The 72,089-nt window shown below is 32.6% G+C and overlaps 6 protein-coding genes across 11 annotated transcripts in view; 2 read left to right on the top strand and 4 right to left on the bottom strand.

Moving 5' to 3' along the window:
* The window catches only part of LOC133310561 (exocyst complex component EXO84B-like), a 4,996-nt gene extending 343 nt beyond the window's left edge, over positions 1 to 4,653 (bottom strand). The window contains exons 1-6 of the mRNA XM_061511511.1: positions 4,483 to 4,653; positions 4,295 to 4,392; positions 2,418 to 3,462; positions 1,807 to 2,301; positions 1,351 to 1,533; positions 310 to 434 (exon numbers count right to left, since the gene is read on the bottom strand). Of these exons, the coding sequence (XP_061367495.1) occupies positions 310 to 434; positions 1,351 to 1,533; positions 1,807 to 2,301; positions 2,418 to 3,462; positions 4,295 to 4,392; positions 4,483 to 4,653 (2,117 nt within the window). The remainder of the gene's footprint in view (positions 1 to 309; positions 435 to 1,350; positions 1,534 to 1,806; positions 2,302 to 2,417; positions 3,463 to 4,294; positions 4,393 to 4,482) is intronic.
* A 10,643-nt stretch (positions 4,654 to 15,296) lies between these two features.
* On the bottom strand, positions 15,297 to 18,346 carry LOC133310550 (rho GDP-dissociation inhibitor 1-like). Its single transcript, XM_061511500.1, has 5 exons — positions 17,966 to 18,346; positions 17,198 to 17,261; positions 16,886 to 17,107; positions 16,404 to 16,528; positions 15,297 to 15,658 (listed from the first exon to the last, which is right to left on the bottom strand). Exons 1-5 carry the CDS (start codon positions 18,212 to 18,214, stop codon positions 15,590 to 15,592), a joined length of 729 nt encoding a protein of 242 aa, XP_061367484.1. The 5' UTR covers positions 18,215 to 18,346; the 3' UTR covers positions 15,297 to 15,589.
* Positions 18,347 to 31,679: 13,333 nt separating this feature from the next.
* LOC133310541 (protein NPGR2) lies at positions 31,680 to 38,998 on the bottom strand. 6 transcript variants are annotated; one of them, XM_061511483.1, is made up of 7 exons: positions 38,867 to 38,998; positions 37,977 to 38,226; positions 37,019 to 37,271; positions 35,271 to 36,248; positions 35,032 to 35,192; positions 33,210 to 33,363; positions 31,680 to 32,221 (listed from the first exon to the last, which is right to left on the bottom strand). In XM_061511483.1, the coding sequence occupies exons 2-7, from the start codon at positions 38,157 to 38,159 to the stop codon at positions 31,902 to 31,904; spliced, it is 2,049 nt and encodes a 682-aa protein (XP_061367467.1). In that variant the 5' UTR covers positions 38,160 to 38,226; positions 38,867 to 38,998; the 3' UTR covers positions 31,680 to 31,901. The 6 variants fall into 6 exon arrangements, with proteins under 6 accessions (XP_061367467.1, XP_061367468.1, XP_061367465.1 ...); XM_061511484.1 differs by having other exon boundaries at positions 35,032 to 35,483; positions 35,634 to 36,248; XM_061511481.1 differs by having other exon boundaries at positions 35,032 to 36,248.
* Positions 38,999 to 49,048: 10,050 nt separating this feature from the next.
* On the bottom strand, positions 49,049 to 50,178 carry LOC133310551 (uncharacterized). The gene has a single exon (XM_061511501.1). The coding sequence runs from the start codon at positions 49,794 to 49,796 to the stop codon at positions 49,344 to 49,346; it is 453 nt and encodes a 150-aa protein (XP_061367485.1). The 5' UTR covers positions 49,797 to 50,178; the 3' UTR covers positions 49,049 to 49,343.
* Positions 50,179 to 54,920: 4,742 nt separating this feature from the next.
* LOC133310560 (uncharacterized) lies at positions 54,921 to 55,394 on the top strand. The gene is made up of 2 exons (XM_061511510.1): positions 54,921 to 55,070; positions 55,158 to 55,394. The coding sequence occupies exons 1-2, from the start codon at positions 54,921 to 54,923 to the stop codon at positions 55,392 to 55,394; spliced, it is 387 nt and encodes a 128-aa protein (XP_061367494.1).
* A 175-nt stretch (positions 55,395 to 55,569) lies between these two features.
* Positions 55,570 to 59,880, top strand: LOC133310559 (uncharacterized). Its single transcript, XM_061511509.1, has 7 exons — positions 55,570 to 55,598; positions 55,991 to 56,123; positions 56,563 to 56,936; positions 57,027 to 57,682; positions 58,057 to 58,779; positions 59,123 to 59,637; positions 59,809 to 59,880. The coding sequence occupies exons 1-7, from the start codon at positions 55,570 to 55,572 to the stop codon at positions 59,878 to 59,880; spliced, it is 2,502 nt and encodes an 833-aa protein (XP_061367493.1).
* The last annotated feature ends 12,209 nt before the right edge of the window (positions 59,881 to 72,089 follow it).

Below are 72,089 nucleotides of genomic sequence, written 5' to 3'. Positions count from 1 at the left end.
CAATATCATGACAACCTCTCTTGACTATTGCTTATTAATTATTATAGAGAAGATGGGAAGAATTTCAGACTACATTATTATGAACGAGGTTCTGTACCTAAAGGGACTAAGGAGACTTCCATTTAAGGATGCCACGAAATTATTGCTTGTAAAATTTATTCATCCATTTTCACATTAAGCTATGTATGTAGGTTTTGATCAAGAAACGTGTGGCATGAGATTGTGAACAGATTGTTTCGAGTTTGCAGAACCATGAATAATAAAAAAACTCCAAGAGTTTCTCATGCACTGGAAATGAGAAAGCATTACTTGAAAGGGTCAAGTCCTGCTGAATTAAAGGTTGATTTCATGAGAGTGAGAAGGAGCAAAGGATCGTTGAAGAAGTATCCTCCATACATTCCAATTTCCACCAGGAATTGCACATCCAAAATAAACTGCTCAAGGAACAAAGAAAATGGATGAGAATCACTTTAGATAGATAAAAATCATGATAATAGTTTCCATGTACGTCATGCTTCATAGTTCATAGCCTCATCCAATTTTAGTTTTTCAACTAACCATGTGTAAACCAACAACATAGTCTTAAAAATGGATTTGTACTTGGGTTAATATAGTAGTGTCGTGATGAGGTGCACTTTGACCGAATTAAAGAAACCATGTTAGTTATGGCTACAGGAGATTATGGAAGAAGATACTTCAGGAGCTATTTCCTCTTAACAATTGTAAATGCTTGCTCAAGAAGACACCACCGGACTAAAAACATATCATGACTTTCTAAAAAATAGAACATAGCTACTAAATCAGGAAGGTCAAAGAGTATACAATATATCTTAGGTCAACTGGTTTTTAATTTCCAAGTGACAAATATTGTTGGAAATATTGAAGTATGTTACATCAAGGGTAATAGCGATTTAGAATAAAGTTCCCACCCCAACACTTCAACACAAAAGATATTAGTAATAGGCCCAGACCCCAAGAATTTAGTGTCCTCTAGAATTGTTTGTAATTTTTGGGGACAGGACAGGGACACTAAGATGGAAATAATCAACCTTATGAGTACTAGCCCCCCATTTTTAGGAGAATTCTGTAGCCAACGAGAATAGCAGCAGTATATCTACTATTAACTATCCCACACAATTTCGGGGAAAAAAAAAAACTATTTGACTAAGAATATATTGGTAAGGATAGTGAACATTATATGGATATTGGCATTTGAATATGCAAATAAACGATGGGAAAGATTTAGCTACATAAATATGGCCACATATTTAGTAAATTAGCTGCGATGGTGCTTTTACTCTCTCAGTATACAACCAAAAGAATAAACAGAAAGGGAGGGAAATCAAAAACCTGGTTGGCCTCATCAGTTTGTAAGCTCACATTCTCTTCCGTAGTTTCATGGATCTCTTTGTTCTTGGAAACCCAAATAAACATAAACTCCATCAGCTCTCTTAGTAATCCCATCAACCAATTCACTTCAAACACATTTTCTTCGTCAAGTTGTTCTATTTTCCTCAGTTCTAGAAACAAAACCTGCCCAGGACATAGACAAAAAATTTAGACCAAGTATAACATCTTGCATAACTATTTGCACCATTTTTCTGTTTACAGTAGCTTTTTCTGTGATAGTTATAAAATTTTAAAAAGGAGACTTAGAAATGCTGCAAAGAAAGATAAAACTTAAGCATAAAAAAATAATTCCAACTACCCATTGTCTTAACTCTTCCGTTCATATTTCATAATAAATCAATAGTTGATTGACCCTACACTGAGAAGTCTCTAGGGAGTTATCTGTGAAAATAATACCTGAAAGATAAAAGAGGGCATTGGATTGTGTATCATGTTAGCATCAAACTGGTCATTGTATTGAAAAGCTGAAAATATTTCATGGCTACGGTAAGTAGACAACACTCTGAGAACTAATTGCTGCCAGAACACATTTCTCAACTTATTGGAGCCCTCTTTAATAAACAATAGAAAATCATCAAGTTCTTGCTGCTGATGAACAATTGAATTGTTTTCAATTACTTGTGAATCCATGTGACCGGAGCTGCTAAAGATACTTTTGACCATAGTAGAGAGAAACTGCACTAACGTTGACAAGTTGGCTAAAATAGAAACCTGTTGTGGTAGTGACTCAGCTAACTTGATTCTTGGACTACCTTGCACTATTGTGCTTGTTTCATTGGTAAGGCCCCTCTCAAGTATGATTATATACTCTGTGAAGAGGTTCGTGAGTCCACTAATGACTAAACTTCCCATTTGAAGGCCAACTAAAGGAGAAATATCTTCTATGATGGCCTGAATTACAAACAGAATCACTGGAATATGTTATATATACATAAAGAATAACAATTAAAAAAAAAATTCTCCCATTTTTTCCAACAATGGTTTTCACTTTATGCCTTACAACAAACCTGCAATAGTGTCAGAACCTTCCTGCCACTGGTAGTTAGTAGGCAATATTCTGTTTGTTCCCCAACAGCAAGAGTTGAAGATCCAGCTCCACCAAACACTCCAGACACAAGGTATTTCTCTAAAATCCAAGGATCACTTTCTGAGAAGATAGCAATCACTTTCTTATAATGGTTTATATGTGTATCCAAAACCTCTTCCATGCAGGGGCAAAGATGCCTTACCAAGTATGGCCGCAACACCAGTTTCTGATTTTCTAACAAAGAACAATACAAGACTCCAAACTTCACAGCATTTATGGCAGAGGACAACCCAACACTTATTGCTGAGAAACATTTAATATGTTTGTCAAAACAAGCAATAAATGACTTTGTTTCTTCATGTGCCCACAGCGTAAGTTCTGAGGCATAAGGAGAAGTTTCTCCACATAACATCACAAAGCTTCTTGCTGCTTGTGAAATCATAGAAAACACAAACCTTGCAAATTCCCTGATACATATATCATTTGAAGATGATTTTGGCCACTGCAAATCATTTGTTCCTGTTACAATACGCAAATGGTAATATTTAAACAACAGATGAATGGCAAGTTGACTATCACCAAGCCTGCAAAGTGCAGCTAGTGCCCTTCGTAGCTCTGGTCCTGATGTTCTTTTATTCTCTGCTATCTGTGTCAACTGTTGTGTAAGCATGGACTTTTTCTCAGAAATTACAGTGTTAAACAACATTATCTCACTATGGGAATAGTCTTCCAATTCGATTCTTTGGTAATGTTCATCTGCAGATTCTATAAGGTCCAGGACTTCATCTATCCTGTTTTCTGCCATAAGAATATCCAGCTTCTCTGAAAGATCATTGATATGAGATTCCAATTCGCTTGGGGAAGATGGTTCAACATCATCTATATGATCTTCGAAGGTTGAGTTTAAGGACAATGTCATCGGATATATGCGATCAGTAAGGTCCTTTACTAGCCTTTTATGGGATATGAAATGGTTTTCTAGTTGCACAAGCTCATTCTCTACTCCTGTCGCCTCCTCTAATATTCTACAAATGAGAGCATAAAAGTATCTCAGCATTATATGCCACTCAACCATCAAAAGAATAATAATCAGAAATCATCAACATTATATTTTTAAACCATTATGCAAATACATCAACTGATAAGGGGTTGTTTCAGCTTAATTAATGGTCTCGAGTTTAAGTTACTCTGAACACAACTATGTTAAAATTTGATAGTGAGAGCTTTGCTGTCCATGTGGTCCTACCCAACTCGAATCGGACTATCTGAGTAATCGATGAACAGATGGATATATATATACATACATATATATATATATATATATATATGTGAGTATCATTTTACATCAGTGTAAGTTACACTCTTAATCTTGTTCGTTGATCCCATTTATATTTAAGGGCTCAAATTTTTTAATAATATAAATCATTGGATATAAGTGTGTATCAATGGTTAAGATTTCTAACTCTTACACCGGTGTAAGAATATCATGCCCCTGTATGGGTATTTATATATATATATATATATATATATATATATATATATATATATATATATAGGATTAGGATCATTTTATACTAGTGTAAGTTACACTCTCAATTTTATCCATTGATCTCACTTATATCTAAAGACTCTAACTTTTTAGTAATGTGAACCATTGGATATAAGTGGATCAATGGTCAAGATTGAGTGTAAGACTTCTAACTCTAGAATATCCTGCCCCATATATATATATATATATATATATATATATATATATATATATATTAATAGAAATTCCTTATGGAATTCAAGCAATAAGATGATAGAGCAGATGTTGTTGATGATAAAGATAAATAAAAATGAAGTTGACCATTTGACCTAAGGAAAGAGGAATAATTAGCAAAGATGTTTTTCTGTAAATCTTCACTTGCTGCTTCCTTTAGCTCCCGAAGTTCATCACACAGATGTTTGATGCCCTATCAGCAATAAGCCAAATCATATATGAAACACAGCAATGAATAAAATTATGAAGAGAGAGAGAGATAATGATGGAAATTGAAAACTACCCTTCCGGTCATGGATTCAATATCAAGCTCAGCAATATCAGGATCACTGATAGACAGTGAGACCGCAGAAACGACGTCGGAACTGGCATCTGATGAATGCATCGAATTTTGAGATTCCGGAAATGAGTGGTCTCGGAAGTGGAACTTAGGAGGCGTAGATGAAGATTCCATTTACATAGACGGAAAAGCAATATTAGCAATGGCTTTTGGTTGTAAAATGAAAGTGTAGCAACAACTTCATGATATACATAAGAACTCATGTTTTGTTGTCGTTTGGACTTCGGTATTTCCGTTAAGGCTTCGTCGTTACTCGCACCACAATGTTAGTATAAATCAAATTTGGTTAAGTTCTCAGTTCATTGATAACGTCACCAACTGCTTTTGCTTTTACATGAACTTCCACGAAACCTGCCCTAGACTCTGCCTATCTTTGTCTCTCTTTTTGTCCATTGTTCTACATCGGATTTTGTATTCTAGTACTGCCTCTGCATGAGGATCCAATATTGGTGTTTTTGTCTACTTAGAAAGTGTAACATCTCGTTCCAAAACCAATTTTTTAATATTGTATTATGATATTAAGCGCACTTACAATTACATTGGTTCAATTAGAAATTCAAATAATTTTTTCTTTTCGAACAAAGCCATTTAAAATAACCAATTGCGTGACCATAACCATATGACATTGCAGAATAAATGAAACTAAGCTTAACATCATATTCTTATTTTATTTGACCACGCGTTGTTAAATGTCTTCATCTCCTTTCTTTTTATATGAATTCTAACTTCCTTTATAGACATAGTTCCCATCTCCTATCATATATAGATCTCTTTGTTAGCTTCAAGTGGGTTCAAATTGCGCTCAAATCGGAGCTCTATAGCTCGAGTTATGCCAGTTCTATTGAACTATGTTTTTGCTGATTTTTCGGGTAGCGCATTTTAGCGCTCAATTGGGCGTTAAAACGCCCAAAGGCAGAGAATTTGGCATTCTCCATGTCTTTAGCGCGTTTTAGCGCCCAACTTGCGCGTTAAAATGCCCAAGGGCAGAGATTTTTCCTCCATTTTACGAACATAGCGCGCTTTAGCGTCCTTATCAGCGCTAAAATGCTCTCCAACTGGACAACACATGCCCTCCCCTGTTTTCATATAATTTCATGAGAAAATTCCTCCCTCTCTCACCATCCTCTTAACACCTAATAGACATTATACAACCACTTGAATACATGATTCTTAGCTATTTCAAGACACAATTATCAAATAGGCATCCATGTCCTTCCATCATATCTACAATAAGTACAATATACACAATATCCAAGTGTCTTTAATACATTATCATGGGACTTAGCTACAAAACACTATGATCAAATCCTTGGCTCCCATCAACAAAAGAGACACCAAAGGAAGTGAGCATAGGCTAAGTCCACAAAAATAAAACATGATGTTCACATATCAATTGGCTTTCAAATGGGAATCATATACATGAAACTACTAATTGACATACATAACCAAAATAATGCAACATCCTCATGTATCAATCTAGTCCAAGTATGGCCACTTGCCACCAGAGGCTCCTGCAGCATCTGTACCAGAAAGGCGGTCCCCACAACATGAGATGAGATATACGAATACATCTCAATAAATCAGGGGTTTTTGGAGCATTTCTCCACCCCATAGTTCACTCCCAGTATAATAGCAATAACCGTAAATGATGTAGTAAATACATATCCATGCAGTGTGTAAAAACATCTCCAGAAGACATCCCTTGAGCTCTCATGTTGTCCTAAGGATACTCAGATGCAAATAGTCGTACTGGCCAGCTAAACTACCACGTACGAATTACGCACCGTCATGCAACATACAAAATATAGGGAACCACCATCCTATGTCACACCCAGTGCATACATATACGTATAACAAAGCATTAAACTACTTTATCGCATTTACATATGCTATCAACAACCACTACCCATTCTAGGCTTGGTGGAACAATAAAGGGATCAACACCCAAGGTCCGAAGACTTACCTCAATGAGCTTCAAAGCTTAACCTTTGTTCACCAACAATGAGTAATTAACCAAGCTTTACAACAATACCAACAATCAATACCTACATTAAGGTACTAGACAATCTATCAAGGCAATCCAATGAATACCAATATTGTCATCAACCAAACAAATATATTCACATCACAATAGGCATGAACTTACCAATTCAAATGAGTTAATCACGCTCCATGGCTTCCTCCAATGGTTTGTCACTCAAGGATGGTCCAATTGCCTCAATCCTAGCAATCACATTGACACAATCAATATCCAGCCAACCCGTTGTTTACAAATGCAAGAAAATCCATAAACCAAGCATATATTCTTGCAATTTTCATAGTATAATCAAATGGCTATCTAAGTTCATTTCTACCATTTATTCGTCATTCCTAACAACATTTGTAAAGGAACTTAGCTTCAATCTAACTCTAACTCATAAAATCCATAAAACCACTATTCATCATCTTCAACCTCGTGCAAACTCCATGGAAACAAGGTTTGAGGAGTGAAAATTTATCCCAAAAGATCACATAACCAAGGAATGGTGGTATACTAAGCTCCCATGGAAGAAAATGTCATTAAACTCCTCCAATCACCAAGTGGGTCGAACTCTTGGGAAGAAAATATCTCACTCCACAAAGCTTCTCACTCAAAACTAAGCTTGGATTCACAAAGAATGGAAGATTTGAAGCAAGATTGGCTTTAGAATGGAAGGATTGTGAGAGACGAGTGAGCTAGGGTTTGGGGCTTCAACTTGATTTTCTCTCCCTCTCACTACCTGCTTGTCGACGAGGAAGAAGAAGAATGGAGAGAGAAATTCATGTTTTAACTCTTAATTAAGGGTGAGCCACTTTAACCAGGTAAAAATATATCTATCTATTTAGCTTTGTTCTCTTTCAAACTTTACCCAAAGGTCTGGAATATTTTTCTAGGAATATTTTTACTTTTACTTTTACATTTTGGGTACTTTTGCCTACACATATTTTTATCTCATAATTTTCACTTACTGCATTTTTTCCTCAAAAATGACCCTAATTCATTTAATTAGATATTTTACCTAATTCAACCCACTAATACAAGATTAATTGTCTTATTACAAGCAATTAATTAAATTTCATACTGAAGGATATTATAAAAAGCATAAGTAAATAAATAACTGACAAACATAGTTGCTTCATGAAAACATATTTATACCATTTATCCTCTCTTTTTTTTCTCTAAAATCAATAATGCTACATACAATGTAATTTACACACTATAATTTTTTTATTATCTAATTATAGCGGATTGCATCTCATTTTCATTACTTCTATACTCTGATTGCATATTATGTTAATTAGAGGACGAAAAATATGCAACCTATGTCCCTCACTTTTATTAGAAATTCAATGAACATTGTAGCATATCCTTCTAAATCTAATGGTTACATGTTAGGTCAGTATTGTAAGCCTTAAAATTGATTTAGAACTCTTTAGGATTTGCCATAGCTAAACCGATAGTGTTGTCTCTTTCCTCCTCTTCCTTTCTGTATAACCCCATGCTGGCTTCCTCTGGGGCACCCCATTTCAGTGTTGAGTACTTCCTTAAATTAAAAAATTATGTAGATTTAGGTTATTTTGTAATTAGTATTAACTTAAACTTAATTTGAATCAAATTTGTTTGAAACTAGTTCTAATATAATTTATTTTTGAATTTAAATTTAAAAACCTTTGCCCCCCATCAGATAAGTGAGTGATCCCTATAGTTATATTTTATCGAATAATACTTTAAACTTAAATGAAGGAAAAAGAAAGGATGTACAAAAAGGAAGAAAAAGAAGTACGAAAATAGTTGAATTAGAAAAAAAAGAATTGAAATGTTTTTTTAGCTAATTTTATCCCAAAACCAGTTTTACATAAGAACTACTTTTTTAAAAATGTAATTAGTTACAAAAAAATTATATTTAAAAACTGGCTCCATTATTCTTGGATATCTAGTTTTTGAAAGTTCCCAAACACTCTTACCAGTTACTACTGATGGCTGCTGGCACAACCATACTTATACAAAGGTGCATTTTTGTATGTCGATAGTCGTAATTTTATTAATTTGTCTGATTATCTTACGTGACTGTATACATATTGAAAGAGATTTATGTAATTGGCATGTAAAACTAGACAAGTTGAATCCAATCTTCACATACCTGGTTGATAATAATTTTAAAAAGAGAGAGAAATTAAAATTACCTTCGACATGTATTAATAACAAAGTTATTTTTTATTTTTTTGGTAAGCTAACAAAGTTATTTTTAAGTATGAATAGTACTTTATGCTTGAAAGTAAGCTTAGGCGGTAAGAAAACCATTGGAGTAGGAAAAAGTAACCCTTAACAAGAAAAATATTATATGTATGGGAAAGATTATATTTACAAACTTTTTGTTTATAAATTACACTGTGTCTGACTGGTAAGACACTCTTGAGTAGAGTCTTACCGATTAGACATAGCGTAATTTGTAAGTTTGTAAAAAAAAAAAATTGTCAATATAACCGTATTATATATATATATGGATTGGTGTATAGGATCCATATGGATTGGTGTATAGAATTCTTGTTTTCTTTTTCTCTCTTCTCTTCATATGACCCCATATGAACCTCACATATCTGTGTAAGAAATAAAATTATCTTCTATATGAGAAATATTAATCCTATATATATATATATATATATATATATATATGGGCAGGATCCTTTAACACCGATGTCAAACTTTGAAATTTGACATCAAATCCTAACTATTGATTTTCGTCAATCTGATGGTTATAATTATTGAGTCATATTTATTAATTAACTAATAATTCCCAATAAATTATAAACGTCAGATTGATGAAAATTAACGGTTAAGAATTAATATCATACTAGTGTCAAAATATCATGTACCTTTCTCTCTCTCTCTCTCTATATATATATATATATATATATATATATATATATATATATATATATATATATATATATATATATAGAGAGAGAGAGAGAGAGAGAGAGGGGGGGATAGGATTCTTTGACACCAGTGTCAAATCTGAAATTTGACAACTCATCTTATAGCTGTTAGATCAAAAAAGATCAACGACTCTGATTTATAAGCATATTATTGTTGGGCTTCCTCCTTCAATGCTAAGCCCAAGCCCATTTGAGGGGTTTCCTAAAAATCCTAACCCTAATTTCCACCTCCTCTATATATACTCATTAGTTGTGGGTGGAGGCTAGGTCAGATTTGAGAGAACAAATTTGAGATAAAAATTGTTTGATTGTTTGAGTAAAGCTTTATGCTTTGCATTTGAGAGATCTCTAGAGAGAGTTTGAGTGAAACATCTCTAGGGTAGTTTGATTATCACCATTGTTGGAGAGGTTGAGTTAACCACCACATTGGTGTATTTTGATTCATTGTAACCATTATTTTCATAGTGGATTTTTGATCTGGATTAGGTCCCGTGGGCTTTTACTTCTTCATTCAAGAAGGTTTTCCCACGATAAATCTGGTTGTGTTCTTCTTCTCTCTCTCCTGTGTTTGTTTTGATTTTTTCGCTGCGCTGCCTGACCTGGTGAAGTTCAGACTGAGGTATTGCCAAGATCTGAGATCAGGATTTTGTTGATTGACTTCCGCACAAAGGCTGCTTAGCCGAGCGTGAGGGAACCAAGTTTTCCCAACAGTGGTATCAGAGCCCGAGTTTGACGGGTTCTGAGGGAGACGAGATGGAGACCAGTGGCATAACTCATGATGGAGATATGTTCAAGTTGACCGCAGATAATTTCACATATTGGAGACCGATGATGGAAGATCATCTCTACTGCAAAGATTTTCATGAGCCCATTATCCTTGATGAGAGACCGGCAGGCAAGACAGATAAGGAGTGGGAGATCCTGAGTCGGAAGGCGGTAGCCACGATCAAGAAATATATTGATAAAAGCCTCTTTGAGCACGTGTCCGAATTCACGAACGCGTATGAGTTGTGGACGAAATTAGAGTCCATGATTCAGAAGAAGACTCCTAGGAACAAAGCACACCTGGTTCGCCGACTTGTTAAGCTTGAATACAAGGACGGCATGAGCATGATTGAACACCTGAACACCTACAAAGGTATTGTGAATCAGCTGTCAAAGGCTGATATGAAAATTGATGAAGAATTGCAGGCATTGCTGCTGTTGAGCTCGCTGCCAGAAAGCTGGGATACTCTGGTGGTGACCCTAAATAACTCGACTCCAGATGGAAAATTGAAGATGGATGTCGTGACAGACAGCCTCCTGGGCGAAGAATCCAGGAGAAGAGAACGAGGTACTTCGAGTACGTCTGAGGCCAACGTTGCTGAGAACAAAGGGAAATCTGACTCCCGTGGTAGAAGCAAAAGCCGAGGTAGAGGTCGTGATAGACCAGACAAGTCCAGAGGTCGGTCAAAGCTGAAATATGAGTTGAAGTGCTTTTACTGTGGAAAGAAAGGCCATAAGAAGCCAGACTGCTGGACCTACAGAATGATGAGAAGAACGGCTCTGTGAAGCCGGATCAGATTATTCCCAAGAAGAGGGAAGACAAGAGCACCACTGCGGTGGCTGCAAATCCTGATGCCGAGATATTCCTCCTTGGTGAGGATAATTATTTGAATGTTGCATATGATGACTGCACCTGGATTGTTGACTCTGGTGCCTCCTTCCACGTTACTCCACACAAAGGTTTTTTCTCCTCTTATCGAGGTGGTGACTTTGGAGTCGTGAAGATGGGAAATCAAGTGACCAGCAAGATTGTTGGTGTCGGTGATGTAACTCTGACCACAGATGTCGGATGCCGACTTGTGTTGAAGGATGTGAGGCATGTTCCTGACATGCGTTTGAATCTAATCTCGGTAGGCAAACTTGATGATGCTGGGTTAGTGAACTACTTCGGTAGTGTTAGATGGAAGCAGGCCAAGGGAAACTTGGTCGTGGCCCGAGGTAAGAAAGAAGGCTCCTTGTACGTGATGCAAGGAAAGATCAATGGCGGAGAAGCCAATTCTGTTCGAGATGAACCTAGCTTGGAGCTATGGCACAAGCGCCTCGGCCACATGAGCGAGAAAGGGCTACAGATCCTAAACAAGAAAGGATTATTGACCGGGTTGAAAGGCCAAGCGTTGGATAGTTGCACGCATTGCCTAGCTGGAAAGCAGCACCGGGTTTCTTTTGTGAGACCGGATCAACCAAGACGACGCAGGTATATTCTTGACCTCGTCCATACTGATGTTTGCTCCATGTCAGAGAAATCTCTTGGAGGAGCTCAGTACTTTGTTTCGTTTATTGATGACCATTCCCGCAAAGTGTGGGTATATTTGTTGAAGACTAAAGACCAGGTACTCCAATCCTTTAAAGAATTCCATGCAATGGTTGAAAGGGAGACTGGCAAGAAATTGAAGGTGGTCCGATCTGACAATGGTGGTGAGTATTGTGGCCCATTTGATGCATACTGCAGAGCGACCGGGATTCGACTTGAGAAGACGCCCCCCAAGACTCCACAGTTGAATGGACTTGCTGAGAGGATGAACAGAACTATTGAAGAGAAGGTCCGAAGCATGTTATCCAATGCCGGATTGCCGAAATCATTCTGGGGAGAAGCCGTCAAAACTACTGTTGATTTGATCAACCTCTCACCATCACGGCCACTTAAAGGAGAAATTCCAGAAGAAGTCTGGACAGGTCGGAAAGCGGCCTACAATCAATTGAAGGTGTTTGGATGCCGAGCTTTCGTGCATATCCCTAAAGATGAAAGGGCCAAACTTGATGCAAATACTAAAGAATGCATTTATCTTGGTTCGCCGAGATGTGAGTTCGGGTTCCGACTTTGGGATCCAATCAATAAGAAGATAGTGAGAAGCCGAGATGTGATCTTTCATGAGCATGAGAACATTCATGACATCTCGAAGCCCAAAGTCCGGGTTACTGTCAGACGTGAATAACCCATCCCTCATGTCCAAACTGAAGCAGGGGGAGAAAATCAAGAGAATGAAGAAATTGATGATCAGCAACAAGCTGATGATGACCAAGACACTGAGGTCCGAGATGATGATGAGATCCAGGATGAAATTGATTAACCGGGTTCTCAAGCTGAAGAACAGCCGAGATATCCAACTCGAGAAAGAAGACCCTCTACGATATACCCATCTGATGAATACACCGTTGTTGCTGAAGACGGTGAGCCTCAGAGTTATGATGAGGCTGTGATGAGCTCAGAGAAAGAAGAATGGAAAAAGGCAATGCAAGACGAGATGAAGTCTCTGCACGAGAATCAGACTTATGAGCTGACCGAGTTGCCTAAAGGAAGACGAGTTTTGAAAAATAAATGGGTCTACAAGATTAAGAATGAAGAGAACGGGCAAAAGCCGAGATACAAAGCCCAAATTGTAGTGAAAGGCTGCAATCAGAAGGAAAGAGTTGATTTTGAGGAGATTTTTTCTCCTGTGGTGAAAATGACCTCGGTCCGAACCGTGTTAGCCATGGCGGCTTCAATGGACCTCGAGGTAGAACAAATGGACGTGAAGACGGCATTTCTTCACGGTGACTTAGAAGAAGAAATATATATGGAGCAACCTGAAGGATTCCAAGCTCCAGACCAAGAAGACTTGGTATGTCGTTTGAAAAAAAGCCTCTATGGCTTGAAGCAAGCACCTCGACAGTGGTACAAAAAGTTTGAATCATTCATGACTGATCATAAGTTTGAAAAGACAGATGCCGACCACTGCGTATTTGTGAAGAGGTATGAGGCCGGAGATTTTCTGATTTTGTTGTTATATGTTGACGACATGCTTATTGTAGGGAAAGATAAATCGAGGATAGCCACCCTGAAGAAGGCGTTGAGCTCGTCCTTCGCAATGAATGACCTCGGCCCTGCAAAGCAGATTCTCGGAATAAAGATTATCCGAGATAGACAGAAGAAGCTACTGTGGCTGAGTCAAGAGAAATATATTGAGAAGATTTTGAAGAGATTCAGCATGGACAAAGCCAAAACAGTGAGCACCCCCCTAGCCGGACACATAAAGCTGAACCAAAAGCAATGTCCGAGATCTGATGAAGACAAAGATGAGATGATGAAGGTCCCGTACCAATCCGCCGTCGGAAGCTTGATGTATGCAATGGTTTGCACTAGACCCGACTTGGCGTATGCTGTTGGAATGGTAAGCCGGTATTTGTCAAACCCCGGCAAAGAGCACTGGGAAGCAGTGAAGTGGATCTTCAAGTACCTCCGAGGTACGACAAACTTATGTCTCCGATTTGGAGAAGGCAAAGCCCAGTTGCAAGGCTACTCAGATTCTGATTTAGGGGGAGACGCCGACTCGAGGAAGTCGACTACAGGATATTTGATGAGATTTGCCGGAGGAGCTGTCTCTTGGCAATCAAGACTTCAGAAATGTGTTGCACTATCGACAACTAAGGCTGAGTACATTGCCGCTACTGAGGCAAGCAAAGAGATGTTGTGGATGAAGAAGTTCCTCATGGAACTCGGCCATAATCAAGACAAGTACGAGCTGGGTTGTGACAATCAAAGCGCAATCCATCTTGCGAAGAATTCAACCTATCACTCCCGCACTAAGCATATTGATGTGAGGTACCACTGGATCCGGGATGTGGTGGAAGGTGGTGAGCTCGAACTCGTCAAGGTGCACACTGACCAAAATTGGTCCGACATGATGACAAAACCGGTTCCAGCAAGAAAATTTGAAGACTGCTGTGAAGGAGCCGGGTTGATGCTGAAGCCGACACATTGAAGTCGGAGGGGGAGATTTGTTGGGCTTCCTCCTTCAATGCTAAGCCCAAGCCCATTTGAGGGGTTTCCTAAAAATCCTAACCCTAATTTCCACCTCCTCTATATATACTCATTAGTTGTGGGTGGAGGCTAGGTCAGATTTGAGAGAACAAATTTGAGAGAAAAATTGTTTGATTGTTTGAGTAAAGCTTTATGCTTTGCATTTGAGAAATCTCTAGAGAGAGTTTGAGTGAAACATCTCTAGGGTAGTTTGATTATCACCATTGTTGGAGAGGTTGAGTTAACCACCACATTGGTGTATTTTGATTCATTGTAACCATTATTTTCATAGTGGATTTTTGATCTGGATTAGGTCCCGTGGGTTTTTACTTCTTCATTCAAGAAGGTTTTCCCATGATAAATCTGGTTGTGTTCTTCTTCTCTCTCTCCTGTTTTTGTTTTGATTTTTTCGCTGCGCTGCCTGACCTAGTGAAGTTCAGGCTGAGGTATTGCCAAGATCCGAGATCAGGATTTTGTTGATTGACTTCCGCACAAAAGCTGCTTAGCCGAGCTTGAGGGAACCAAGTTTTCCCAACAATTACATCATTGATCTTTTTTTATCTAATGGCTATCTGATGAAATGTCAAACTTCAAATTTGACATTAGTGTCAAAGGATCTTACTTCTCATATATATATATATATATATATAAAAGGACCATACATGCAACGTGGGCCTACAACCATGTAATCGTCTGCAAGATTAGTGAGAAAGCATGATATTATAAATACTTTGTTTTTGTGGTAACGAATATCCCTTTTCTATGGTCAAAACGTTGATGAGTACTTTTCAATCACTCATTGCAATGCTTGCGCTGTTTTCCACCAACAATCAAACTTGTTATGGTTATGCTTCTTTTTCATGCCACCTCTGAAGCCTTCGGTTTATCTTACTGTCACATAGTGGGACCTCAATCATATTATTTTGATAGAGGAATTACAGATGCAACCAGTTTTCAAGTATCTGTGATATTAGGCATACAAATCATAAAAATGTTGAACTTTGTATTTCTTTAGCCCTTTGAAAACTCTAGTGGATTGTTTGTGTACAAATGTTCAGGTTCTTAACATGACTTGCCAACAGCCGAATAGCCATCACCGCAATGTTCATTCTATATGACTAGTTAGCAAGTATAAAAGAGTACTGTCACAATCACAACTCACAACACTTAAAAGATAACAAATAGTGTCAACAATCAATATTGTAACAAATGAAACTAGGTGCTCTTTTTAAAGGACACATAAAATGACAGGCAATATGCCACAGACCCGGGCTAGACGCTCTTCTTTATCTCTAATGAATATTTGAGTTCCATGTGACACCTTCTATCATCATCTTCAAACTGTAACATAGCAAACAAAGAGTACCTAGTTTGTGTAAGTAGTAGTACAAATTACACGCACACACAAAAATACAGTACAGTGTAAAGCACAAGATATTGTTTCTAACAACATAAAACAACTGAGGCAAATTATAGAAGCCATTCAAATCTTCATGCATTTGGATTTCGAATTCGCAAAATATAGCCTTTGGCAAATTGAAATTGTGACTGTAAATTAAATAAGTGACAATTGAATAACTAATCTCTTGTGAATTGTGATTATTACTGGTGCCTGACTAATTTATTGGCGGTTGATGAAGATAAAACAATCACCCTGTCCACTGTGATAACATTGCAGCTATAATGAACAATAACACAATGGAAAGTTATTGAATCTGATTTTTTGGGATTTTCAAGTACTAAATACAGGTTTAATCCTGTTTTGGGACGGTTTAGAACACCATATGGAACAAACAGCAACAAGTTAAAGTTTCAAAGGGAAAAGGAAAGAAGAGAAAAAAAGATCAGTATTTTCAGGAGTTATGAAAACATTCCTCAAGTTGCAGATTATAAATGTATGCATAAAATATACATATCAATCATAACTTGATAAAACTTTATGCAGATGAGTAACCATGTATTTGCCTTTCAAATGAAGCATCGAAAAAAAATATGCATTTTTCACTTAAAAATACTACAACCAAGACACAGCAAATTCACCACAAATTATTAAGAAAGCATACGAGTGTATTTTTACTTCTCATACCTTGATTTTGGCTGAGTAGACACCCCTTGCAAGCGCGCCAGATGGAGTAATATCCTCTTTCAAGGCATGTATATATGGTTCTTTTTGAGGAGCAAAGGTACCCAACATTCCTTTGCTCTGGTCAACTGAAATATCCAAGAGTAAAATTGAATTCTTGCTATAATACAGAAAAATAGGTCATTACCAACTGACCAATGTCTCACACAAAAGACATGTTTTCTGTACAATCATACTACCTATGAAAATAGAGAGGCAGTAGTGCAAATTAACAAAATGTAAGTGTCAGCAAATAAACCCGGCAGTTCAAATTAATTGTTATCTGCAATTGCAATTCAAATTAGAGAGCCAGGTTTGCAGAATCATGAGACAAGACATCAAATTTTAAACCTAAGGTTTTTAAAAGCCAATTAATAATAATAATAATCCTACAAACTCAAAATTATCTAGCAAGTTAGCAACAGAGAAAAGTATTAACTATGTACCTTGAAGCCCTCCTTTCCACACAGTGTTGGAGTATGCCAGGCCAGAGACAATGTTGTGCAGAACACTAAATTTTAGCTTAAGCTGATAATGAGACCCTTCCCTGAGAGTGAATAGAATATGACCATTTTGGTTTTCATCCGCAGGTAAAGGAGTAATCATTTCACCAAAATCCTCAGAGATTATGCCAATGGAGTGGAATTTCACTTTAGGATATATTTGACCTATATTGATAAGAAAACAACTTAAAACAGGACCAAGCAAAAGTGGTATGCAGCATAAAAGTGGATAATAAACAAACTCCTTAAACAAACCTTCTGAATCACTTTCCAAGCAACCCAAGAGCTTCTCTTTCCACCTCCTTAGGCTTTCATCCTCCTGCACAGCACAACCAACTTCCAAATCAGAATATCACTAGTAAGAGTCACTTTCTCAACGGATGATGTAACCAACCTATGAGAAACAACTCGGATAGCATATGCGCAGTGAAATCATTTGATCTAATGCAGTATTGATATAAAGAATAAGTTATGCCTGAAATGGGGGGAAAAAATACTTATGATCTAAAACACAATTAGCAAATATTTCCAATTAGTTGAACCATTTTATATATAGCTTGTAAAGTGCTTCTCCATTTCATTATTGTAGGTATTCTACTCTAATCTCTACCTACTTTAACCGGTGAAAGTTTAGTTTTGCTCTCTCATATAGTCCAGAATGCACGAATCAGTATAGGAATATATTTCACCACCACAAGATAGCTTACTGCAGCATCAATGGCAGGGACTTATAATGCTTAACATAAAGGACCAAGAATCCTAAAAAAACCTAAAATGCAGTGTAAAGTGGACAAGGGGTGGTTTGAGATTTGAATGATGCATATAGCACTAGAGAAACAGTTCGTTTCCAACATTCACCAACCCCAAAAACTATTAAGGATTTTCAATAAAATACATGAAAACAACAAACCATTAAGCGAGATGTTCGAAAGCAAAAAAATAAAAAAAATTTAATCTTTCCGAAATCCCACAATTTCAAAAGGGTTTAGAAATTTAAATGGGGGATAAAAAAAATCAGAAAACCTTGTCCCGTTCGATCTGTTCCTTGAGAGAAAGAAGAGGGCCAGGAACAAAGGTGCTATTTTTATGATCATCAATGTCTTTTTCTTCTTCCTCTTCCTCAGCTTCTTCTTCGTCCTTCCCATGATCATGGAAAGCTTCATCTGGGTTTTCAGGGATTTCTTGTTTACTTGCACCAATCCCAGAAGCAGAAGAGACCCCACATGATGGCCCTGCTGTTTCCTCTGCTCTCTTCCATTTCCCACCCTCCATCTCTCTCTCTCTCTCTATGATAGGGTGTGTGTTGTTGTTGTTGTGTGTGTGTGTAGTTAATAGTTATCACCACTCACCACAAAGTGAAGTAGAGAAGTTCTCTGTGGATTCGTTTCCAACAACATTAGTATACGTATAAATACTGTAATAACCAGAGTAAGTACCATTCATCCTTATTGGCTTTTAGAATCTTCTATATATTATTAGTTGAGTAATTTTCCTTTTAAGTTTCCGTTAGTCTATTTTAAGAAAATAGTGATCATTCTCGCTCGTATTGCTACCACTTTGATAGATAGAGGAATGTAGTAATGAAAATTGGACATCAGAAAATTGAAACAACTCTTTCCCTCTCCAATTTTCCTCTTCTCTACCCTGAATTCTTCTAAGACAATCTCTATTCCTGTTTTCTCGTGAAGCACTGCTGGGACAATCACCGTATTGCCACTTTAAAATTTTACCTCATTGCCACGCCTGAATTTCGCTGGTCTGACAAGCGGGAATGGACTGGACACGTGTCAGCATCTGAATGGTCAACCATTCTCGCTGGGCTGCCCAGCTAGAATAACAGAATGCTGACACGTGGCAAAAGCACATGCATTCTCTGGATGTCTGTACTTTTGCCACGTGTCAGCATTCTGTCATTCTAGCTGGGCAGCCTAGCGAGAATGGTTGACCATTCAGACGGTGACACGTGTCCAGTCCATTCCCGCTTGTCAGACCAGCGGGATTCAGGCGTGGCATTTTGGCAAAAAAAATTTCAAAAGTAGCAATTAGATAAATTTGTATTAAAGGAGTGGCAATATAGTCAATGTCCCAATCACTGCTACAAGCCCTTACCTTTGTGTCTGACATATATTTAGCTGCCTTGTCCTTTTCTATGTTTTCTTCGTTTTGTCAGATATTTTTGCGAAACAGTACTTGACTTTTTCCTTTTAATTTGGGAAAGGATATTCTCAGTGTCAATTTTTATTTATTTTTTTATAGACATTCTCACTGTCAATTTAATTTATTATTTTATATCATTAAATTTTACTTATTGACTTTTGTTAATATGATAGTTATAATTTATTAAGAAATAATAATTAATTAATAAGTATCATTCAATAAATTATAACCGTCAGATTAATAAAAATTAAAAATTAAAATTTGGTGATAAAAAATAATAAACTTAATTTATGGTAAGTATAATCTTCCTTTTTGAATTTTACCTTACTTGCTTTCTTTCTTTCAAAATCACTGTTTATATAAATATGGGTAAATTTAAATATGGTTTATTTTAAAATTATTTATCTTTAATTATTTCTTATTCATGTGGCAAATTGGATAATTTATATAATTTTAAAAAGTTTAGGTCTATTTGATCAAACAAAAAATTGCACATAAAAGTAAATGTTAAAAAAAAAAAATAAGTAATTTTAGAGTAAATCATATAAGTATTTGAATTTTATCCTATAGATAATAAAATGCCATTGAAAATCATCATTTTTTTAAATAAAAGAAGTCTTCGAGTGTGATATGTTAGAATTAATTTTAAATTAAATATTTTTTATGAATAATAATTTTGGTTTGAAATATATGTGTTCTTTCGTTGGCCAATGAATGTGTCGTTTCACTACTGAAAATGTATCATTCAAATCATGATCTTACAATTTTTATAAATAAATGGAGAATTAGATTTTTTTTACCCGAGTTTTTTCTATCAGTATTTTATATATCTTTTTTGTATTTGCATCATTCTACTCTCACGCGATTGGTCAAATATAGCATGAGTTCGACGAGATTGTTCTACTTGAAAGTGTCACCGCAAGAACAGATATAATTTGTTTTATTTTTGAAGATAATTATACATGAATCTTGGGTACTATAAAGAAGGCAAAATTGTGTTAAGAACAATATATTTTTGTATGATATATTTTAACTTCGTGTTATTGTATGATTTGGTTTCTTTCGTATATTTCATAAAACTGTATTTGTTATTGAAATAATTATTTTAACACAAATTATTCTATTGTTATTGTTTGACATTATTTTTCTAACATGATAAACACTAAATAAAGAAAAGAATTGTAATTATCCTTAAAATAAATTTTAAACATTTAACTATTGGAAATAGTTGGTAATTAATATGATAATATAATCTTTATATTATGAAAAATAATTATTTTATGTTGCATAAGATAATTATCTTATGCAATAGAGACAAGGTAATAAAGTCCACTATTTAAAAAGAAGAAAAAAGATAATAGATCCCACTACCTTAACTCTATGACATAAAATAATTATCTTATACAACAAAATAATTATCTTATGCAGCATAACTAAATAGATCCCTTATATTATGGGACAATCGGTGGGAAAAGTTTGGTTTGTTGCTACCATATTTTTGTAAGTGTTATACTTAGATTTTTTGTCTCTTTTGCTCTTCATTAATTAATTAATAATCATTTTGCCCCTTATCTAAAATTATCTACCAATTCTATCCCTCTTTAATCGATTAATATGGAGATTTAATCGATTAAATGGTCAAAACTGGCAAAAATGGTTGACTTGAATATTTAATCAATTAACAATTTCTCGTAATCGATTAAATATCTCTCTTAATTGATTTAATCGATTAAAACTTACATTTAATCGATTAAATATCACAAATGAGCGTGAAAGCATTGATTGAATGAGACAACACAATATTGGAGGTTATTTGAATTTTGAATTTAATGTAATAGGAGTTGATTGTGATTTGTATTTAATAGAAGCTGATTGCGTCTTATTAAATACAAAACGCAATCAGCTCCTATTAAATACAAAACACAATCAGCTCCTACTAAACACAAATCGCAACCAACTCCTATTACATTAAATTCAAAATTCAAAATTCAAATAACCTCCAATACACGGAAGACTGATTGAAGATTTTGCTAAGTATTTTTATGATGAATATGCAAGACGGGAAGGGTTCGTTGTTCGCCTTGATCGATGTCATCGTTTCGAGGTTGACAATAGGATCACTTCGCGCCGTTTTTCATGTAATAAGCAAAGTTCATGTGAGAGGTAGAAAAGGAGCCAGACCTGTTCATGTAAATCAATCCAGTTTCCAAGAATAGTTTTTCTTTTCGTGCTATTGCTAAATCAAACCATTAACAGTGTTTGCGTTTGCATTTGCTTATCATATTTTAAACCTAATAGTTGGCGTACTATATCAAAAGGAAAGTAACAAAATCAGTTCATGTAAATCAATCCAGTTTTCAAGAATCGTTTTTCTTTTGTTGATTTCTTTGTTTGTTTGGTTATCTATACTTGTTGATTTGCTTCATATGCATGGAATCTGCTTTTGCTTATGGAGGAGATTTGACCTTTGTTGCCTGTTGGGAGATTTAATCGATTAATTTGAAGATTTTTTTTTGGTGAATGATTAACTTGAAGATTTAATCGCCATGCCTGTCTGTTGGAGTGAATTGGATGATCGGGCCGAGGGCTGCCCCCTCTTCCCCTCACTCTCATTTCCCTAATATGAACCTTTTGTCATCATAGCCTTTCTTACTCGGCCTGGCCCGGTCGTCCTACGCGACTGGCGCTTCAAAAGGTAGTTGACTTGCTTACTCGTTAGATTAAATCTTCAAGTCAATTATTTTTGTCAGTTTTGACCATTTAATCGATTAAATCATCAAATTAATCGATTAAAGAGGGGCAGATTGATAGATAATTTTGAATAAAGGGAAAAATGGTTATTAATTAATTAATGAAGGGTAAAAGAGTCAAAAAGCCGTTATACTTATACCCGTTTTACTATTTTTATTTTAAAATGAATATTTAAAAGCTTATTAAATATAATATATTTTCCCTATAAAAAGTAAAATATATATTTTTCCTTCTATTTTTTATTTTTAAAATTTATCACCAAATTTCTTTTTTGGTAAAACAATTTTTTTATTTTATATTATTAATTAATATATTTTTATGAAATTAATTCTGTAAATATCACTATCATATTTTTTTTTAATTCTTATATAATATTTGGAGTTAACTTATAAAATCTTGTATTAATTTGACTTCTTGGAATTTTATTTATACTGAAAATTAGTTGGATGACAAAACCTAATTAATGACCTAAATACTTAACAGCTATTGTACATAAGAAAAAAAAATATAGGTACGGGGATAATGCCATACAACAAATTAGAAAAAAAAAAAAAAAAAAAAGGAAAGAGTGTATGTCATTTTAAAAGAGATGAAGAGATAGATAAAGGAGGAGAGAGAGTAGACAAAAAAAATAAAGGTATGAGTCCCACCTCTTTGTGAAAGAAATGATATAAATTATTTCATTTAAAAGGATAAAAACTTTTCCAAAAGAAATATAGGTATGGGGATAACTTTCCCCAAAATTTTGACGATAGGAAGCTGAATAATATTACTTTCACATATAAAATGTTGTAAATAATATTGATTATTTAGTTTTTATTTAGTCATTTATTGTTGTATTGAACCAAGCCCTTTGTTGTATTGGGCCAAGCCCATTAGGTTAAAAGTAGGTCAAATATTCTCTATAAATAGAGAACCATTTGTACACATTATTTACAATTCTATAATATATTAGAATACCCTTTTTCAAGTTGGTATCAGAGCTCTCGATCTGAGGGCTTTGCTTCCGCACATATTATCTTCTTTTTTAACAAAACCCTAATTTCTTTGCCTCTTGCCGCCACCGGAAAATTTTTCCGGGGACCTTTTGGACCAAGGGGACCATTGTTGACCTTATTTTTCCTCCGATCTATCATTCTACACATTGTTCCTCCGCCACAAACGACCGAAACACCTCTGACCGCCTCCAATCAGATCTGTCTTCACTGTTTGGACCACTTTCCGGCTACTTTTCAACCGCGACCACCCACAGACAGGTGCGCGCTCACTGGACGACCACACCAGAAAAATCTCAGCTGGCGAAGCCCATCCACGCGCTCTCACGCGCCGCCCCTTTCCCGGCGAGTGAATCCCACGCGCAGCTCCTTTCTCCGGCGCGTGGAGGCGCGTACGGCCGTGTTTTTGGACCGGACCACCACCATTCTTCTCGTCTTCTTGTCTTCTGTCTGGATCTGTAATTATTTTTCTGATCAGAGGTCATTTGATATTTTGTTTGGTTGATTTTATCGCTGGTTGTTAACTTTTTTTGTTAAAGAATGGCCGAGCATGATAGTTCTTCGATCTTATCTGGTAAGAGCACACGTTCTATATCTCTTCTTGCTTCTTGCACTGATTTTAAAACCTCATGGATTTTGGATTCTGGTCTGATCATATGGCTTGTCGTACTGAGTTGTTTTGTTCTTATCATCCTACTGTTGGTAGTCATACTATATCCGTAGCTGATGGATCTCATAAATCAGTTATTGGTTCTGGTAACATTCAAATTCAACCTTCCTTGTTTCTTAAAAATGTTCTTTATGTTCCTCAGCTTTCTACTAATCTTATCTCCACTCAAAAACTTACAACTGATTTGAATTGTTCTATCACATTTTTTCCTTCTCATTGTCTTATTCAGGATCTTACCACGAAGAAGACAATTGGAGTTGCTAATGAACAGGATGGGTTGTATCATCTCCTTCCAGACCATGCTAGCAAAAATCAGTTATTAATGACACGTCATCCTTCTACTGCAGAGTCTATGATTTGGCTCCTTCACAAGCGTCTGGGGCATCCACCATTTAGTCTTTTGAAGTCTATGTTCCCCTCTCTGTTTCTCAATAAGTCGGTTGAGACCTTTCATTGTGATGTTTGTGAATTTGCAAAACACCATCGAGTGTCATTTCCTTCTAGCACTATTAAAAGCAGGGAACCTTTTTCTCTTATCCATTCTGATGTTTGGGGCCCTTCTAAAGTGCACAGTGTTTCAGGTGCAAGGTGGTTTGTTTCTTTTATTGACGATTGTACTCGGATAACATGGATATACTTGATGAAAGACAAGTCTGAAGTACCAGAGATATTTATTCGGTTTCATCACATGGTTGAGACTCAGTTTGGTAAGGGTATTAAAAGACTCAGATCTGATAATGGTACTGAGTACGTCAATCAACGCCTGTCACAATTCATTTCAGACAGAGGTATGATTCATGAGCTCACATGTGTTGATACCCCTCAACAAAACGGGGTTGCTGAAAGGAAAAATCGTCATCTTCTTGAAGTTGCTAGAGCACTACTTTTTCAGACATCTGTTCCTAGTTCTTATTGGGGAGAAGCAGTATTAGCTGCAACTTTTTTGATCAACCGTTTACCTTCACGGGTCCTTAACAATATCAGTCATATTCATTCCATGACTTCCTTCTTTCCTTCTGTTCCCATATTGCAGAGCCTTCCACCAAGAGTGTTTGGATGTGTTGCATTTGTCCATGTTCATAAACAACATCGGAGTAAGTTGGATCCTAGGGATCTTAAGTGTGTCTTCCTTGGTTATAACCCTTATAAAAAAGGGTACAAGTGTTATCATCCACCAAGTCAGAAATTTTTTGTTTCTATGGATGTCACCTTTCAAGAATCTGAATCTTATTTCCTGGGTCCTCATCGTCAGGAGGAGAATAGTTCTTCAGAAGACTCGCCCCCTTCCTTCTTTGAGTCTGGATCAATCTTCTCTCTTCCTAGTGTGTCTACTCCTGGTGTGTCAGAACCTTCAAATACACCTGAGATACAACCCATATTGTCTCACCAGCAACCTCAATCGTCTGAACCACTGGTAAGTCCTGAATCTCCTATTTCTTCTGAGTCTCCTGAATCTCCTGTTTCTGATTCTAATATTATTTCCTCTCATGATTTGTCTATTTCTTCTGATATCTCTAATGACTTACCCATTGCTTCTACTTCTGATGACTTACCTATTGCTCTTAGAAAAGGAAAAAGATCTTGTCACAAGAAAACTTGTTCCTCATGTCCCTCTTGTACTCAATACCCTATCTCCCACTTTGTTTCCTCTGCTAATCTTTCTGTGCAGCACAAAAGCTTTGTTTCAGCACTAGATTCTATTACAATCCCAAAATCAGTACATGAAGCCTTGAAAGATAGGAATTGGGCTCAAGCCATGCAAGAGGAGATGAATGCTTTGGAGAAAAATAAAACATGGGAGGTTATTGATAGACCCAACGGAAAGAAAGCAGTAGGGTGCAGATGGGTTTATGCCCTGAAATATAATTCTGATGGCACTCTTGAGATAAGGCTCGATTAGTGGCCAAAGGTTACACTCAAACATATGGCATTGATTATGAAGAAACCTTTGCTCCAGTTGCAAAGATGAATACAGTGAGAATCTTGTTATCCCTTGCTGCCCATTACAATTGGGATATAAATCAATTTGATGTGAAAAATGCTTTCCTCAATGGTGAGTTAGAAGAAGAAGTCTACATGGAAATCCCGCCTGGTTTTGATTCTGTGAAGGGGGAAAATAAAGTTTGTAGATTAAAAAAGGCCTTGTATGGATTGAAGCAGTCACCTCGTGCTTGGTTTGGAGTCACCTCGTGCTTGGTTTGGAAGATTTACTAAGGTTATGATGACCTTAGGATACAGACAGAGCCAAGGAGATCACACTCTTTTCTTCAAGCACTCCCAAAATGGGAAGCTTACTGTGCTCCTTGTATATGTTGATGATATTATTATCACAGGTGATGATTTTGTGGAGAGACAGATTCTGCAAACACGGCATGCCTCTGAGTTTGAAATCAAAGACCTTGGGACACTGAGATATTTCCTAGGGATAGAAGTAGCTCATTCAAGCAAAGGAATTTTTATCAGCCAGAGGAAATATGTTCTTGATCTTCTCAAAGAAGCAGGAAAGCTCGGGTGTAAACCCTCTAATACTCCTATTGAGCAGAATCACAAGATGGGCTATGAAGAAGAGAGTCCTCCAGTTGATAAAGGACAATATCAACGGCTAGTTGGGAAATTGATATATCTGGCCCATACTAGACCAGACCTAGCTTATGCTGTTAGTGTTGTCAGTCAGTTTATGCACGATCCAAAGGAAAAACACATGCAGGCAGTAGAGAGAATTCTTCAGTATCTTAAAGGTACTCCTGGTAAAGGATTGTTATTCCGACGTGATGGCAATCTATCTTTAGAAGTCTACACAGATGCTGATTATGCTGGATCCGTGACTGACCGTCGTTCTACCACTGGTTATTGCATGTTTCTTTGCGGTAACTTGGTGACATGGAGAAGTAAGAAACAAGATGTGGTTGCCAGATCAAGTGCAGAAGCTGAATTTCGAGCTATGGCTCAAGGCATTTGTGAGTTATTGTGGCTGAAAATTGTACTTGATGATCTCAAAATAAAATGTGAGGGACCTATGAAGCTGCTATGTGATAATAAGTCCGCTATTTGTATAGCTCATAATCCAGTTCAACATGATCGGACTAAACATATTAAGGTCGACCGCCATTTCATCAAAGAGAAACTTGATAGCGGGTTGATTACCACTCCATACATTCCCACTGGGCGTCAATTAGCTGATCTATTAACAAAGGGGCTTCCTTCAGACAGATTTCAAGAACTTACTAGCAAGCTGAGAATGATAAATATCTACTCCTCAACTTGAGGGGGAGTGTTGTAAATAATATTGATTATTTAGTTTTTATTTAGTCATTTATTGTTGTATTGGGCCAAGCCCTTTGTTGTATTGGGCCAAGCCCATTAGGTTAAAAGTAGGTCAAATATTCTCTATAAATAGAGAACCCTTTGTACACATTATTTACAATTCTATAATATATTATAATACTCTTTTTCAAGTTAAAATCCCTACAAAGTTTTTATCACCACCATATGTTTTCTTTTTACTTTTTTTCATTTGTTGTTTTGAGGGGTGTTAATTGTAAGGGTAATACTTTTCTCATTTTACATGAGATAAAGATTACTTCTTACAGACAGAATAAATGAGGAGAAAGAAAAAAAAAATGTAGTGAGAGAAGAAATTTGCAATGGGACCCACGTCTAAATATGTGTGTAGGAATGTTTTGATCTCTCATGTAAAAAGAGCAATGTTGTTAAAATCGAAATTTTAAGTAAAATCGGAGGAGGATTAAAAAATCGTAAAACATAAAATCGTAATATAAAAAAGTCGTAAAAAATCGTAAAAACGTAAAAGCGTTTGAAATATTGATAAAATTATTTTGATAAAAAAAAATCGTAAAATCGTAATAATAAATCGAGATTTTAACAGCTATGAAAAAAAGAGAGACATTAACCTCTAATTCTAAACATATGTATAATCACTTTTATATCTACTGAGTCGGTGCATGAATCACAGATTTGGATCCCCTGAAGTTCAACTGCAATGCATAATTTTTTTTTTTTTTTTTTAAATCATGTAACCACCATTTCTCTTAATGTTAAAAGTGTAGAGCATGTGCTCTATTTTTCCTAGTAGTATCTTTGGAATGAATTTAAAGTCTTAATTTCATGTAAAATGGTGTGGACAAGATTTAAATGCATTCTTCTTGTGTTTCTGTTTTTAATACTGAATTACGTACTCTTTTTGCAATAGGTTCCTCCCACACTATTTTTTTTAAATCTCCTAGTGATTTTATGTTACATGAGAAATGTATTTTTGCTTCTTCACGATTTCACTTATGATAATTGTATAATTTAGTTAATTTTATACTCATGATAATTGCACGATTTAAATTCAAATATATAAATTCTTCGTTAATCAATAATATGTAACCTCGTTATAAATTATTATTTAGTTGCTTAACTTTAAATGAAGTGACTTTCCCACTTTCCTAAAATTTATCACCATTAAAAGAAAGAAAGAAACGTTACACCTAACCACTGAACACATTAGCATAGTTGCATGGTTAATGATTGGTGGGTACAATAACTTAGATAAAAGAAAAAATTAGAACAGGTTTGATTTTTATTTTTATTTTTATTTTTTTGGTAAATAATTTTTTTTTTACATCAAATAAAATTCACTCAAAATTCTTGTGTTGAAAATTTTGAGCATACTTTTTTTTTTAGAGATTAATGTCTCTCGTGTGATATAGGGCCTACATATGGGGTTTATATTATCTTTTTTCTCTCTTCTCTTTAGATGATCCCACAAGAGCTGCCGTACACATTTATGTATGTGTAGAAAATAAAATTATCTCTTATAACATAAAAAATAATAATCTTTTTTGAAAAAAGTAAAATAAATTAAAGAACTTATTAATCTCATGTTATTGGAGATATCTTGGCTCATATTATAGAGATAAATATATGCGGTCTGTCTTTTATAAAAAAATAAAAATAAAGAGACTCACATATTTATCTCTATAATATAAGAGAAGATATTCCTAACAACAAAATATTTTTCCATCAATTATTCCGGTAAACTAAAATATAAATTAAAAAAGAAGACCTTTTCTTTCATCATTTTTTGAATATTAAAACAAGAGTTATATTTATTTTATGTTATAGAAAAGTATTTATCTTATATTATAGAAATAAAATTATAAGTGAAATTCATATATAAGAAGAGATAGAAAAATAAATGTAAAATTCACCTCGACGTACAAGAGGCCGGTGCCACCTAATCTACGATTACTCTAGGGTAGACCTTTTCCAATTCCAGGTTTTGGTCTCCCTTTTTTGTGTTTTTATTTCCTTACATGTGTAGTAGTAGGTATCCGTCTAACTCCTCACTGTAGTGTGTTCGAACAATTTTCAGTTTATCATCGAATCTAAATATTATAAGGTATCAATGAATTTCAAGTTATTATTTTCCAAAAAGACAAGGTTTTTCTTGTCTCTTTCCGTATCTTTTAAAGGAGTTCAAATTATTTGATAAGATGATTCAGGAATCCAATATAAAAGTGCCAAATTTGATCTTATCTGTTACTACTGATGGGGAGATGCTTTTAAAAGTAAAGGGGTATTTACTTTTAAATTTAACAATTAAGATTATTTTAAATTAAATTAAGAGTAAGTTATTTTGTGACTATTGTAATCAACTTCTCTCGATCAATAAATTTCATTTTCTTCTTTTACCACTCTTTTATCCAATTTTCTCTCTTTAGCCATATGTATACGTTTCACAATGTACAGCAATAAGTAATACAAATAGCCTGGTAGCTCTCCGCCTACCTTACATTATTTTATTAAAAATAAATAAGAATTAGTGTTTGTATTTTTAAATAATATATATATATATATATATATATATATATATATAGGAAAAGTATATGTCCTTTAAAAGGACACATACTTAGGGCCTGTTTGGTGTGACGTATAAGGCATGATAGTATAAGTTTATACTATACGTTATGACATTTTTAGTTGTTTGGTGTGACCACCGTATAGTATAAGCCTATACAGCATAATTTCTTAATACATCAAAACGATGTATAACTTAATCCGGCCTAAGGGTAAGTGATAAGATCTGATAAGAGATTGATGTATTAACATCGTTGACCAATGTAATTTTCAAAAATTAATATATTATTTTAATATTAATCTATTAAAATAAAAATTTATTTTTCAATATATTAATTTTTTAAATATTGAATACTTTTATTTTTATAAAAATTAATTTATATTTTGGACACACTGATCAATAAATTTTTATAAAAATTAATATCATAAGACATTTTTTGAAGAATTATATAAATTCTTTATTAAAGGATATTTTTATTAAAAATATTTATTTTTATCATATATAGTATTATACAGTGCATTACCAAATACTAGATGATATTATCTTATACAATATATTATTTTATACAATACCGTGCCAAACGCTTGATAGTATTAAAATTCAATCAAGTCTTATACAATCAGGCTTTATACTATCAGGTCTTATCTTATACTATGCACCAAACATTGCCCTTAAGTCATTTGAGGAGAGAGGTAAATACAAAAAGATGAGATCCATACTTTTATTTTTTATTTTTTAGTGGAATCTACATCTCTTTGCATCTATCTCTCTCATAAAATGACCTAAGTGTGTATCCTTTAGAAGGACACACACTTTTATATATATATATATACATATATATATATATATATATGTATATATATATATATATATATATATAGGAGTAGAATATTGTGACAACCAAGTAGGATTACTATCATGTTACTACCCATCAATTTCAACGTTTGATGGCTATTTTGATCCGACGGTCCTGATTTCATCAATATATACCCGTCTCTTCCCTTCTCACTCTGACTATACTCTCTGCACTCTACAGTCTCGCCGCGCCGTTAATCTGTCTGAGTTGTGCGCTCCTCTCAAGAAGATAAAAAGTTCACATCTTAAATCAATGATTATCCATAACACATGATAAATAGTTCACATCTTAAATTCGATTCGCACATAATAATCAGTATATATATTTTGGCGCCTCTAATCAAGAATAAAAATAAAACTCTATAGTATTAGTCGCTTCCATTTGATCAAGTATAAAAAAAAGCAAAATTCATTGATGGGATTTTTTTCTCTTAAACATAGCAACAAATTTCATTTGGAAGGAAAAAAACAAATCAAAGTAATATTAGAGTTAGGGATTAAAAATTAGAAGTAATCTGCATCAATCTCAATGGGATAGGGGCCAACAATTTTTATTTTTTTTTACTGTGTCGATTTCGGCACTGACGTCGCTAGCGGCGTTGATAGCTTTTTGTTATTATGCACGAGGAAGATGGAAGCATCTTCTTTATTGTAGGAGTGCTTTATTTGTTGATTGATTTTGTATTTTATTGGCCCTTAAAGAAAAAGCAAACACATAAGAAAATACTAGACCTAATCGGTTAAAACATTATTAAATGATTGTGATCTATATTCAAATAATCTAGTGTTAATCCAGCACCACATTCCCGCCAAACTAAGTGCATAAGATGATGTAAAACATCATAATCTAAACACCTGGCCTGTCATTAAAAAGTCTTAATCCAAAAGCACTTTAGAATTATCATCTCTTAAGATATGGATTTTTCCTATATGAATCTGATAGCATGCAAAAACGATTTCATCAAAGTTCTATACGCTTTTATGATTTTTTATAAAAAAATTTACATTAAGATTTTATATTTTACGATTTTTTATCCTCCTTTTGATTTTAGGTAAAATCACGATTTTAACTATCATGGTCCAGGCAACGAGGATATATCCAGAAACCTCTTATTTGGGCACTAAAATGTCGATCATATTGCTGATGAATCGAACAATTATTAACATATTTAGATATTCACAATCAGCGGACTTAGGATAAGAATGTAAAATTAAATCTCAATAAAAAGCTCTTACTAAGAAACCCCATAACCCTCGATTCATACATACTCTAGCAAACAAATAGAGGTTAGTATTTCAGATGGTTCAAATTAAATAAAAAATGATAATATCTAAATATAGCCAGCTGAGGGTAACAATGGCACATTCTGCTACACGTTTAGCCACTTAGTTCATTATGTTTGTAAGGTCAAAAACAAATCGTCAATGCCTAGACAAGAGCCTCACTCACGAATAAATCTTTAGTACTACTGCTTCATTATGTTTATAAGGTCAAAAACAAATCGTCAATGCCTAGACAAGAGCCTTACAAAGATTTATTCCTCACTCACAGGAAAAATTCCTTGTTATCTAACCCCAAGAAATAAGTATAGCTAGGATAACCATGCATCACAAGCTTGTTTCTAGCACTAGACCAACCCCTTGAGTTATATATATAGAATCAATCATTCATCTAAAAGTTTCAACCGGTTCAGATTCTTCAAGAAAGTGTGCTGCCTGAAAACATTCTGTAGCTTCTACTAATGATGACACTGTACCCTCAGCCTTGTGAAGAAGGCCAAGATTATACCAAGCAGAAGCACTCAATCTATCATGCCGTATTGCATCCATCAGAAAGATTCTTACTGCAGGATTTGATTGATCACTGCATCGTCTAAGAACTACGGCGGTGGAGATTAAGCTGAGGACATGGCCAGGATCAATGTCCAAAGCATCACGGAAAGCTTTTAGAGCCTCTTTGTAAAGGCCCTTTGCTTCATACATTCTACCTGTGAAATTTAACAAATACAATTTTCACATGTATACATTGGTTAGTTTATCATGCTATACTATGCTTTGATTTCTGATGCTGTTATATTTTGTATTTTGTGGAATATGTTTAATTATGCATGTACACACAGGTTAGTTTATTACTATAAAGAACCTTGGGATACACCACCCCAAAAGCTAGCTCAAAGGATAGGAGTGCCCAAGGCCTTATAAACTCCACATTAGTTGCTCTTCAACGACTATATATCTTAACACGCCCCCTCACGCAAGAGCCCTCTTGGCTTGAAGCGTGGATTATGCAACAGGCTCAATATTTGGTTTACCTTTTTTGTGCTTCCACTTTAAAGTGGGGGGCGGTGAGGATCGAACCTCAAGCTCTGATACCATGTAAAGAACCTTGGGATACACTACCCCAAAAGCTAGCTCAAAGGGTGAGAGTGCCCAAGGCCTTATAAACTCCACATTAGTTGCTCTTCAACCAATGTGGGACTATATATCTCAACACCATAACATAAATTTTTTGAAGTATGTTAGATCTATTTAATTGGGAAATAGATACTCGTGTTATTTAACATGACCATAATATGTGAGAGAATCATAATCATTCATGGTTAGATCAACGATGATGAGAGATGAGAGAAAAAAAAAATAAGAATAGGTAGTGATAAAATCATCATCATTGATCTCTCTCACATGACACGGTCATGTTAAATAACACATGAGAGGATCCACTCTCATTTAATTGTTTTATTGCCTTGCTTCACTAAGGTTCATGCCTCATGAGTCACATCCAGTCTCTGTGATCTCTTGGCACCTCAATGCACACAACATATTACATAGCTATAAATATAGAATACTCTATTTATTAAACAATATCTGCAAATTATTTTCAAGTGATTATAATCAGTTGGCGTCATTTTCATATCAGGAAAAAAAAAATTGAATGGAAAAACAAGATACTCAATGATAAAAATCATATATATTTACCTAATGCATGACATCTAGAAGCAGAGTATGGTTTGATGGCCTTAGATTTTGAAAGACACACCTCCGCATCATGCCACTGTAAAAGACTGATGTATATATTAGCAAGATCGTGCCATATTTCCACTTCCAAGTTCCTAGCACGATCTCTATTGTCCTGTCACAAAAAGTATGGAAAAAAGTGTAAGCAGCTAGAAGCAACTCATCTTATTGCACAAGTAAAATTAAAAAGTATTAAAAAAGAAAAGAAAAAAACTTAAAGAGAGAAACAGTATGAAGAAAATGTATCCACATTCAATAATGTTTATATTGGAGCAGGAGTTGAATTTTGAATTTTCAAATACAAGCAACCATCTTAAAAATTCAACCTTAATAATAATTGCATATGCCTTGCATGACATAAACTTCGATTATCTCTGTGAACTCATTCATTCACTAAGCATGCTTCAACATTTCAAATGAGCATCATATACTTACAACCAACAGAACATTTTTTTTTCTTAAGGAAAATATAAAGCAGCCATTTAACTATGGAGCACATTCTTTCACCAAATCATTATGGCAAATCATTAAGGCAAATACAATACGATGAATTCAATAACAATCATCTCTCAACAAATCATTATGCATGGTTCCTTTGAGATCATATCAAAGTATATATATTTCAACAATGGAATACAAGTTAAAAAAGTTTTTATATCAAAATCAGTTGGCCCAACTAATGCCAATAAGTAATAACTACCAGATATTATAAAAGTCTGAATTTGTAGAGCACAGTGATCTGATCATTTATACGTCCTAGTTGAGTTGAATACTCCTTCAGGCAAAACATGCGGAAATTTTGGGTTCTAAATGGGGAGACAGAGATACAATAGAACGATATATTTGAACTTATGATCTTGCCCCTGTGATACCATCATAATATATTGACTCTTCAAGAGCATAGAACCTATAAAAATCTAACATCCTTTTAAAAGAGACGTGACTAATCATATTATTAAAAAGGGTAAATCACGATGCACAAAACTCCCCAACAAGGTGAGGGTAGCTTTACCCTTGTATTTTTCTGAAGAGATTGTTTCCCAAACTTGAATCCGTGACCTTCTAATAACAAAGGAGCAATTTTACCGTTGTTCCAAGACTAGCCCTTTTTGACTACTCAAACTATTATTTTAAGCAAATGAATCCCTTTTCAACCATGTATTACGTGGGATGGAGGAAGAATAAATTAGAAAAATCTACTTTAGTAATAAGGTAAAAAAAAAAAAGATAAAAATACCATCAGAATCTGTGTTCCTCTTCAAAATCTAAAGGAAAAATTAAAAAGAAAACTCAATTGAAGGGAAATCATACAGATTTAAAACATCCTAGTTAATCACTTTCCACAAAACTTTACAAGGAAGACATACTGACTCTCACAAAAAATATATGAACCTAGCAGTAGTGTTCCTTTAAAGGTGTACCATACTTTTTAATTTTCAATGTCATCATCAAAACGTCCAAAACTTTGAGGAACTCTACACATTCTGCTTTTTTCTTTTTCATGAAATGCCTCCATGTCAAACCAAATAATAAGATGGTCATGTTTTCAGTACTCTCACTATTACAGTTCCTATCAATATTATCGCTTTCTCAGGTACTGACCACAGGACACTTCCTTTGTTCCTAACTTCAAACCCATGATCACAAATTTCTGCAAAAGGCATATAATTCCACAAGTTCATGGGAGACTACATCCATCCAATTCCCTAACAGTAATGATCACAAGAATAAAAGCCCATGATTCAGAACTATTCAATCAGGATAAGTTATTACTACAACATACCTTATATAGCTTCTTCCCGGAACCAAAACTTTTACTCAGAATTTGAAGAACAGCAAGAAGCTGAGTATACGTCTCAATGGCATTCCTTAAGTGGCCCTGTGCAATTTGAAGTTTAGCTTTTGTTCGCAACAAATCACCCTGATCCCATTTCCCAGTCTGATCTAAAGCGGCATTGATAATAGATTCAGCATCCAAAAACCGTTTTTGAGCTGATAATATCCGAGTTAACAATAACCAACCTTTAACATTAGAACCACCTTCCAGTTTTAAAAAGCACTTTGTATAATAAAGTGCAGTATCCAACTTCCTTTGCTCTGCATATTCTAAACTGAGATGGTATAGTACAAGGGGGTCTCTCATTCTTGTCATTCTGCTAGCAGTTTCCAGGGCATGAAGTGCTTCATATTGTCTCTTAAACCTCTCAGAATCAGAAACGGCCAATTTTGAGTGTGCTGAAAGCGAAACACCAAGAAAGAAATTGGCAACATTTTCTAACTGATTACATCTGCCATCCAAGTTCTCAATCACTCTGCGAGAAAAGCTTACCCCTTCTTCTGCAAGACTAGAGTTCACAGAACATAACTTAGAAGCCATTAACAAACCTGGAACATGTTTTGGGTCCTCTCTACTACTCAGCAATTTTCTGAGAAGATCCAGTGCTACCAAGTCCCTACCTGCTCCATAATAACAAAGAGCTAGAGAATGGTAACTTTCTCTCCGAGGGATAGTCCCGGGGAGCAATTCTTCCAATTGATTGGCTAAAGCTGTCAAATCTCCTGAAATAGACAGAGCAAATGAAAGGTGGTCTAAAATTGAAGGATCCCATTCAATTCTATTTAGAGAGACTTTTCTTAACAAAATCATTAAAAGAAGTATAGCCTCTTCTATATTGTTTCTAGGTACAAATGAGCCATCCATTTGAGAACGGAGATTAGGGGGTGCTGCTTCTCCTCCACTATGTAGAAGAAAAACAACAAATTCTTTCTGAATCTTTGTTGTATTCTCTACGTCAAGATTCCATTGATGAAGGAGTGCTCGTCGGTAAGACAAAATAGCTTGACGTGGACAATCAGCAAGTTTCCATAATTCTGGTAGCAGCTCAACTGCCTTGCTCAGGGTCTCCTGCAATTTACATTCAGCACCAAAGTTATCAGGCAAGCCTTCAGGCAATGAAGACTCTACTATGTCCAGAATAACTTTACAACATTGGGCAGCTTCTGCAAGAACAATTGGAAAGATATATTAGATTATATAGCTTAGCAATTCCATGATTTTTAAAACGACAAGAATTAATAAGGAAATCCCATCTTGCTTTCCATCAGACAATTTCTGCCAAAATATCAAGATTGTGGCCACCAGGATCTCGAGGTAATCAAGTTCAAGTAAAGAAGGTAGATAACACAACTATCAGAAAAAGTGATGAGGTATATTATATGAGGGGGTGGGGGCATAGACAAACATAATCTAGAAAGCTACTATATGTCCCATTGCCATGGAAATTGGAAACCAATTATAGAGAAAAACTTTGCATAGCAAATGGCCGAAAATAAAATAATAACAAATAGAATTGCTTGTGCAACTGCATCCTCTTATGGCTTGATCATTGAAACCCATGTCAAAATATTCTCATTACAATGTAATTTAATAATTAATATTAAAAAAGATTCTAGCGTTGAGGATTTTATCATATAATGTACATAACTCCACATCCAAAACTATATAACACGTTCAAATAGCAAAATGTATGGAGACAAAAATAATTAGCATTCAAAAGAAATCTCATAGTTTTCTTTTTTTAAAAAGAAGACAAATAGCAGTTGAAATCAAATGCATGTACCAGATATCAATCACTGGAAAATAAGGTAGACCACAGGTAAAGAATATACCATTGAGCAGATTGAAAAGAAAATATGCAATGAAAACCCACAAGTTCCTTGAAGTAAAAAACAAAGAGCAAATCTATGAATCAAAGAACCAGCAAGGGTACCTTTAAACCTTTCAAGAACCTGCAAAGATTTTGCTTTTAGGAAGACTGCTTCCAATAGTAAGCCGATAGCATGTATAGACATTTGCGGTTCAGCATGATTATGGGAATGTTTCTTATTGCGTTCTCTGCTTCTGGAAAGGGCAATTTTGATCTTAGGAGTCACAATACTTATATCTATTCCCTCAAAGACATGTAAAGCAGCTACAAAATTTCCTTTCTGATATTCATATCTTCCTAGCAGAGCTCTAGCTTCCTGCATATCACAGACATATTCTTCGCTAAATAAGACTAGTAGCTATAATCACTAATTTTAAACAAGAAAAGAAAAACACACAGAGTGACAGACTTTAGTAACTCAACTTAAATTCTAAAGTAAGTACCAAACAAATGGTACTGAGAAGAAAACATCAACTCCAATACATAGATCATTGACTACTACATGAAATATAGAAACCAGTGCCTTGGTCATATATTAAATAAAATGAATTGAGATGAAGGATTCTGTCAAACAACAAGAGATAGATGCTGACTTTCCAGAACTAAGGGTGCAGACAGAAAGATCTGAAAGTAGTTTATACAACTATGAATAACCTACCAAGAAGCAACCCTGTAGACGAGCACGACTTTATTTAGTGCAGGAAAGAAATAGTTACATCTTGGGTATACACAAGCATATGTATACATTCTCTCTCTAAAGCCTACTATTAAACCGCAACTAACGAGAGTAAGGGGCGAGGGCAATCCTTAAATGCAGTCTTACCCTTGAGTATTTTCAAAGAGGCTGTATTCCGGATTCAAACTCGTGACACTTCAGTCACTAAACAACAATTTTAGCACCGCTCTAAGCTCACCCTCTTTATGGCCTAGAGTAAATAACAAAAAAATAAATCATGGAGTAAAATCTGATTACTCAATATAACAGCAAACATAAAAGGTAAGGTATTTTGATGAAGCCAACCTCATAGTTCAGGACACCACTCTCACGCAAGGATGATTCAGCTTCTTCTATATTGCCAGTGTCCAGCTTCTTGTCAAGGCAAGAATGTCCACTTGCTGAAAAATTCTTGGTTGCAAGAGATTCAGATGAAGGAAACATTTCATCTGCTCCTCCTAATGGCTCCCCTGAGCGCAAGCACTTCATTATCCTCCTGCAAAATTCTCATATGTCTAATCCTGCTCCGCATACTGTTTTTCTTCACTCAAAAAATCTGCCAAGAGAAAACGTTAAACCAGCAGTATCACACACAAAATTCAAAACACAAACATCACAAAAAGCAACCGTTTCAGAACTTTCAGCTCTCTGTTCATGCATGTATAGATCAAGCAGAAATCAAGAGAACAAAAAATTTGGAATTTCCAACAAAAGTGATCCTGAGTAGGCTGAATGCAGTGGAATTTGAAATCCAATAACATAAAAACAAACATATCACAAAATTATAAGAAGTAATTAGATACAATACAAGCATAACTCTTTAAGCTGACTCACACAAACCCCCTCATTAAAAAGTAAAATCCGAATCAAACCCATTCAAATTCCCTCCTCTTCATTCTGCTTCATTGACGCAAAACAAATTAAACTTTCTAAAACCACACATCAAATAGAAATGAAGAAAAAGAACCAACTTCACAAAATTGAAACCGACCCACAGTGACTCAGCAACTATAAAATTAAGAAGAGCAAAAAAAAAAAAGTTAAACATTCAGAAGAAAAATCGTATCCTTCAACAGCAAAAATACATAGAAGAAGACCCATTAGTGAATTTGAGCAATCAAATCAAAGCCACCTTTCAATCAACCAACGAAAGCAAAAAAGCAAACTAGCAAAGCATCCAAAAGCCTGAACAGAACCTTTTCTTATTTACTTTTTTTATAGCTGAGTTTTGTTTTTTTTTTCTCTGCCCTTTTTCCTCGTGTATGATCAAATTCACATAAACTGAAATTGGGGTAGAAATAGAACAGAAACAAAACGAAAATTGGAACATAAGCAAGCAAGAAAATTGAAGGAAATAGCAATGACAGCAAGGAGTGGTTTGGCTTATGTTTTGTCTATGTCTTGTTCTGGGGTCCACAGAGGATGTTTTATTATTGCTGAGGGTAATTCGTCGCCACGTAGGATAATTTTTAACGTTGTTGCAATGTTGGTGAGTGAGCTGGCTGCCATTGAAACGGTCATTAACTACATTGTCCACCTTCGCATTAATTCATAGTTACTCGTATACCCCACAAATGTAATGCATATTTTTGTGTTTTATTATGGGGTTTATATTTAGAGTAGGATTATATTGATATATTTTTTTTTACAAATTTATAAACTATATTATGTCTGACCGGTAATACTTTATTCAAGAGTGTATTACCAGTCAGATATAGTGTAGTTTGTAAGAATAGAATTTGTAAATATAACATTCCTCTTATATTTATGCTGCGTAAAATTTTTCTGTCACATTGGTATAAAAGTCAGTGTTTTAAAATCCCGCTTCATCCCGTGTCCGTGTTGATCCCTCGGGGTCATTGACCCCCTCTCTCAAGGTTCAAGTTAGTAGTTAGACTCTATTTGCACGTTGACTCCTCTAATCCCGAGTTGAACCTGTGACTCCCGGGTCAGAGGGGAAAAGGGGTCACTACATTTTAAAAAAAAAAACAAAAATTATACATGAAATGATGTCGTTTGATGAGTGAAAAAAAACATAAACAAAAAATCGTTGTTGCCTAAATTTAGAACTAGATCTGAAATTTGAATCGTTCTTTTTCTTCTCTTTAGATCTTCTCTCCCATACCCAGACTTAGTCTCCTTGTTCTGATGATCTCCTCCATCATGCTGGTTCTTCTCTCCCCACCGTTAAATTATCATGTCGCCGTCTTTCCTCCGCTATTCTCTATTGGGTAAAGGATCTCTTTTCACATTCTGATGATATAACTTTTCATTAACTCCATTGAAATATGTGTCTTATACTTTGATTAGTTTGTGAATATTAACTTGTGGATGTAATTGATTAAATTATGTTAAGTATATTTTGAATCTTTAAGAATTGGTGGTTTGATTTTTTTTGAATTTTTCATATAGAATATATATTTGGGATAAGTTATTCTACTTACTATTTTTTCTGCCTATCTTTGCCTACCACTTTCCAATACTGTTATATTAGAATCTAAAGAGGAGAGATAAAGATAAATGTTAATTAAGATTTTGGTCTAATGGTCTTTTAGAGTGGTAGGCAAAGGTGGGCAGAAAAAATGGTAAGTAGAATAACATGTCCCTATATATTTATATTCTTTAATGTATAAAATTGGGGTAGCGAAGTGATCCCGTGACCTTCCGGTTGAACCCGTGACCCTTGACCTGGGCAGAGTTGATGGTCGGGCTGGGTTTGTAAACACTGATAAAAATGAATGAGTGCCACTAATCCTTTCTTTCTTTTCTCTTTATAATAAAGTTCGTCCATTCTTATACTAGTGTGACAGAAAAAAAAAATTGCCTTAAAAACAGAAAAAAAATTCAATGTTAAATTTTTTCATTGACTTGATTTTTAATATGAAAAAATTAACCCACCACGGCGAATAAAAATTAATATAATTATTAAGGTGATACAACATAATGACTCTACTAATATCTAAGGCTATGTTATTGATGTAATTGTGATGTAATATAATAGCAATACATATTTCCAATTATCTGTAATTCAGGTACAGCCAAACTTCAATCTCTCTTATTCATATTTTGACCTTTTACCAATTTATTTGTTTTATATTTCCTTTTCGTAAGTGAGACTATCAAAAGGAAGTTGATCGGTGAATGAACTCCGTTATCAGACTGAAACTAAGCATTTTTTTTATATCTTTTTATATTAAATTAGAGTTTATTTTATGAAAAAATAATTATTAAATCTTTCATTTTAATGTCTTTTAAAAAAATGGCACATGTTATTTTTTTATTTTAATTTAAATTCTTTTGAACTACTTTTATTTTATTTTATTTTTATAATTATATTTTTCCTTTTTTAATACATATCTTTTTCTTCTTCTTTTTTTGGTAAACATAATCGATATCTTTTACATTTTACTTAAATTAACAGAGAAATATTTTTTATAATGTTAATTTTTTTTATTTATATTTATTATATTTTTTATATTTTACTTAAATTCAAGAATATACTTTTAAATTCTTTAGAATAATTTAGGGATAGTTGCACAAGGTACAACATTAAGCAATGCAAATGGCCTGGTAGTTCTCTGCCAACCTTTTATTATTTTATTAAAAAATTGTAAGAATTTGATTGTGTAACTGAATGTTTAATTTATAGTCTATTCACATGGTATATATTCGTCTAGTGCTAATGTAACCCCTTGAGCTTATGTAATTAGCTCTTTTGAGTATGAGTAACTGGATAAAATATTTAAAGACCGAGACAAATTGTATTTAACTTGAAAATCTATTATCTCTCTGAAAATTTATATATGAACTCCATTATCCACCAACTGCAAAGTCAATAAGAGAACTAGGATGATGGAAACAGTTTTGATCAATAAGTGAACATGAGTTGATTCAATTCTATTTAGAGGATATCCAAGCTTCTGTGGATTAAATCGTTTCTAGCGTTACTAGGAGTAAATTTGACTTGGTCAATACATTTATTTTGTGACAAACTAGCTGCTCCTAATATAGCTTCTAACTCCGTGTTTCACGAACGTACTAAACACATAAAATTGGATTGCCATTTTATTTGTGAACATTTGCTTGCCAAAACCATTGTTACAGAGTATATACGTTTCGACATACAATTGGCGGATATTCTTACTAAAGCTTTAGGTCGTAAGAAGTTTCATGCACTTTTGTGGAAGATGGGCATTTCAAATTTCCATGCCCCATCTTGAAGGGAAGTATTTGAGCACAGCCTCACGAAAGTCATCATATTGATAGATCAGCTTTTGAATATTTGTTCCTGATGTAACAAACTTAACCATATAGGATAAGTATTAGCAACTTTCTGTTTATAGTTTTTCTTATTTATTTTTTATCCGTTTGTTGTAACTCCTTCCTTGTACATGAGCTTATATAAGGCAGATTTGATAATCAATGAAAGCAACTCAAGCTTGTACGAAATTTCGTTAAATCATAACTTGAATAAAAGTTACAAGTTTTTGTAAGGAGAATAATTAAACCGTATAGGGGAGCTCATAAATGTAAAAGAGGAATGTTACATTACATCCATTTATACAAATAAAAAATGGGGAAAATATAAATTTTTACAAATCTGTCTTCTAACATGTATTGATCTCGTATTTATCTCTCTCTATCTATCCATATGTATGTGCCCGCGCGTGTGTTTTTTAATAAGGAATACTGCACATCATAGCTCACAATTTTAACATAATATTGACTTGTTAGGTAATTTCGATATACCATAATGGCTAAGACGACTCAGACTAGAGACCTTAGAAAAATTAAAAAATAAAATCTTCATAGGACGTTATATGTGTGAAGGGAGAAAATAACTTAATTTTAATCATACAATTATATATAAATGGTCAAGATTGGTTTTACTTGAAAACTATTTTTGACGGTCCTTATCAAATTAAATGGTCAAATTTTGCTCTTATCACATTTGTGTATTCTCATTTGTCATCTATGTAAATATTGAATACTTATATCATGTAATAACTTTTATTCAATATGAATTTAACAAAGTCAACAGTTGAATCATGTAATATTATCTGAAGCATTGTTGTCAAAAACTAGTGTAAAAACGTAAAAACTTACGTTTTTACGTTTTTACTAGAGTGGTGCGTGTTAAAACCCAAGTAAAAATGTCCCTGATAAAAACTGGTAAAACACCGTGTAAAAACGTAAAAACGGCAAAAACTTACGTTTTTACTGTTTTGACCGCTTTTACTTAAAAAGAATTTTTTTTTAAAAAAAAAAAAAAAATCCAATTTTCGTTTCTCCCAAATCATATGCACATATCTTCATATCTTTTTGTTTGGATATATGTCTTTTATAATTATGTCTTACAAAACTACAATTCTATTATAAGTTATGCTATGAGAATTGTTTTGTGTTTTTGAATCATTGTGTGCATTGAAAGAAGTGAAAATATATCTTGATGAGCGATGATCCAAAATTGCAGAGTGTATGAAGCAGTTAGAACAGATTGATTATCCATTACTTGTTAGTTATCACTGTTTATAATTTTGATATTTAGTTATCAAAAAAAGTTTTCTTTTTAGATAGATAAGTGGCTCAACACACATCTTTATTATGTGATATTTTTTTTACATGCATATATATAATTTTATATCTTGATCTTAAGTAGTATAATGTAGACACTTTACGTTTCGTGTCGTTTGTACGTTTTACGTTTCTACCACCCCTTTCCGTTTCTACGTAGAAATTCGAGTTTGACAACATTGATCTCAAGAATTATGCACACCAAATTTTAGATAAATTGGACATTTGTAGTGATCGGTCGAGTTGAATAACACACGATTAAACCTAATCTTATAACAATTTAAGTGAGTCTTCTCTAGAGACGTGTTAAAATGTGTTGAAATTCACGGGTTAAAATGTAAAGCCTTATATTTGTCTCTAACCTATTAGCATTTTTTTGTGGTAAGATCTATAATTTAGCGGGTTGGATTAAAACTTATCTATGAACCAAACATTTTCCTTCATCAAAATTTTATTATTTTAAAAATACAAAATATATAAATTTACATATTCATAAATGTAAAATAAATTTTAAACATAATATAAGCAAATATAAATTTTCAGAATAATATGTTTCAACAAGAATTTCATCTTCAAATCAGTAAAAATAAAATTTTCTATTAACGTCTAAGCATGTTATATATCCAAACTTGCATTGAAACATATTGTATCCAATGCAATTTTGTAGTTAATAATAAGTAAAATTGTTTTTGTAACGGTAGCCATTGAAGAAAATCAATGGTTTAATTTTCAAATATATAACATACTACGAACAATTGTTCAATATTGGTATAAAGATAATTTTTCCCCGCTGCTTTTGGTTTTCCACTAGAGTTGCTGTCAAGAATCATTCTATTATGACTCATAGCGAGAAAAATCTCCGTTTGATGGCATCCTTTAACAATAAATTTAGCAAAGGTAGTAAAATTAAATTTTTACTTATATTAAAATTGTTTAGAATTTCAATGGTATATTTGTGTACAAATATTATTTTGTTAAAAAATTAAATTTGAAAAACTTATAATTTGTATAAAATATTTTATGAAAGTGTTAAATATTTATTTGTTGAAATAATATTTAATGTATTGAATATGATAAAAAATAAAATTATATGAAATTATAATTTTGGATAGCTCCCGGGCTGGTCCTAGTCCATAGGGCTTTTGGCCCGTGCAAGCCTTTATTATTGAGGGCCATTTGTCCTTGCATGTTTTTTGGCCCTAACCATCGCGGGCTAAGACCTAATAGGACAGACTGACTTATTTTGATAGCTCTGATATCATCAGAGGATTCTCTTGGGGATGGATGAAGTGAAGCTGGGTAACCTTGTTTGTTGACTGAGACAAATGCTAGAGGTACCTAAGGCACTTTGGCGCTTAGGTCAATGTTTGATCAATAAGCTAGAGTAAAGAAGAATAAGATGACCATACCGGAATTTCAAACCTCTATTATATAATGGTTGGATGTCTTGCTTACGCTTTAGTATAACGATGGATTGTGGTGGCCTCTTAGTCTATCCTGTGTGCATGATACATATTTGTGGGTTAAAACTTTTAGGCATAGTTGAAATTATGTATTTGTCCATTAGCTATTGGTTGTGAGAGACGTTGTAGGGTTCTAAGTTTTAGATAAATAAAATATTTATAAGTATGTAATCTTATAATTGAAATTTATTTATATTTAAATAATAGAAAAGGATATTGTAACAACTAATTAGTATTACTATCAATGTTACTACCTATCAATTTCACCGTTAGATCAATTATATTGATCCAACGGTTATTTTTATTTCTATCTTTGTATGGTTATAATTTCTCATATTTAATATGAAAGCATAAAATATGAAAAATCATAACCATACAAAGGTAGAAATAAATATAAAGTATTAAATATGAAGAATCATAACTATACAAAGATGAAAATAAATATAACCGTTGGATCAACATAATTAATCTAACGGTGAAATTGATTGGTAATAAAATTGGTTGTAATATTAACTGGTTGTTACAATATCCTTCCCATTAAATAATATATTAAAATATCAAAATGAAGTTATCTGATAAAATATCAGTAGTTTTTTATAAAAAAATTGTAAACTTCGTCTTCTTAACAAGAATTTTCAATTCACGGTTAGATTGATAAGATATTCATAAAAATATTATTAATATGATAAGATTTATTATTGAAATAAATAATTTTTTATCCTTTAAAAATATATATTATTGATCTGGACCTATGTCATTAGGCCCAACTCATAAGTGGCACAAGAGACACAACAACCCAAGTCTTAAACACTAAGAAAACAGGTGATCCATCCCATAGAGGTACAACTACGCTCACAGCAGCTCAAGATCTACAATCACCCTAATAGCTAATAACTATGGGTCAACCATGGGATTCTTGCTACACCAATAGACAAAGCCCACAAATAGGCATTACACACAAGATAGCCTGTAGAAACTATTTCAGCCCACTCATGAAATTAAATGTCGTCATAATAATGCGAACCACCTACTGTATAATAAAGACTTGAAGTCCAAATATGATTTTCTTTTTCTTTTTTTTGGATACAAAGGTATGATTTTCTCACCCATCTTTATTGAAACTCATAGTTTAAACATTGACTTGAGTATCAAACAGTATTGCAAATATCCCCTCATTTGTCCCAGCCAAGCAAGATCATGCAGTTCCAGATTTTTTTTCCTAGAGGAAACTTGTTTTACCATTGGATCAGGTTCAACAATGAGTAACTCATTATTTCTTGAGCTGATCCATTATATATTATACAATAAAATATTAACAAATTTTTAAATTAAATGAAATTTTATAAACTTAATTTACTTAATGAAAAAATTTAATTAATTTACTTAATGAAAAAATTTAATCTAACAATTGAGTCGATAATGTTTAGCATTTATATGGGCAGTTTCACATTTAGAATTATTAATTAGCCAAAATAATAAAAGAGAAAGATTTGGAGTTCTGACATCAAACCTAAAGGTGTATTTGATTGTGTTTTGGTTTTTTTTTTCTTAAAACTTTTTTATAGGATAGTTAATAAAATAAGTGTTTTTTGCATTATTATTTTTTTGAAAATTAAAAGTCAAATCACAAAGTAAAAATAATTGAGATATGTTTTTTAAATTTGATTCTAAAAAAAAAAAATTATAATTTTTAAAATTATTTTTACCAAACAGGTTGTCTTATCAAACAGTTTTTTTTTCTTTCTAAAAATTAAAAAAATTATTTTTAAAAACATAATTCAAGCATGCTCTAAGTTCATGATTTGTTACGCTATGCTGCACATGCTCAGTTTTTACGTAAAAAATGACACTTCCTCAAAAAATAAATTAAAAACACAAAAATTTGATATATGTATAGTTATTAGATTATAATAGCATTTAATGATTAGAATATAGAAAATAAAAATATATTTAAGAATATTAAAATTTTAAGAAAGTAAAAATAGCTCTTCCTATTGGGGTGTTCATCAACCGATCCAAACTTATTCAAACCGCGGTGACCGAACAAACCAAAAACTAAAAAATCGAAAATCGAAAAAAATTCGCAAATTTTAATTGGATTGAATCGGTTTTCAGATTGATAGATAAAAACCGATCCAATCCAAACCGATCTAAATATTAATTTTCCTCTACTTACTTGGGTCTTTCCCCAATCATAGCCCAAAATTTCTAAACTCAATACCCATTAACCCATCAACTAAACCCAAGAAAAAATTTAGTCACATCTCATCAACAAAATTTCATCTATGTAGATCTTCATATCTAATTTTCCAAAAGAAAATATATATATATATATATATATATATATTATCGTTTAATGATACTTTTGCATTTAAAAAAAATTACAAAGCCAATATATACAAAAGATGTTATTTGTGCAATAATCATGAAACAAATTTTAGGATTTTTAAAAAACCGAAAACCGATCCAATCCAAACAGAAAAAAATTAGATCGGATCGGATTTAAAAAAAAATCCAAACCGAATGGATGATTACATGATCCAACCGAAAGGATTGAATTGGATGATTTTTACTTCCAAAACTGATTCAATCCAGACCGCAAACACCTCTAGTTACTATCATCTTTTTTTACTTTGTATGTTCCAAATCTTGGAGTTTTTAATGCTTCCTTCTAGCATGTTTCGATTATAAACTTATATTTTGCACATTTAAAGTCAGAGAATATTGTTCTGGATCTCTAATTATAATTTGAGTGAAAAAATATCTATTATAATTTACAAATTATAGTACTAACACACTTTTCTTGTATCTTACATGTGTTACCAATTATAGTACTAACATACTTTTCTTGTATCTTACATGTGCCTGTATAAATCACTAACATACCGAATGTATAATCTATAAGTCAGAGAAGAGTTATCGAGGTGGGGCATAGCAATTATTAGGCCACGCGACCCTAGACAAAGTAGGGCACCCTGAACTTCAACCTAGACCCAAGTCATTCACTTTTTGTATTATTTTATGGTTTTTCGTTTTGTCCTATAACATGACACAAATTTTTTTTTTACACATACAACATTTTGTGGATTCACATTTTTTAAAGTAAAATAAAAATAAAAATTAAAGTACGCAAAATGAATCATTTTTCCTACAACATAAAAAACTCTTATTTTATTGATACTAATCTAATAATATTTTTTATTACTTCAATCAACATATATTTATCTTATTAAACGGGGGAAAAAAATGTGTTTAAATTAGACGGGAACACTCATACAAATTATATATCTAAATTGTTAATTGCGCTATTAACCCTGTTATTGATTATTGAAGGGACTAAAACACGAGCAGCCTATTATTTAAAGCGTGTCACTTGACCAATGACCATTAATCACCCCATCTAACCCCTTGGAATTATGGGGCAGTGAGCTGCATCCAAATTAAGTGGTTAATGAGAATTAAGAAATGGTTACAGGAACGTGTCCTCGTCTCGGTGTTTAATTCACATGGCTAAGGCTAATGTGTGATTGAAAGTTGAAACAACACTTTATCACTGGCACAACGCTTTCTATCTGCACCGGTTAAGAAAATTTACGAAGCGCTAAGCCTCGCCGTTTCCTAGCCTCAACTGTATTATCAGATAAAGATTTCAAGCATTGAAATTCCCAATGCAATGAAGCCAGCACTTTCACGAGGAATTATTATTGGTTAGCTGAGATTACATTTAAACTTTTACAACTATTAATGAAAAGTCTTTATATTATTTGGAATAAAAGAAAAATAAACGAGAGTGTCACAACTGATTAAATGCTAACACGATACCAATCCCATCCATAAATAAATCAATTGAGAAAATTTTAGTGACTAAAGAAAAAAAAATAAGCAACTTTATTTTCGGCTATATATTAATGGAATAGGATATTGTGAAAACCAAATAATGTTACTACCACATCTTAACCGTTGATTTCCGTCAATCAACGGTTATCATTTATTGTGAATTAATAATTAATTAATAAGTTTGATTTGAAAAATGATAACCGTTGATTGACGAAAATCAACTGTTAAGATGTGGTAATAACATTATTTGGTTGTCACAGTATTTTATTTTATATTAATTTAACAGTTATTTTTCACAATTGAATGACACATAACCATAATTGCATAGGCAAGCTCCTTAATTTGACACTTGCGTTACTTTAAACCAATCTAATTCCACTTATAACAATATTCAAATCAAATTAAAAATAAATAAAAAAATAAGTACAAGAACAAATAAACAGAAAGCCAGCAAGATAAACAACCAGATTTGTTCAGAATAGAGATTATTAAAACATAGAGGAAACGAATCAAATGAAAAGGATTTAAAATTGTTAAAACGAAAAAGCATGTATTTTGCATGTGAATCGATACATACATCATGATTCATGAGGGATGACATATTGACATACAAGTTGCATGCATCGGAAAATGCAGATTTACCAATTTTCTGTCTAATCCAAAAAAAGGAAAGAAAGAAAGAAAAAATAACAGAAAATTCTCTCCCCTTGCACGCTTTGTCTCCAACGGAACAAAACGAGGGAGAGCCAATGGGATCGGTCCACGTGTCCTCAAGGACTCTCCCATTTTGTCTGTTAGATCACAAGTGTAAGAAACGGGCGACCTGGGTGGGGTTAACAACGCCGGGGAGGTGGGTCCCACCACCCTTCAACAAGCCCGCAACTTCCGCGTACCTGTCCCGCTCCTCCTTCTCCTCCGATCTCCGGCACGGCGCCGCCTCTCCTTCCTCGACGACTCCGCCGCCGTCGTCCTCCGTCGGCTTCCCCGCTCGGGGTGGGGCCCATGTCTGGCCCAATAGGGTCCCCCTGGTGAGGTACTCGTGGGCCATGTAACCCGCTAGTAACTGATTGGACGACATCGGCTCCGAGCCGGGCCTCTGGATCGGCTTATCCGGCTTGAGTAATTTCGTGGTGGTTGCAACGGGTATGGGCTTGGGCCTCTCAAACGAGTCTTCTCTCTCTTTACGCTTATTGGTAGTGCCACTAGGTGTCAACACACGTCGAGGTGGGAGACGCATCGTTTTGGTGTTCATGGCTCTCTATCTGCATGCCACGTAACTAAACCACTCTCCAAAATGAATTTTAAAAAAAAAAAAATTTAAAACCTTTTTTTTCAAAAAAAAAAAAATTAGAAAATCCAACAGTAATTATCTAAACCTCGGGGAATGGGTCTTAGGTGAAAAAGTGGAGGGGCAAAATGGTAAATTGAGAAAGTAAAAGCGTAAAATTGTAAATTAACAGACAACACAACGGCGAAGAGGATGTGATAAGAGAGAAGAGGATGAGAGAGAAATTTTCGCCGGAATCTGGCAATTTTTGAAGATTAAAAAAAAAAAAATTTAAAAAGGAAACACGCGAAAGAGAGAGAAAAGAGAAAGAGAGAGAAAGGTTGGGATAAAGAAAACGTAAGAGTGACAAGGGAGAGAGGAGAATGCGCAGCGGGTAAGGGACTTCGATATTTATAGTGGTGGTTCTGCTTAATTACCCTTGTGTTTTCCCCAATATTACTTGAATGCCATGGGAATTTGAAATGACATAATTACAACTCTCTTTTTTTATGTACGGATTTGCCATGGCGTATAAGTTACCACAACGTGGATTGGGATTGCATTAGCATAGCCTTACTAAGTATGGATTTGGCTTGTAATTAGTGATCTAAACCCATTTGGCTAAAATACTATTCAGTCCAATATACATGCAAAAAAATAAAATAAAAAAATCGTGATAAATTGTCTTAAAATATAAGATAATTTCTTTAGCAATTTAAATGCTTATCGAAACATAAATTAACATGTTGTTGGAATGATTAAATATTATAAAAAAAATTAATTAAAGTTTAAAGTATTATCAGTGAAAAAGTACTCACCTTTATTCTATGATATATCAGTGAAATATTTAAAAGTTAGACTTTTTATGTATTCAATTAATAATAATGACAGTCAAACTTTTTAATAATATATAATTCGATAACAGTATGAATAAAATTTATTTTTGTAGTGCATTAAAATTAAATATATATTTTAATATTACAATAACATAAAGTTTTTAAACTTTAATTATTATTTCACTGTTAATGAATGGAAACCAGTCTTCATATCATTGAATATAATTATATTTGATTAGAAATATTATATTTTTAAACTTCCACTTACTTTTGTAATATTGTAATATTTTTAATCTGATTATATAATATTAGAATGATGTTAAGGTTACAATATTTCTTAATCTAACATTATAGGCATGTTACCAAGGCATGACATAATGCGATATGATGACGATTCAATTTAATTCTATATTAGTTAATTATGACATTAAAATTATAAAATTGTTTAAGGGTTTTAACTTAAGTAACACTAAATCTTCATAGAAAATATCTAATTATGGAATCAAATTTTAAACAAATCATTTTACTTATAGCCATTAAAAACAATAATCATGGGAGATTTAAATAATTTGCATGAGTTTGAATTTAGCCTATCATTTCATACTTTTTTGAAAAGCAAACAGGAAACAGAAAAACAAAAAAAGAAACTAGGAACACCTCCTAGACCAAACTACTCCTACATAGTCCCTTTCAAGTTTGTCACGACAACCAGAAGGAGGCGAGTCAAACTCTTGTAAAGACCAATCAAAGGAGTAGGCAAAAGAGGCTATCCAATCGGCAACCCCATTCCCTTCCCTATGAATATGGGAAATTCTAACCCTCCAATTCCAATCCAGCATATTCCTTATGCGCAAGACCAAGTTAGAGGCTGGATGATGAGAGCTGCACCCTTCTCTTATGAAAAACTGGGCTACTAAGGAATCACCTTCAAGCCAGACAAAACGGAAACCTTTCCTCCATGCAATCTCAAGCCCAAGGAGACAACCCCAAAGTTCTGCTAACAAAACATTACCACAGCCAAGATTTTTACAAAAGCCAACAAGCCACCTTCCACTAGCATTCCTAAATACACCCCCACAAGCAGAAGCTTCTCCATTATTCATACTTGACCCATCCACATTGAGCTTAACCCAAGGGTCCGAAGGAAAAACCCAAGAAACTAATTTCTCTTTATTCGAGTTAGTCTCAAGACCAGCAACCCGAAGCGTGTTTTCTGACCAAGAAAAATCTTCACCATAGACCATAGCAGCTCTAAAAGTGCCATAAGCAGGAACAGAAGATCCCTAAAAAATTTTCTTATTCCTAGCTTGCCAAATGAAACAGGAAATGATACCAAACAGAAGAGGCCATGATGGCAAATTGGACCAATTACGATCCTCAGAGATATTAACCTAATTTTTTTTTATGTGGGCATGAAATTAGGCGTGTGAAGTTATGATAGGGATAAGTGCGTAAGTTTTTGGAAAACCTCTTCCGTTCAAATACAAATTTTGAGCTTTTTTACTCTAAAGCGTAATATAATTTTTTTGTTACCACTGCATTCTATTAAATTATGCTAAAGTCCACTAATCAATTAAACCCAATTCCTCCCCATCTATATACATATAAAGGAGAGTTCACTGCTGGAAAGTTTTGTCAAATGTCACTCCCTGGTTAATTCTACAATTTGGTTATATACAAACTTTCTTTATTGGGTAAATTGGAAAAAAAAAAAACTCTTTTAAAAATTGAATTTTAATTTTTAAATCGAATAATAGTTGCAGACAAGGCATTGAATGTCCCACTGCCCATCACATTGGTATTCAAAAAAAATCAGCTGTTTTAATTGCTTTTTATGTTGGAATTCGTCATCTCATATGAAATTCGAAATTTTAAATGGTTTATCAATTAAATTTCGAAATTATGTATTTATTTTGCACAATCTGAAATTCGAAATTTTAAATTCAATAAAAAGAAAACTCTTTTCACGGACATGCATTCACGATCTCTATTCATGGAGATCAATAGAAACAAAAACAAATTTCACAATTGTTGAAGACCTGATCGTCATTCAATTCACAATTTCGTTATGGTTATTTTAAAATATATATATATATACAATAATGATATAACAAAGACATTATCTTTGTTATATAGACATTATCTTTGTTATATATTTGATTCAAATATCATAACAATCAAGAATCAAGAGAGCTGACAGACAAAATAAATTAAATCCCAAAACCAAAACTATCATACCAATATTCTTTTAAAAATTGAATTTTCGAAATTTTAAATGGTTTATTAATTAAATTTCGAAATTATGTATTTATTTTGCACAATCTGAAATTCAAAATTTTAAATTAAATAAAAAGAAAACTCTTTTTACGAACATGCATTCACGATCTCTATTCATGGAGATCAATAGAAACAAAAACAAATTTCACAATTGTTGAAGACCTGATCGTCATTCAATCCGCAATTTCGTTATGGTTATTTTTTTAAAAATATATATACAATAATGATTTAACAAAGACATTATCTTTGTTATATAGACATTATCTTTGTTATATATTTGATTCAAATATCATAACAATCAAGAATCAAGAGAGCAGACAAACAAAATAAATTAAATCCCAAAACCAAAACTATCATATCAGATAAACTATCATACCAATATTCTTTTAAAAATTGAATTTTCGAAATTTTAAATGGTTTATCAATTAAATTTCGAAATTATGTATTTATTTTGCACAATCTGAAATTCGAAATTTTAAATTCAATAAAAAGAAAACTCTTTTCACGGACATGCATTCACGATCTCTATTCATGGAGATCAATAGAAACAAAAACAAATTTCACAATTGTTGAAGACCTGATCGTCATTCAATTCACAATTTCGTTATGGTTATTTAAAAAAAAATATATATATACGATAATGATATAACAAAGATATTATCTTTGTTATATAGACATTATCTTTGTTATATATTTGATTCAAATATCATAACAATCAAGAATCAAGAGAGCTGACAGACAAAATAAATTAAATCTCAAAACCAAAACTATCATATCAGATAAACTATCATACCAATATCCTTTTAAAAATTGAATTTTCGAAATTTTAAATGGTTTATCAATTAAATTTCGAAATTATGTATTTATTTTGCACAATCTGAAATTCGAAATTTTAAATTCAATAAAAAGAAAACTCTATCAGATAAACTATCATACCAATATTCTTTTAAAAATTGAATTTTCGAAATTTTTAAATGGTTTATCAATTAAATTTCGAAATTATGTATTTATTTTGCACAATCTGAAATCCGAAAATTTAAATTCAATAAAAAGAAAACTCTTTTCACGGACATGCATTCACGATCTCTATTCATGGAGATCAATAGAAACAAAAACAAATTTCACAATTGTTGAAGACCTGATCGTCATTCAATTCACAATTTCGTTATGGTTATTTTTAAAAAATTATATACACAATAATGATATAACAAAGACATTATCTTTGTTATATAATTGATTCAAATCTCATAACAATCAAGAATCAAGAGAGCTGACAGACAAAATAAATTAGATAATCAGGTGTTTAAATTGCTTTTTATGTTGGAATTGGTCATCTGATCTAAAATTCGAAATTTGAAATGGTTTAAAATTTTGAATTTAAATATGGATGGTGAGAAAAGAATTTCTTTTAAAAATTGAATTTTAATTTTGTAATTGAATAATTAAATGACTGTTTGTGGTGGTAGACATAAAAGAATAATTAATTAATAAATATGGTTTTGAAATTCGAAATTTTAATTGGATAATCAAGTGTTTTAATTGCTTTTTATGTTGGAATTGGTCGTCTGATCTGAAATTCGAAATTTGAAATGGTTTAATATTTTGAATTTAAATATGGATGGTGGGAAAATAAATTCTTTTAAAAATCGAATTTTAATCTTTAAATCGAATAATTAAATGACCATTTGTGGTGGCAGACAAGACATTGAATGTCTCACTGCCCATCACATTGGTATCCAAAAAGAAATCAGCTGATTTAATTGCTTTTTATGTTGGAATGCGTCATCTGATCTAAAATTCGAAATTTGAAATGGTTTAAAATTTTGAATTTAAAAATGGATGGTGGGAAAATTTTTTTTTTTAAAAATCTAATTTTAATTTTTTAAATCGAATAGTGCATATTCGTGTATAAATAGGTATTTGGAAACGTCTCTATTTCGTTCTTTTCTTTGTCCTCAAAGGATTTGAGCCAATATTACCTGATATACGTTTGGTTATGTATTCCAAGTATGATTTTATTAAGGATCTTAATCCTTCTAAGGAGGAGTGGAGGATTAAGGCTAGAGTTGTTAGAACATGGAAGGTTCTTAATTTTCAGCAAAAAAATTTTGACGACAACGTAGAGATGATTCTGTTAGATGAAAAGGTATTTGTTTATGTTTTGTTTTTGATATTACTGTTGGTTTGCGGTCCATGTTTTTAAAATGTACTAATCTATGCATGTCTTTTGTAGGGTGGAAGGGTCCACGCTGCTATCAAGGGTTCTTTAAATATCCGTAACAAAATTCACGAAGGAGAAGTTTATTTCATAAAAAATTTTGGAGTTGGTTTGAATAGTGGGAGTTTCAGGCCAACTAAGCATGATTATCGTTTGTCCTTCAACTTGAGGACTGATGTAAAATCCACTATTGATTCTGCTATTCCCACCAATGGATTTGATTTTGTAGATTTTGACATTATAGAGAAATAGTCTGATTCCCCTTTTTTAGTAGGTTTGTAGATTTTGAACTGTCCACTAAGTCATGCTTTTGTTGTTTGTGTGACAATATCATCTGTCTAACCATCCTTAATGTGTAGATGTCATCGGTTTAGTTTCTGGAATAGGGGAAGTTCGTGAGCATATTATCTCCGGTAGGAAGACAAAAATGGTTGTCGTGGAGCTTGATAACCTCAGGTATCTATTGGTTATTTGTTATGTGTTATGTTCATTTGATGTAAAATTCTATTTTGTGATTTGTTGCAAAAACTGTGCAAGTAGGGGTCACGTGAAGATAGTTCAGCTTGCTAGAATAAAGGGTTTCAGGGGTGAGTTCACATAAATATTTGATTATGATTTCATAATGGAATGTTTTAGTTTATTTCCCTACTTATGGTTTTGAAATTAATAATAAATTTTAAAGGAAAAATTGGAATAACAAATACAAAGTATACGACGAGGATAATTATCGGCCCCAGTGTACCAGAGATTGTCGACTTCAAAAAAAGGTGCGAGCTGTTGTTATTCCATTATTCTGCTCTTTTCTTTATTATTTATCGCTAATTATTTGTAATGTTGTTGTTTTTTAGGCTTTCGTCTGATGTCATTGATAGCGGTTACACGTTGTCTCAGTTATCAAGTCAGTCCTCATATTCTTTTGAGAATGATTTCCTGAAAGAGACGGAAAGGAAGTGTATCAGTGATGTTAAGAATTGCAGTGAGGTTACTACTTGCATTACTTATGGAACCATAAAATAGTTTGAGAGCAAATATAAATGGTGGTACAAGTCATGTAATAAATGTCCATATTCTGTTTATGAAGATTTCGAGAAATGGTATTGTAAAAACTGCCAAAAACATTTTGATGATTATTATCCAAAGTAAGATTTTATATCTATTTTTGTTGTTGTTATTATTAGATCGTTCATTTTATTTATAAATAACACAATCGGTGGTCATGTGTTGCAGATTTTGTGTGCAGTTGAGAGTTGTGGATCACACAATCGGTGGTCATGTGTTCCATTCGATGTTGTTCCTGATTGTTGCTTTTTATAACATGTTGACTTTACGAAGTAGGCAATGTACACAATCAGTTGAGTTGTAACAGACAACAGCTTCGTAATATTATTAACGGTAACATTAATTTCTCTGTTTGATAAAGCAAAGGTTGTGTCAATTAAATTCATTTGGTCCTGACAATTACAAGTCTCCTTGCATGAAGAACGGACATTGTTCAAAGAAATTTCCCAAGAAGTTCTGCTCCCGTACTTTTATTGATGATGATGGATTCCCTCATTATAGAAGAAGAAATGATGGAAGTGTTGTAAAAAAGAACGGCGTTAAACTTGATAATCGTTATGTTGTGCCGTATAATACAAAACTACTTCTAAAATATCAAGCGCATATCAAAGTTGAATATACTTGTCAAAATAGTGCCATTAAATATCTCTTTAAATACATCCATAAAGGGCAAGACAGGGTGACAGCTGCTATAAATCATTCAGATGATGAAATCAAAATATTTTATGATTGCAGGTTGTTGAATTCATATCGGTTATGTTTCCTTTCGTTACTTAGAATAACCTTTTTCTAACTTAATTTGAATTTATTGCTTATATATGATAGGTATGTGTCCGCATGTGAAGCTGCTTGGAGAATATTCGGATTTGAGATTCATTACAGATTCCCCCCTGTTCAGCGATTTTCATTTCACCTACCCAATGAAAAAAGCGTTGTTTTTAGTGATCATGCTTCAATAACCGATGTCAAGACTAGGGTGGAGTCTAGACAATCAATGTTCGAGTCTTGGATGGATGCAAATAAAAAATATCCAGAAGGTAAGAATCTTACTTATGCAGAGTATCCAACTCAATTTGTATATAAAGAAAGTACGCATGAATGGCATCCCAAAAAACAAGGATTTTCAATTGGAAGAATAAATCGTTTTTCTGCCAATAATGGAGAAGATTCCTATGTCCGAACTTTACTTAATTTTCAAAAGGGTTGTACAAGTTATGAAGATTTGAGAACGGTCAATGGGGTGCTTTTTCCTACATATAAGGATGTCTGCTATTCTTTGGGGCTTTTGGATGATGATAATGAGTACATTGATGCAATTGAGGAGGCAAGTTCTTGGGGGTCAGCAACTTATCTGAGAAATCTGTTTGCCTTATTGTTATTTGGTAACTCAATGAACAGGCCTGAAAATGTTTTCCAAAAATGCTGGGAATTACTATCTGACGATGTTCTTTATCGGCATAGGCAAAGAATTGGACGTGAAGGTAATTGTCCGGAACAAATTTTGTGCATTCATTTATGTGTATTGTGCACTATAATTAATATTCTTGCCGTTCTGTATCGTGCATTCATTTATGCAAACAGTTTGCTTATGTTTAATTCACTTAACCTTCGAAAAAATGTGAGCATTTTTTGTTCCTTCATAATAAAATTACATCTATACATTATACACCGTCATATTCTTAATATTTGGTTAAAAATTTTCGTTATGTTTCACACCCTCTGCTTTATTCATAATTTCGCTTTATTCTTCTTTCCTCACCAACTTTGTCTTTGTTAATCCTTTTTTTTTTGTATTTTTCAATTTTTTTCAGATGCTTTGCTTACAGAGGATTCTATAAAAAATATACCCTGGCAGAAATCGATAAGGTGTTGCAAAGCAACGGTAAATGCCTCTCTGATTACCCATCCATGCCAAGCATCATGGGTGAATCTTTATTGGATATGCAGAATAGATTGGTGATGGATGAATTATTGTATGACAGTTTCTCTTTGAAAGAAGAGCATCACAGACTACTGAATTCACTCACTGATGAGCAGAGGGTTGTTTATGAAAAAAAAATTCCAGCTGTTTCGGCAGGTAAAGGAGGATTTTTTTTCCTGTACGGCTTTGGTGGGACTGGAAAAACATTTATTTGGAACACCCTGTCAGCATTTGTTCGATCTCGAGCTGAAATAGTGCTTAATGTTGCTTCTAGCGCAATTGCTTCACTTATTCTTCCTGGAGGACGTACGGCACATTCTAGATTTCGTATTCCTATACAGATCACCGAAGATTCAACATGTAATATAAAACAAAATTTTACTTTGGCAGAGTTGTTGTCAAAAACAAAGTTAATCATTTGGGATGAAGCACCGATGGTACACAAATTTTGCTTTGAGGCTCTTGATAGAACACTTAGAGATGTTCTTAGCTGTGTTGATATGCCCTTTGGTGGAAAAGTTGTCGTTCTAGGAGGTGACTTTCGGCAAATATTACCTGTCATTCCAAATGGCAGTAGACAAGATATAGTTCATGCAACCATCAATTCTTCCTATCTATGGTCCCATTGTCATCTGTTATCTTTGACCAAGAACATGCGTCTCAATTCTGGAAGTAGCACTAATAATTTGTTGGAAATAAAATAATTTTCTGAGTGGCTGCTTAAAATAGGAGATGGTGATCTTGGGGATGATGTTGATGGAGAATCTATTATAACAATTCCAGATGAATTGTTGATCAAAGGTTCAGAATACCCACTTTCAGATATTGTTGATTTTGTTTACCCGATCTGATGGATAATATATTAGATCCTACTTTCTTTAAAGAACGTGCTCTTCTGACTCCTAAATTGTCTGATGTTGCCATGTTAAACGAGCACCTAATGGCTGTGATTCCGGGTGAAGAAAGACATTATTGAGTTCAGATAAGGTTTTGAAACAAGACGGTAATTCATCTCTTGATGATGACGAAATCTCCCCTGATATCTTAAATACATTCTCATGTTCGGGGATTCCTGATCATAAATTAACTTTGAAGGTTAAAGTACCGGTGATGCTATTGAGAAATATTGATCAATCAAGAGGTTTATGCAACGGTACGAGATTACTTATTACAAAGTTGGGGAATCATGTTGTTGAGGCAATTGTTCTTACAGGAAACAATATAGGAGATATTGTGTTAATCCCTAGAATGACGATCAGCCCATCGGGTCATACATTTCCAGTAAACTTCCAAAGAAGACAATTTCCCTTGGTAGTTTCGTTTGCAATGACTATCAACAAAAGTCAAGGACAGTCACTGTCTCATGTTGGCATTTATCTTCCTAGGTCTGTCTTCACTCATGGGCAATTATATGCGGCACTATCTAGAGTAAAGAGCAGACATGGATTGAAGATGCTGATACTTGATGAAAATGGTTGTGTTACAAATACTACCTTTAACATCGTCTACAAGGAAGTATTTCAAAGATTAGTGTAGTATACTTGGTTATTTCTACAAAGAGATAACATTGTTGTTTGGTATCAGGTAAGATCTCAATTTTTTATCAGAAAATATTTTTTAATCTTCTTTGTTGATTTCCTTTAGTTGTTATGCCTATTTTTCTGCTAATTTTTTATTGTTATGCAGATTCAGTATTCGAGGCACAATCAGTATATTATTCCCTTGTCATTTTTCAGAGTCAAAGGTTTTTCATTGTAATTCTGAATTATTCATCTGCCTAAACTATATAATTCCTTTCAATAATTTTTTCTTTTCCAAATATTGTTTATATATTGTTTATGATTCATTTCGAATAGCAGCAAATACCAATAGTGCATGGCGGACGATATTTTACAACTGTTGTGAGTATCGGTTGGGCATATTTCTTATTATATTGCTGTCAACATGACATTTATATTTTTTTAATGGAGATTTTGTTGTCAACCATGGAATCTACTGTGTTTAAATTATTATATTCTTTTTTTGTTCCTACCTTAAAAGTTACACGTTTATGTCATACGAACAAACCGATTTTCTTATTAATTCGTTTACGGGACAAACAAACCGATTTTTTTTCTCCGTGCATCGCACGGGTAATCAACTAGTAACATTATATAACAAACATTCCTCTAGAGAAAATAATTACACCACATAGCTCACAGTTAGTGCATGAGAACTGAGCCAGAGTCCACTTGGAGCCCGGGCCAAAAAATCATATGTGGATTTATTTTTCTTAATTTTAGTTAGTTCATATCATAATATATTTAAATTATATTAAATACAAAACACCTGAGCAGGCAATATCAAAAAGAGTTATAATTTTATTAAATAATTTTTAATTTAATTAAATATATTTAAATTTTTTTATATAAGTGAAAATGGAACACATAACTTAATAAAACTTACCCAAATGTCTCACCAAATATATTTTATTTTTTTGATAGGGCCAAATTATAAATTTTAGCCCGCGCCAAATTACAATTTTAAACCGGGCCAAGTTATAATTAATTATATAATTATACATGATAAATACAATTTGTTAAAATTTAGCCCGGGCCGAGGCCACCCCCAGCCAACACGTGGCTCCGCCACTGTTTGGGAGAGGTTTATAATATTTATCCTGATCTGTCCCACACTCTGGATTAGTCTCATAACCGGTCTAAAAAACTGAAGTTTATAGAAATATTAAAGGGAGCCTACTCGACTCAAAGAGGTCATTATGGTATGTTTAAAAAAAAGAAAAAAAAGAATTACATCACATACTCAAGGTCATAAATATTCCCTTCATAGAAGAAAGCTCTATTATCCTCGTTCACGATACAAGGGACTCCCCTCTTCATCATATGACTTGAACCCCTACCCCATTCTATTTCTCTATTCCCAATTGGTAGCTAAGAAGGCTGCATTTCACATCGTGCTCGGCTAAATATCTTCCTTCCTTAATTGCGGTGTGCATGTATGATCCAGCCAAGGGTTACTCCTTAAATCTTCAAGCCCCCACCTAGGCCCTAGCTGAAGCCATTTTGGAGTTGTTAATCCTAAAAAAAGGGTTTGAGTTGCTAAATTGTTATTAGATGGAAGGACTCTAAATGTTTTTTAATTGGTGTTGCTGTACAGTTGCTTGGAATTGTGGATTTTGAAAGTGTTTCGGTTAGAAACTTGAATGTTGGTGGTTGTTGTTTTTGGAGATGCAATCATGATATTAGAATTGTAAATATTAAATTATGAGTAAAAGGTTCTATCTCAAGCTATAGACTCAGATAGGTTCGTGATAAGTATGAATTGGTGTATCGCTAAATAAATGAATGATAAATTATTATGGTTGTGCATAGGATGACTGTTATGTTTACGTTTGGGAAATTATGAGCCTTCTTCATGATTAAGGTTATAATATTCATATCTATTTTGTAGTTTATGTGGTTGGACAATGATTAAATATGTAATGGAATGATTTTATCACCTTAAGGAGAATTGCAGAACATTAAAACGACTAATTTATTTGACTCGACATGACTATCGTAGGAGTACTTTATGTTCTAAATGCTGAAATTAAACTGTTAGTTTTGATTTTACATTTATGGATTGTTTGTTGCTACGTATGTGCATTTTTTTGTTGTATATTCGCTATTTACCCGAGTAAGCCCTCTTGGTTACTCAGTAAATAGCCCTAGTAAGTTGCACAACAACATTATTAAGGTTATCCCACTCTATATATATATATTCTTAGTCAATCTAGATGCTACTGAATTAGACTAGAGTAAGTTTAATGAAAGAATTGAGTTCCAAGATGGTAATTGCAATTCCAACTTAATCAATAAAAGTGGAATTATGTCATGGGTGCTTTACTTCATCAACGGTAGTAAGGGAATATGTAATGATGTGTAATTAAATCCTAAAATTTAATTGTTCCTTAATGATTAAACTGAGAGTTTCTTGTCACTACCGAAACATGTAAACCGTGGGATTTGGTTGTGAATGTTGTATCATCTCCCTTAAGAAATTTCCTTTCGAGTGTTTGACTGAATCTCGTTTAATATTTTTCAATGTTTGAGATAACTTACATATAAATGTCTAGTTTATTCATTCATGGCTCGGTTACGGTAATATATATTTACTAAATGTATGTATAAATTCAACGAGACAGGTTATATTTTATCATCATTTTTCTTACCATTCTCTACCATCAAATTTTAAATGTTGATTTATGTCAATCTAACGGTTATAATTTATTGGATCATACTTATTAATTAATTATTAATTCTCAATGGACGATGATAATTTTATGCTGGCTAGTGGTGTTGTTTCATGGAAAAGTGCAAAACAAACCTTGATCACAAGTTCTACGATGTATGCTGAATTTGTGGCTTGTTATGGTGCTTCCACTCAGACAGTTTGCCTTAAAAATTTAATTTCTGACATGCGAATTGTAAACTCTATTGCCATACCTGCGGTGATCTATTGTGATAACATTGCGGCTGTGTTTTACTCCAAGAATGACAAAGTCAATAATGCTTCGAAACACATGGAGATCAAATACTACATAGTGAAGGATTTGGTTAAACAAAGGGGTGTTGTGATTGAAAATATTAGAACTAAATCCATGTTGGTAGATCCCTTGACTAAAGGATTACGACCCGTACTATTTAAAGAACATGGGTGTTGTGGATTCCCTTGATTAGTGGGAGCCATGTCTTGTTTTGTTTTGATTTGATTTTCACTTTGATTATTCTGCATGCTGATGTTAATGATATTTATTGAAAGTTTATGTTGATGATCATCATCATTATTATTGTTTTCTTCTGTTGACTGAGAATCAATGTGATCTTTAAACATATCGTGTGTTTAAAGATGAAGTTGTCACTTTTGAGATATTATGACATATTGGTTTATCTAACCTGAGCAATTTCATGTCGTTTGGAAATTGCGTTAATTCAATTTCATGTTGTTAAGAAATTGGATTGAAAAGGCAATTTCATGTTGTTTAGAAATTGCGGTAATGCAATTTCATGTTGTTGAGAAATTGCATTATGAAGTGTAATTTTATGTTGAATGGAAATTGCACTAATGTAATTTCATGTCGTTGAGAAATTACATTAAGGACCGATAAGAATTAGTGCATTATATTGTTGATCACATTTTGGCTATAATTATTACTACACTGCTAGGCCCATAATTCATGAAGACGTGATGCTTATTGTATGTAAATATGGAAGGTTATATGTTATGTTATTTTCGACATAGTAATCGTCATATTCCTACAATAAGGTAATATTAGATTGGATTGGATTGAGATGCTGGAATTGGAATATTGTTTTTAAAATCGTGGCCACATAAAATGTTTTTTCCTTGTTATTAATCCAATAAAGTCATTTTCAAATAAAAGTATTTTAAAATAAAATAAATAAATTAATATAACCCAAGTGGGAGAATGTTAAAATTCTATATGTGGGCAATATTAATTAATATTTTTGTATTTTCCAAAATAATCGGATTAATGGATATTTCAATTTATTCTGTTGTGATAAGCTCATTGTGATCATGTTGAGTTGGACTTTTGGCATCTTTTGATATTGGGCCTAGTTGGACAGCACAATGTAGGCATTAGTGTTTGATTGAGCTTCTGTGATGGGTAGACACATCAGACACATTGTTGATTAGGGTTTTACTAGGTCCCCTCTCCAGCCTATTTATATTGGGGTTAAGCTTCATGAGCCATCATATTCTCATCGCAGAAGGCTGCCATTTTAGAATAGGTCATAGAGAGGAAGCTTCTAGCCGTGAGATCAAAGGTTCTTCACTCAGTAGATAAGATAACTCAATCAGGTACACAAATTACTCTCATAATGAAATTGATATGTAATGTTTTATCTATCATACATGTATCGATCTTTATGTTGAATTATCATATGAAAATTTCTTACACATCAAACATAGTCGCACACTCACACTACAAAACACTATGGATATCATGACTAGAGTGATGAAAATATTGAACATGCTAATAAGTATTATTTAATTTTTAAACTCAAATTATTTATCATGAATAATTAGTAATTGAGCCCTTCTGAGTGTACTCTGACAATATTAAAAAAGGAATAATATTCCTGCTAAGTTATTTACATAAATGTTATTATTATTATTGTTATTTACATTTTTTTCACAATAATTTTTAAATTCTGATCCGTTCTATTTATGGACATTGTAAGTGATTGTAGATTTGATGATTAATTTGTTGTTAGAGAAAAAAAGTAGTTCACATGTAACATTAATTAACGAATTGGTTATAGAAACGATTTGTAATCTAAAATTTCTGGATAATGCCTTTATTGGTAAAACTAAAATGCAGAAGCGGAGACCTTACTGCCAGTTTTTGCCAACATTGGAAAAGCATTAATATTTATTGGTGTAGATAAATTTTATCTTATATTTTATCTCATATATATATATATATACATATATATATATATATATATATTACACTTACAATTTATTTTTATTTATAATATTTGACAATTATATTTTAACTGTTGATATCCGTCAATAAACGATTATTATTTTCACAAATTAAATTCATTAATTAATTATTAATTCATAATAAATAATAATTGTTGATTAGCGAAAACTATCGATTAAGATATGATTGTAAGAAGTTGTAAAAAAAATAAATTATAAGTATAACATTTTTTATATATATAAAAGTATGTGAGGCTGTTTACTAACAAAAAAAAAAAAGTATGTGAGGCTTATATATACTTATGTAAAGATAAGAAGAGAGAAAAAAAAATATGAATTTTATATACTTTTATATTTTAAAGGAGATAAATTTATCTTACAATATCAAAAATAATAAATTCAAAATTAATTACTCTAAGTAAGAAAGAAACATAAAAAGAAAAAAAAAATTACAAAATTCCTTTGCTTATGGCTTGTCACAATGTCACATCGCATTCATCATCTTGGGGAAACCAATTTTTCCACCCACAAAAGGTTTATTTCTTTGTTAGCGTGAAATAAAGAGAGGTGTGAAAGAGTAAATCAGTTAGGTGTCCTTATCAACACATAGAGAGGCACCCTTAGGCCTGAGCTGAAAAAGAAACAAGAACCACACCAAAACTGCAAACCCTGTCAACTTCTGGTCTCAGTTAAAAGAATGGGTTTTATAAGAGTTATGTTATAGTAAAAGTGATTACGTAATGTTATAGAGATTTGTTTTGCATATCCTAATTTTTTCTTTAAAAAGTGAGGGCCCATAAAATATTGTGTGTGTAGAAAAGTTTGTTGTGTCATGTAAAATGACAAATGTAAATCCCTAAAACAATTAACTAAATAACAAAAACGTTCCCCTTTTCCTTTCATATTGATATAGTGATTTACATGAGTCAGGATGAATTTCTTTTCTTCAAATTTTGCAATATTCAGAATAAGTTTGACAAATTCGTCAAGAGTTTGGGTATATTTTGAGTTATCAGGAAAAAAAAAAGGTAAGCATAATTTTTTTTTATTTGGAAGAAAACTTCATTGAAATAAATATCCAATGCACTTGCCGCGCAAACAAGTATATAACAATTTCAGATCTAATATTAGGGATAAATTTTTATAAATAAAAAATTTATAAATATAACTATGCTGTTAATATTATAGCTATAAACTTTTGATAATTGTTTACTCATTATCTCAGACCAAGCGTACGTAGTAAAATTATGATAAAACATATCAAACATGGGAAATGTTAGTATTCAATTGCAGGAAAGACAAGTTATGTGCTACAGTCACATGCTTTTCAAAATACGAAATCAGATCATTTAGCTGTTTGCCTATTTAAAGGCTGCAAATCATATCATTTAGCTGTATTTTTATTTTTATTTTTGATAAAAATATCATTTAGCTGTATTTATTTACCTCCTCTCATGAAGAGAATATACTTACCCCGTAATAATTATACCATGATAACTGCAATTTTTTTGATATTGATTAAAATAAATTCTTTTGAAACTTAATTTATATATGAAAATAACAGATAACTTTAAATAGTACATTTGCACAAAAGCTCCTATACAATAGTTTTTTTTATATATTTATTTTGAGATCTTGCATAAAATACATAAATTTATTGTATGTAAGAATATTTAAATGCACATAATTTACTAAACATCGGTATAAGGATACATCATATCATTAAATTAACTTCATGTAATATTGTAAGCATTATTGTAATAACTTTGTTGGGACACAATATTATGAGGATAATTAAACATATAACCAAATACAAATTATCCTATCCCCTTATTTTTATAGCAATTCTAGTAGCTTTATTGCAATAACTTTTTGTTCAGTACTATGCATGTCATATATATATATATATATATATATATATATATATATATGGGCTTTACATCTCTTATTTAACATGAGGTTAAAAAATCTCCTACACACACATAATTTTAATGGGTCTCACAATAAACAAGAAACAAAAAATAAAAAAAAATATACACGCAAAACGAACTCTCACTAACATAAGAAAATAACTCTACTGTTAAAGGAGAAACTGTTTTCCGTATATATATATATGGGAAAATATTTCTCAAACTGCTTGAGATAAGTTTATCTCCGGCCACCCTAAAACTACGTCATTTTGATTATTTATTTTCTTATAATTATTGATTCACCTTTGAATGGTTATGATCTCTTAATTATTTGTTATATATTAGTAGCTTTGAATATATATATATATATATATATATATATATATATGGGCTTTATTAGTTTCCTTTCACATAAGATAGTTATCTTATATTGTAGAGAAAAAATAAGTGGGTCCCACAATTACAAAAAAAAAAGGTGGGATGTGAAAATCGAGAGTGAGAGAACATGAGAGAAGTTATTTTATGTAAAAGGAGAGTAATATTTATCTTTCTCTCTATGTATACTGTATCATATTTTCTCCCCTTAAAAACTCATAAAAAAAACTCTGTACATGAGACTCCATTAAGATAAAATTTTAAATAAATTATGTCAATAAAATGGAGCCAATGTAACTAATTTTAAAGTAAAAAACACGTGGTTGGATGGGATATGAAATCACTTCTGAGCGAGACAAAAAAATAAAGATAGTTAATCATTTTAAAATTGTAAGAAGACAAAGTGTATATATAAAATCAAATTTGAGGAGGTTGTTGCCTATAAATACCGGTTTGGTTCATCAATTTTATCATCTCATCTTCAGAGATAAAAAATGTTATTGTGTTTTATGAATATATATATATATATATATATATATATATATATATATATGTGATTGCAATTTCTCATGTTCCATGAGAAATGCAAGTTTTCCTATAGAAAGAGAAAGAGGTGGGGCCCACCTTAAAAGAAAAAATAAAAAATAAAAAAGTGATTGGCACGGACATCGAAGTGAGAGTGATAGAAGAGGAGACTTCTCATGCAACATGAGAAGTCTTTTTCCCTATATATATATATATATATATATATATATATATATATATATATATATATATATATATACAATGAAAATTATTCTGCTTTTGTAAGTAGTTTTTGTTATTAATTATAGGGTTTGTTTTTTCTGATGTTACTTTAGATAACTTTATCTAATGTTCATCAAAACGACGTCGTTTTGGGACGGAAATCATGGTATTTTTGTAATTTTAATTTATTTTAGGATTATAATAGTCTTTATCACTCTAATTTTTTAATTTTTCAACCCCAAAACGACGTCATTTCGATGAAAATTAGATAAAGTTATCTAAAGTAACATCGGAAACTTTTTTCCCTTAATTATAATGAGTTTTTATATTAGATATTATGTGTTTTCTCAAGTTTATTTTCACCATGCTATTCTATTTCCATAAATTGGCAATGTTTCTTGCACATTATCAAAAGTATAAGACGAATAAATACTCATGGGGTTGGGAATACAAGGAAAAACGATTTTGAGGGAAACTAAGCACGAAACGTGTATACAAGAAAAAAGGCATTTACATATATGATAGACCGAGATAGATACTGTTTAAAGTTTCCTATTTAATTAAAGGATTGCAACATGTTATTTGTTGCCAAAAATTTTTTGCATCAATGCTTTATTGTCTCAAAATTTTAAAAAAGTGTTTCAATTTTTTTAAATGAATTAAGAATAGAGTAGAAATGATATATAAATATAATATATATTTAAATAAAATGTTTAAATAAGTACATCATTTTTTATTTTTTATTTTCTTATACCATTTTTTTTTATCTCTATTTCCTTTTTGTCTTATTACTTTTTATATATATTTTTTTCAAATATTTTTAAGAACAAATTTCGTCTGCAGGCGCTATGGCATTAAAAAATTAATTTAAGGCAAAGGAATTAATTAGGATTAGTGGTTGGGATATAATTTTTTATATTAAGAGAGTTGACGTCAGATTTTTCTAAAATTCATTTTTTGAATTTCTTTTATTGTAAAAACGAATTTTATAGTATCTTTGAGAATTATTTGTTTAACTTGAGTGTTTAGAATTTATTGAATTTCTCCCATTAATTTTTTAGTGTTAAAGTCAGTGCTAGATCTAGCTAATGAGGATTATAAGTATAGTTGTAAGCTCTTCGTTAAAATTTGTATCTCGTTCAGAAAAAAATTTATTTTCTCCTTATACTTATTGGGAGTGAAAAAAAGAGAGACCAATTTTATAAAACTGTTGTCTTAAACATTTTAAGTCTAAAAGTAGGGTTTTATAAGAGTTATGTTGTAGGAAAAAAGTGATTGTGTAATGTTATAGAAATTCATTTTGCGTGCCGTAATTTTTTTTTTTTTTTTTCAAAAAGTGTGGGCCCCACAAAATATTGTGTGTGTAAGAAAGTTTATTGTGTCATATTAAATGATAAAGGCAAACCCTTAGGGAGCGTTTGGTACAGGAGAAATTTTTATTTGTCCGAGAATCTCGAATTTCAAAAATATAATTTTTACATTCAATCGACGATAATATCCTAAAAATTTAAAATTTAAAAAAATCCAGTTTTCCGAGAATCTTACAAAATACCGCGTACCAAACGGTCCCTAAAAGTAAATTGACAACTCTCTGTCTCTCTGACACACACATAATTTTAATACGTACTTTGGCATATTCAACGTGTTCCTCGCCTCTCATTCTGTCGTTTTTTCGAGTTTATCTTAATAATACTTGGTTATTATTACAAAGACTTTAAGAATATACTTTGATATCTAGTATAGGATAAGGCCTGATAGTATAAGGTCTGATTGAATTTTAATACTATCCAGTGTTTAGCACAGTATTGTATAAAATAATATATTGTATAAGATAATATCATCTAGTATTTAGTAATGCACTGTATAATACTATATATGATAAAAATATCCTTTAATAAAGAATTTATATAATTCTTCAAAAAATATCATATGGTATTAATTTTTATAAAAATTTATTGATAACTGTGTCCAAAATATAAATTAATTTTAATAAAATTAAAAATATCCAATATTTTAAAAATTAATATATTTAAAAATTAATTTTTATTTTAATAGATTAATATAAAAATAATATATTAATTTTTGATAATTACATTGGTCAACGATGTTAATACATCAATCTCTTATCAGACCTTATCCCTCACCTTTAGGCCGGATTAAGTTATACATCGTTTTGATGTATTAAGGGCCTGTTTGGTGTGACGTATAAGGCATGATAGTATAAGCTTATACTATACATTATGACATTTTCAGTTGTTTGATGTGACCATCGTATTGTATAAGCTTATACAACATAATCCCTTAATACATCAAAATGATGTATAACTTAATTCGGCCTAAGGGTGAGTGATAAGGCATGATAAGAGATTAATGTATTAACATCGTTCACCAATGTAATTTTCAAAAATTAATATATTATTTTAATATTAATCTATTAAAATAATTTTTTTTAATATATTAATATTTAAATAAATTAATATATTGAATATTTTTATTTTTATAAAAATTTATATTTTGGACATACTGATCAATAAATTTTTATAAAAATTAATATCATATGATATTTTTTGAAGAAATATAAATTCTTTAGTAAAAGATATTTTTATTAAAAATATTTATTTTTATCATATATAGTATTATACAGTACATTACCAAATACTAGATGATATTATTTTATACAATATATTATTTTATACAATACCGTGCCAAATACTTGATAGTATTAAAATTCAATCAGGTCTTATACAATCAGGCCTTATACTATCGGGTCTTATACTATCAGACCTCATCCTATACTATGCACCAAACATGCCCTAAGGAATTATGCTGTATAAGCTTATACTATACGATGGTCACACCAAACAACTGAAAATGTCATAACGTATAGTATAAGCTTATACTATCATGCCTTATATGTCACACCAAACAGGCCCTAAGACGTGGGAGTTTTAAGGAAAAAGGAATAATACTTGGTCATTATTGCTATGCCCCTAAGAATATATTTAGATTAGGGATAGAGAATTTTAAGGAAAAAGGCAATGGAAGATTAATTTTCCATTAAGCAAATATTTTTGCTTTTGAATTTGAAGTGAGGAGGATAAAATTATAAATTATTATGTAATCTTTCAATTATCTCTTATTATTTTTAAAAATTTATGATTATTTAATAAGAAAGGGTTATATTTACAAATTTTTTGTTTACAAACTACACTATGTTCTCCCGGGAGTATATAGTATAATTTGCAAAAATTTGTAATTTTTTTTTTTGTAAACTAATCGTTCTCCTATCTAAAATTCCAAATAAAAAACTAACGCCATTCATTTCTCTCCAAAATACTCCTTCATTCAAACACAGATAAATATGGTCTAAAAAGGTTGAGTTATTCATCAATTACTTTCTTTCATAAATGTATTTCTTAAATGTATTCATCCCTTTTTAATGTGTTAGGTATATGAGCATGATTGACCATTCTTTTGTAAAGTTTATGGGCTTCTCGATTCTCCTGGCTGAAGAATTTTTTTTTTTGTCTGCTGTCACAGACACATGGGACGGGGTCAACAATTTAAAAACAAAAATAAAATAAAATAAAATTAAATCACGTTTTTCGCTAGCTCTGCGGGACAGAAAAATGATCTCCCATGAGAACTATTTTTTCGAAAGTTTAATTACATTAATGGGTTATATTTTTAAGGGTTTAGATTTTTCCGGCTGTTTAATGTCCAACAGTTAATTGTTTACCATATATATAGACAACTACGTACCTACATAGGTGCTGATGTCTGCAATTGCAAACATTAATTTTTTTATTTTTTTTTTCGGTGGATGAAAATGATGATTTATAGTGCAAACACAATCTTGTTTGCCATCAGCAACACTAAAAAGATTGAAGAGGAATTGGAACATTTACGTGGCAATGAACAAGGTGAACGTAAGAGTTTTGAGAGGATATACGATTGCGATGTGTATAATGATCTCGGAGAGCCAGACAAAGACGTCGATCTTAAGAGACCCGTTCTTGGTGGCAACCAACGTCCATATCCTAAGCGTTGCAAAACTGAAAGACCTTGTTGCAAAACAGGTATATCTCTCACATGGATTCACAATTCATTTAGTAATATATAAATCAATTTTTTTTTAAATAAAATAATAATATATTATTAAATAATAACTTAAGCTTTTCTAGGCTTAAAAAATTAAACTTACTTTGAATATAATCGTTTTATTGTAATAACTTATTTGACTCTTGATTATTATTTTTTTAAATTTTTATTAAAAAAATATTTTCGAGGCGCAGCCCCAGAACCCACCACTAAATATGCACACACAAATACAATTTTCTGAGTCCGCCATTGTATATAGATGATAATATTAAATATAAAAAATTATAACCATACACTTATCATTGCTGAATGTCAAGTAGTTAGATAAATAATTTTATCATA

This window comes from Gastrolobium bilobum, unplaced genomic scaffold (genome assembly GCF_033153095.1).
Source record: "Gastrolobium bilobum isolate Gb01-03AN ecotype WA unplaced genomic scaffold, APGP_CSIRO_Gbil_v1 utg2169, whole genome shotgun sequence".
NCBI lineage: Eukaryota > Viridiplantae > Streptophyta > Magnoliopsida > Fabales > Fabaceae > Gastrolobium > Gastrolobium bilobum.
Note: the sequence above shows the minus strand (reverse complement) of the source record. Positions and strands in the feature narration are given on the sequence as shown.

Excerpts from the sequence above, each read along its gene's own strand:
- LOC133310560 (XM_061511510.1), top strand. The coding sequence starts at position 54,921 with ATGTATTCCAAGTATGATTTTATTAAGGATCTTAATCCTTCTAAGGAG. Across the intron at positions 55,071-55,157 it reads TGATTCTGTTAGATGAAAAG|GGTGGAAGGGTCCACGCTGC; the intron begins GTATTTGTTTAT and ends TGTCTTTTGTAG.
- LOC133310550 (XM_061511500.1), bottom strand. The coding sequence starts at position 18,214 with ATGGAGGGTGGGAAATGGAAGAGAGCAGAGGAAACAGCAGGGCCATCA. Across the intron at positions 17,262-17,965 it reads AACAGATCGAACGGGACAAG|GAGGATGAAAGCCTAAGGAG; the intron begins GTTTTCTGATTT and ends TGTGCTGTGCAG. Across the intron at positions 16,529-16,885 it reads GTGGAAAGGAGGGCTTCAAG|TTGACCAGAGCAAAGGAATG; the intron begins GTACATAGTTAA and ends TGGATATTTCAG.
- LOC133310559 (XM_061511509.1), top strand. The coding sequence starts at position 55,570 with ATGGTTGTCGTGGAGCTTGATAACCTCAG. Across the intron at positions 56,124-56,562 it reads ATGTTAAGAATTGCAGTGAG|CAAAGGTTGTGTCAATTAAA; the intron begins GTTACTACTTGC and ends TGTTTGATAAAG. Across the intron at positions 56,937-57,026 it reads AAAATATTTTATGATTGCAG|GTATGTGTCCGCATGTGAAG; the intron begins GTTGTTGAATTC and ends TATATATGATAG.
- LOC133310541 (XM_061511481.1), bottom strand. The coding sequence starts at position 38,159 with ATGAAGTGCTTGCGCTCAGGGGAGCCATTAGGAGGAGCAGATGAAATG. Across the intron at positions 36,249-37,018 it reads GGTTCTTGAAAGGTTTAAAG|AAGCTGCCCAATGTTGTAAA; the intron begins GTACCCTTGCTG and ends TTGTTCTTGCAG. Across the intron at positions 33,364-35,031 it reads CCGGGAAGAAGCTATATAAG|GACAATAGAGATCGTGCTAG; the intron begins GTATGTTGTAGT and ends TTTTTGTGACAG.
- LOC133310551 (XM_061511501.1), bottom strand. The coding sequence starts at position 49,796 with ATGAACACCAAAACGATGCGTCTCCCACCTCGACGTGTGTTGACACCT.